Source organism: Doryrhamphus excisus, chromosome 3 (assembly GCF_030265055.1).
Source record: "Doryrhamphus excisus isolate RoL2022-K1 chromosome 3, RoL_Dexc_1.0, whole genome shotgun sequence".
NCBI classification, from domain to species: domain Eukaryota; kingdom Metazoa; phylum Chordata; class Actinopteri; order Syngnathiformes; family Syngnathidae; genus Doryrhamphus; species Doryrhamphus excisus.
This window is the reverse complement of record NC_080468.1, coordinates 28,304,425-28,358,890: the sequence shown is the minus strand read 5'-3', so window position 1 is coordinate 28,358,890 and position 54,466 is coordinate 28,304,425. Positions and strand designations below refer to the sequence as shown.

The 54,466-nt window shown below is 39.9% G+C and overlaps 3 protein-coding genes across 3 annotated transcripts; all 3 read right to left on the bottom strand.

Annotated features, from left to right (window-relative positions):
- Positions 1–7,702: 7,702 nt before the first annotated feature.
- slc1a1 (solute carrier family 1 member 1) lies at positions 7,703–31,277 on the bottom strand. The gene is made up of 12 exons (XM_058068175.1): positions 31,018–31,277; positions 24,903–25,043; positions 24,755–24,847; positions 24,544–24,658; positions 21,766–21,808; positions 21,568–21,663; positions 18,768–18,952; positions 17,352–17,459; positions 14,079–14,201; positions 13,808–14,002; positions 11,473–11,607; positions 7,703–7,981 (listed from the first exon to the last, which is right to left on the bottom strand). The coding sequence occupies exons 1-12, from the start codon at positions 31,121–31,123 to the stop codon at positions 7,747–7,749; spliced, it is 1,575 nt and encodes a 524-aa protein (XP_057924158.1). The 5' UTR covers positions 31,124–31,277; the 3' UTR covers positions 7,703–7,746.
- A 2,883-nt stretch (positions 31,278–34,160) lies between these two features.
- On the bottom strand, positions 34,161–41,971 carry trmt10a (tRNA methyltransferase 10A). Its single transcript, XM_058068183.1, has 7 exons — positions 41,575–41,971; positions 39,367–39,544; positions 37,893–37,964; positions 36,822–36,896; positions 36,610–36,759; positions 36,434–36,539; positions 34,161–34,479 (listed from the first exon to the last, which is right to left on the bottom strand). Exons 1-7 carry the CDS (start codon positions 41,745–41,747, stop codon positions 34,331–34,333), a joined length of 903 nt encoding a protein of 300 aa, XP_057924166.1. The 5' UTR covers positions 41,748–41,971; the 3' UTR covers positions 34,161–34,330.
- Positions 41,972–43,808: 1,837 nt separating this feature from the next.
- LOC131124946 (uncharacterized protein C4orf54 homolog) lies at positions 43,809–52,951 on the bottom strand. Its single transcript, XM_058065957.1, has 2 exons — positions 50,323–52,951; positions 43,809–43,867 (listed from the first exon to the last, which is right to left on the bottom strand). Exon 1 carries the CDS (start codon positions 52,949–52,951, stop codon positions 50,330–50,332), a length of 2,622 nt encoding a protein of 873 aa, XP_057921940.1. The 3' UTR covers positions 43,809–43,867; positions 50,323–50,329.
- Positions 52,952–54,466: the final 1,515 nt, after the last annotated feature.

Genomic DNA, 54,466 nt, shown 5'->3' with positions numbered 1-54,466 from the left:
GTCCTTCACTGTAAACATCCATAGGCAAAGGGAGGCATTCTTTCACTTTCCTATTTATTTTTTAATCGGGAGAATAGATGCGCTGATGTTTTCGTGAAGGATTTTTTCATGTATTCGCCATCTGTGAATGTATTGTCAAATTGGCCATAATTTTATGAAGATAAAATAACTGCAAATAATTGCATCTCAAAGTCTTCACACGCTTTCTAGTGTTCGCTTATAATTGAGAACTTAGCACAACGGCGAATGACAGCTGATGCTGTGTTTAGTGTGGTTGGTGAGTAGCACCATCTTCTGGTGAGTATGTGTAATAACAACGGAGAACATAGCAGTACAGCAAGTTTATCAATGGCTTACATTTACCCCAAGAACTGTAAGCTAATCCACTTAATTTTACTAATAAGGAGTAGCAATAGACTAACAATAGTATATAAACACACCTCCTCTTTTATCCAGGCTAACAGAAGATGAAGAAACGTGAATTGGATATTTCATATTCATTTTGAGAATGCACATTACTAATACTTCCGCATTTAAAACAATCACGCACTCTTCGCAGGAGAGTTGCCAATCCCTGGTCTAAACCCACGTGATACTTAGCCTACCTTCCTCGGGGGTGGCATGCTAACAGTTAGCATTATAGAAATTTTCATTCATATAAACGCGTTTTCTGGTTTGCTCACAGTGATCACCCTACCAAAAAAACCTTGTAATATTACAAATATTAAGACTAAAGTGGTAAATATATGACAAAAAATATATAATATTATGAGAATAAAGTGGCGCGCTTCACGGCGGTCGTGTGGTTAGCGCGCAGACCTCACAGCTGGAAGACCCAGGTTCAATTCCACCATCAGCCATCTCTGTGTGGAGTTTGCATGTTCTCCCCGTGCATGCGTTGGTTTTCTCCGGGTACTCCGGTTTCCTCCCACATTCCAAAAACATGCTAGGTTAATTGGTGACTCCAAATTGTCCATAGGTATGAATGTGAGTGTGAATGGTTGTTTGTCTATATGTGCCCTGTGATTGGCTGGCGACCAGTCCAGGGTGTACCCCGCCTCACGCCCGAAGACAGCTGGGATAGGCCCCAGCACCCCCGAGACCCTTGTGAGGAAAAAGCGGTAGAAAATGAATGAACTTCAGTAATAGTATTATGAGAATAAAGTGGTACGTTTATGTTACAGGCATTGCCAGCTATGAAAAGAGGGGACTTATGCGACTACGTGTGTACTATTATACGAATAAAGTCGTCACTTTACCAAGGTATTCTCAGAGTTTTCCAACATGTTTTCTCTTGAATGTACTACTTTTTTCGAAATAAAATTTATCTGATATTTCCCCCAGTGTGGCCCTAATATGCTGTTGCATCTGTAAAGGTGTGACAAAAACAAAGGGAAAAAATCCATTCAACAGAGATCCCTAACATTTTTTGTACATATTGTCAATGGTATCCATTTAGACATAGACATAGACTTTCTTTATTGTCATTGCACAATAACACAGCAGTGAAATTGCCAACGAAATGTTGTTGGTAATAAATAATAAATAATAAATAATAAATAATAAATAATAAATAATAAATAATAAATAATAAATAATAAATAATAAATAATAAATAATAAATAATAAATAATAAATAATAAATAATAAATAATAATGTGGAGAATAAAAAGATTACATCAAATATGAACAACAATGTACAGCGTAAACAGTAATTTGTACAAATAATTACTGTTTACGCATTTTGCATGACATCTTTATTGTTTTGATTTAATCTTCCTGTAATCGTTAGTTCTCAGTAAAGCACTTTAACTACTCGGTGCTGTTACACAGTTTCGCCACAGGGGGCGTTGCGGGCTTGTTTGGTTGGGAAAGCCACGCACACAGCAGTGAAGAAGAAAAATAAACTGGTGCTGGAAAGACGACCAACTGTTCCCGTTCTTTGCTGTGTTTCCTGTCTAGAATGTCTGACATTTAGGAGAAAACTATAAATAATAAATAATAAATAATAAATAATAAATAATAAATAATAAATAATAAATAATAAATAATAAATAATAAATAATAAATAATAAATAATAAATAATAAATAATAAATAATAAATAATAAATAATAAATAATAAATAATAAATAATAAATAATAAATAATAAATAATAAATAATAATGTGGAGAATAAAAAGATTACATCAAATATGAACAACAATGTACAGCGTAAACAGTAATTTGTACAAATAATTACTTACTTTTGCATGACATCTTTATTGTTTTGATTTAATCTTCCTGTAATCGTTAGTTCCAAGTAAAGCACTTTAAGTACCCGATGCTGTTACACAGTTTCGCCACAGGGGGCGTTGCGGGCTTGTTTGGTTGGGAAAGCCACGCACACAGCAGTGAAGAAGAAAAATAAACTGGTGTTGGAAAGACGACCAACTGTTCCCGTTCTTTGCTGTGTTTCCTGTCTAGAATGTCTGACATTTAGGAGAAAACTATAGATATATATATATATATTTTTTTCTTCTTCTACGTATATATAACTATAACTGTGTATAACATATCAAGGCGTATGATAGCATTGAACTTAACTTTATATTCAGCTCAGAGCTAGTGAATCCAATGGACACTTTTGTCCACCACCCCAAAATCGGTACCAGTACTGGAACTGGTACTGGTGGATGCTGTGTCTGTATCCATTTTGTGATTTTGTTTTCATCGCCTTACCACAAATCCTCTCATGCTTTAATTATTTTATTGACTAAACCTTCAAGAGCCGTTATTTAATATTATTAAATGACCGCAAGAGTCCTCGTTTCAATCATAGGAAGACCGTTAAAGGCAAATAGTATTTGCAGAGCGATGCCACACATCGGCGATGAGCCGCATAAGGCCGTAAATCCCAGAAAATAAAAACCACGAGGCATGACGCAGGAACATTGTGATCTATGATCCGTTTTGTGCTGAAACACGCTTCTATTTCTGGTCTACCTGAGTGTGCATCGTCTTAAAGTCGTGTCCTAAGTGGGATGGGGAGGCTGGGACTTTGTCAAAGAAATCCCAATTTCTTGTTTCCGATGTGCAGCCAATAATGGCTAACCGTTTTTGTTTGTTTTTAGCGTTGATCAATACCTTCAAAGGTGAACATGTGACACATTTTTGGGCTGGGCGTGCTTTTATGTCAGAATTTTGACATCTCAAAATGTTGACTTTTTATCTTGTAATGTTGACTTTTAATCTCGTTATTTCCACTTTTAATCTCTTTATTTTGACTTTTTATCTTGTTATTTCGACATTTTTTCTCATTATTATGACTTTGTATCTCAGTTTTGACTTTATCTCAAAATTTCTACTTTTTATCTTGTTATTTCTACTTTTGATCTTATTTCGACTTTTTAATCTCGTTATTTCGACTTTTTATCTTGTTATGACTTTTTATCTTATGACTTTTTATCTCGTTATGACTTTCTAATCTCAAAATTATGACTTTTTATCTCAAGATTACGACTTTTTATCTCATAATTTTGACTTTTTATCTCGTTATTTCGACTTTATCTAAAAATTTTGACTTTCTTATCTTGTAATGTTGAATTTTTTATCTCGTTTATTTGACTTTTTATCTCGTTATTTCAACTTTTTATCTCATTTTGACTTTTCATTTCATTATTATGAGATATATTATTATAATTTTCAAGTCAAAATTTTGACATCTCAAAATGTTGACTTTTTATCTTGTAATGTTGACTTTTAATCTCGTTATTTCGACTTTTAATCTCTTTATTTTGACTTTTTATCTTATTTCTACTTTTTATCTTGTTATTTCGACTTTTTAATCTCGTTATTTTGACTTTTTATCTTGTTATGACGTTTTATCTTGTTATGACTTTTTATCTCGTTATGACTTTCTAATCTCAAAATTATGACTTTTTATCTCATAATTTAGACTTTTTATCTCGTTATTCCGACTTTTTATCTTGTTATGACTTTTTATCTCGTCATGACTTTCTAATCTCAAAATTACGACTTTTTATCTCAAAATTACGACTTTTTTATCTCATAATTTAGACTTGTTATCTCGTTATTTTGACTTTATCTAAAAATTTTGACTTTCTTATCTTGTGATGTTGAATTTTTTATCTCGTTTATTTGACTTTTTATCTCGTTATTTCAGCTTTTTATCTCATTTTGACTTTTCATCTCATTATTATGACTTTGTATCTCATAATTTTCAAGTCAAAATTTTGACATCTCAAAATGTTGACTTTTTATCTCGTAATGTTGACTTTTAATCTCGTTATTTCGACTTTTAATCTCTTTATTTTTACTTTTTATCTCGTTATTTTGACTTTTTATCTCATTATTTTGACTTTCTATTTCTGAATTTTGACTTTCTATCTCAGAATTTCGACTTACCATTGGGATATTTTTTTTTCAGTGACAGAAACGGGCTTCCATAAAGAAATAGATATTTTACGTTCATTTTAAGAAAGGTACAGTGAAAAAATATAACTAGACAAACAATCTTTAATTTAATCGGTCATAAGTTTTCCAGGTTATTTAGCTCTTTGGTTCTACCCTCACCTACGGTCATGAGCTTTGGGTAGTGACTGAAAGGACAAGATGGCAGCTCTAGTCTCCCTGGGGTGTTCAGGGCACGTCCGACCAGTAGGAGGACTCGGGGAAGACCCAGGACACGTTGGAGAAACTGTCTCTCAACTGGCCTGGGAACGCCTCGTGAAGGGAAGTCTGGACTAAACAAGTTCGATATTCTAGTTTGGGTCGGGGGTGCTGTTACTGCTACAATTTCCAAAAAATTAATCGGGAAAAGTCTGCCCTGGAATGTTCTGATCTCCTGTTTCCATGCCAGTATTAGTGTTAGACGGCGAACCGAACTACCCGCACTTTGTGCTCCCAGTTGAGTCACCAGCGCCTCTGCTGGTATCAGCCAAGTATTGCACTTTTTTGGTTTTCTTTGGAAGTGACTTTTTATTCTTGGTATATATTACAGTGAATACATGAACTCTTTTTATTTGATGCTTCACAGATCTCTTAGGAATGACAGTGTGGGCCTACAAAGCCGACAATATAGCGTTCATTCATTAGCGTTCACATATCAGAATATACATGTTTGTTTCAACTGGAACCAGAAGTGGCTCTCCTGAAATGTGCAACTTGTGCTGTTCTAGAATCATAAAAAAACTTGGAGGAAAAAAAAATGAAGCACGTTCTCATGAGAATTTAGTACCATTTGTTTTTGCAAACCATAAAAGAATGCCAAGAATTTGTTTTTGTTTTTTGGGTGGTGGGGGAGTATTACTGGAATAAAGTAATGAAAAGATTTTTAAATGACTTTACAGAATAAATACATAAAATAAACGCTAGCTCAATCAGCAGTTAAGTTAACATGATTATTTTGGGATGTTGTAGGAAGGCCGAGAACCCGGAAAAAGACGCAAACACGGCACAGTCCAAAAATATTACTTTAACAATAAATAAAAATGGAAAAATCTGAAAATTAGCAGTTATTTCACAAGAATAACGCCAAACTGTGAAGTAGTATGAAAATAAGTTGGAATCTGATGCAAAAAAGTGGTCATTTTACGAGAATAACATTGTAAGATTCATTGTACGATATCACATTTTAACATGGGATGTTATGAGAAACAAAAAAAAGTAGTAATTTTGGAAAAAAGTTACCAGAATAAAGTCAAACATTAAAACATAAAATCGTATTGTCATGGGATTAAAAATCACATTTTTTTCAGGGAATAAACTCATAATATCATGAGGAACTTGTGTTATTTTAGAAACAAGAGACAAACAAAACAAAATAATTTTCGTCGTGTAATGAAAATGAAGTCAAAATATTACTGAAGTTGTAATATTACAGAAAGAAAAGACTATTTAAGAAGGAAGGTTAAATATTTGGGAATTAAAAAAAACAGCAAAACTTAAAAAAAAAAATAGCCAAGAGAGTTAATATTAATAAAAGATTTTTTCACCGATGTCACAAAGAATGAAAAAAATCCCGACTCAGAGGCCAAGATGCAAAGTGCTAAATGCTGTTTTGTTAGAAAGAAATAATACATTTTGTTGGACTAAGTGAAATAAATATGGAAGCCCGTTTCCGCAACTAAAAAAAAAAACATTATTCCAATGGTAAATTGAAATTACGAAATAAGTAAGTCGTAATTACAAGATAGAAAGTCGAAATGACGAGATAGAAAGTGGAAATTTTCGTCTTCGTCACTTGGCAAAATGGCTAGACAGTTGTGAACAGCCACATCCCTTTTATTATTTCGATGCCTCTCATCTTTCCAATGTGCGTTTTCGTAGTACAATTCCATGTGAATTCACCAGCAAAAGAAGTATTTCATCACTTGTAAAGCCACACTAAAAGTAATCCTCAATGTACTCACAATCCATGTCTGAACAGGAGAGAAGAGCTGCTGCTGTGACTCTTCTACAAAGCTATCTCATTATCATGATTTTCTATCTCATAATTTCGACTTTCTGATCTCAAAATGACAACTTTTTATCTCGTAATTTCGACTTTTTATCTCGCTATTTTGACTTTTTATCTAGTTATTATGACTTTCTATCTCTTAATTTCGACTTTCTTATCTCAAAATTACAACTTTTTATCTCATAATTTCGACTTTCTATCTCGTAATTTCGACTTTTGTCATTATTTAGATTTTTAATGTCATTATTAAGAATTTCTAGCTCATAATTTAGACTTTTTATCTCGTAATTTGACTTTTCATCTTGTTAATTCGACTTTTTATCTCATTATTATGACTTTGTATCTCAGTTTTGACTTTCTTATCTCAAAATTTTGACTTTCTTATGTTGTAATGTCGAATTTGTATCTCGCTATTTTGACTTTTTATCTCATTGTGACTTTTTATTTCATTTTGACTTTTTACCTCATTATTATGACTTTGTATCTCATAATTTTCACTTTCTTTACTAAAAATTTTGACTTTCTTATCTCAAAATTTGTATCTCGTTATTTCGACTTTTTATCTCGTTATTTCGACTTTCTATCTTGTTATTTCGACTTTCTATCTCAGAAGTTTGACTTTCTATTTCAAAATTTTGACTTTCTATCTCATAATTTCGACTTTCTATCTCAGAATTTTGACTTTCTATCAAAATTTTGACTTTCTATCTCATAATTTCGACTTTTTATCTCATAATTTCAACTTACCATTGGGATATTTTTTTTTCAGTGACGGAAACGGGCTTCTATAAAGAAATGTGCTATTTTTTAGGTTTCATCAAATACTTTTTTAGTGATAGCATATCTTTCTTATAAATTTAATTTAGGACTAACATTCATTATTTTCTTGGAAAAAAACTACTTCATGTTATTTTGTTTTCACGTCAATATGAAAAAATTGATTTTTTTAATGTCATGTAAATATGAAAACTATTCATTTAGCCAGTAAATTCTCATGAGAAGTTGAAATGAGGAATGGTGACGAAAGTTCACAGTGTTTAATGACTTCCTTGGTTGGTGTCATGCAACCCGCTGCAAAAAGCCGTGGTCTCTGCGTGGCTTTGGCACAGTAGGAGTAGATAGAATACAAGCGATGCATGAAGGCCGTAGTCCATTTCAAATAAAGAGGTCAAAAGAAGGAAGGAAGCACTTCAATGGTCATCCAAGTCAGAAAGTAACGGAAGCTGCTATTGCTGATGCTAGGTGCTTCTTTTGGCACTTTTTTTTTTCAAGCCACTTGTCTTTTATTTAAAACTGCGATGTTTCGGTGAACGATATGGCGTCGGTCTTGTCCACGGAGAACCCCCCGTTGACGTACGACTTCTTCTCGCACTCGTCCTCGTCCAGCGTGGCCTCCAGGGCGAAAGGGTTGGTGACGTCTGACGTCAGGTCCATCTTCTCCAGTTCTCGCTTGGACAGCTTCTGGACGATGCCGGCGCCGTACGCGTCGCCCAGGACGTTGATCATTGTGCGGAAACGGTCCCTGCCACGAGAACCCCCAAGAGTGTGAACGGCGATAGTGAGAGTGTGTCGGTACCATAGTGGGAATTGTCTTCTTTTTAACAAGCTTCTTGTCTTCATGTTAGCACCTCAAATGATATTACTGCCCTAGATGGTTCCCTAGTATGCTCTTTCCTTTTCGTTCCCCAAAACTGCATTTTTCCATTTACCAATCATCAAAAAAAAATCAGAGAATTCCTGCCACTAGCAGGAATTACCTGGTTCCACTTGGTACGGTACTCAAAAAGCATGGCGTCTCCTATCATCTGTATGCCACTCACAAAAAATGACCATGCCCCCCCGACACCCCTTCTCGAGTGCTTAAGGCATGTCAAGGTCTGGTTGGCCCACAACTTCCTAAGGCTCAACGAGGAGAAGACCGAAGTTATCCTGCTCAACTATAAAGGCCCCCCCCTATAGACTTCAGCCCCCTCAAAAACAATATTTGTCCCACAGCCAACGGTACGCTCATTCAAATTTACTCTAGACAAGACTTAAGACCGGGGTAGACCGAGCCTTTTCTGTAGTCAGCCCCAAACTTTAAATTATTGTTATTTAGTCCAAATTATTTAAATTATTTGTACAAATTACTGTTTATGCTGTACATTGTTCATATTTGATGTAATCTATTTATTCTCCACATTATTATTATTTATTACACGGGAGCCAGGCAAACGACATTTCGTTGGCAATTTCACTGCTGTGTTATTGTACAATGACAATAAAGAACTTTTTATCTCGTAATTTCGCCTTTTTGTCTCGTTATTTTGACTCTTATCTCATAATTACAACTTTTTATCTTGTTATTTCAACTTTTTATCTCATAATTTTGACTTTTTATCTAGTTATTTTGACTTTTTATCTCATTATTATGACTTTTTATCTCATTATTATGACTTTCTATCTCATAATTTCGACTTTTTATCTCGTAATTTAAAGAAAGTCTATGTCTATGTCTATGTCTATGTCTATGTCTGTCTATGTCTGTCTATGTCTATGTCTATGTCTATGTCTATGTCTATGTCTATGTCTATGTCTGTCTATGTCTGTCTATGTCTATGTCTATGTCTATGTCTATGTCTATGTCTATGTCTATGTCTATGTCTGTCTATGTCTGTCTATGTCTATGTCTATGTCTATGTCTATGTCTGTCTATGTCTATGTCTATGTCTATGTCTATGTCTATGTCTATGTCTATGTCTATGACTATGTCTATGTCTATGTCTGTCTATGTCTATGTCTATGTCTGTCTATGTCTATGTCTATGTCTATGTCTATGTCTATGTCTGTCTATGACTATGTCTATGTCTATGTCTATGTCTATGTCTATGTCTATGTCTATGTCTATGTCTATGTCTATGTCTATGTCTATGTCTGTCTATGACTATGTCTATGTCTATGTCTATGTCTGTCTATGTCTATGTCTATGTCTGTCTATGTCTATGTCTATGTCTATGTCTATGTCTATGTCTGTCTATGACTATGTCTATGTCTATGTCTATGTCTATGTCTATGTCTGTCTATGACTATGTCTATGTCTATGTCTATGTCTATGTCTATGTCTATGTCTATGTCTGTCTATGACTATGTCTATGTCTATGTCTGTCTATGTCTATGTCTATGTCTATGTCTATGTCTATGTCTATGTCTATGTCTATGTCTGTCTATGTCTATGTCTATGTCTATGTCTATGTCTGTCTATGTCTGTCTATGTCTATGTCTATGTCTATGTCTATGTCTATGTCTATGTCTATGTCTATGTCTATGTCTATGTCTATGTCTATGTCTATGTCTGTCTATGTCTATGTCTATGTCTATGTCTATGTCTATGTCTATGTCTATGTCTATGTCTATGTCTATGTCTGTCTATGTCTATGTCTATGTCTATGTCTATGTCTATGTCTATGTCTAAGCTATGGAACTCTCTCCCCTCCCAAGTAAAAAAGGCCCCCCCACCATCGAAAGCTTTAAGTCTCGTCTTAAAACACACTTTTATTCTCAGGCTTTTAATTCGGCGTAAGTCATATGGTCCTGTGTCTGGATTGGATTAGAATTGTAGCTCTGTTAATAGGTTGTCCGAACAAATCTCTACAGAGCCTTCAGTTCGTCCAAAATACCGTTGCATGAGTCTTACCGGAACCACAAGAAGAGATCACATGTCATGCTAGCTGCACGGGTTACCTGTCCAATTCGGAATTTAGGTTCAAATTCTCCTATTTTACAACTACTTCCCACATCCTAGAATAGACCTAGAGCGTTTAGCTGTTACGGAACCACCTCCCCTACTCAGTCTGGGGCCAGGACCCCCCAACTCAAGCGTATTGTGTATTGTTGGAGGTGAGCCCGAAATCTACCAGAAACAGTTCCTTGGACTCCTGGTTTGATCTACCATCGATCCCTCTACTCTGTTTTTATGTCTCAACCGCCCCACTCAGCATGAGTTCTGTCCAAAAGAATGTTTTTATTCTTTTAGAATTCTGGTTTGACCCAAAAGACACCATGTAGCAGCCAGACCAGCCACCACCACCTTCCTGTTTTGACATGAGTTGTTTCTGGAATTCAGTGGTGTTTCTCACTTCAATACCGTAACCCAAAATGGAGCCAAAGAAAGTTGCAAGTGGCGGCATTTTCATGAATTAGGTGAGAAAAACGACTGAATTCAAGAAATAACTCATAGCAAAACAGGAAGGTGGTGTCCGTGTGCTTGGTTTGGCTGCCAAATGGCGTCTTTGGGAGCAGTCACGTCTTCAATGAAGGTAAAAGTAACTTAAATCTTCATTTATTCCTCATTTCTTAGTTTTATAAACGTGAATGTAGCATAGCAACAAGAATGGCATCTGCCCCAGTTAGCATGTTTTTCAGTTCACATAAAAACATTTCGAGTAAAGTTTTATTTACGCAGCATTTTCCTGTTGTGTTATTAAGACACTTCGTGTATTTTTAGCACAAAATGTCCTCGGGTTCGAGCAAAAAAGCTAGCATGCTAAGTTAGAAAATGGAAGCAGAATTTGTCTATGATGTCATCACAACTTTCTTCCACCTTTCAATGTCCCATGTTTGGTGCTCTCCTGCTAATTCCCGGCTTCTCTGATGGTGTCTGGTGGTTATGGGACTGCCCTCTGGACCAGTAACAACCTTCATTTGGGTCCAGGATGGTCCCATGTCTTGACGGACTTCTTCACCCTCCGGCACTCATGACTTTCTTTGGCCCTGTGGTGAGTTATTTTGTGGTTGCCCTGAATTTGACTGCGACGCAGCATCGAGTCTCTGTCCTGGCTGTTCAGTAAAACATGAGCTAACCTCCCAGGCAATGCTGAGAGCGGCTTTTTCCGTCAGTCGACTTCCATAAAAGTCATGAAAGGCTGGATTTATTTGATGGTCTATGTTTATATTTTATTCTCCTTTTTAGACCTGGGTTTGATTATCCCCACCTACATTCCTGCCGATAGGAAAGGGTACAAGACAAGCACTTACAGCAGCCAATCAACAGCCACGATGAGCGTGACATCACTAGCGGGTAATCCCACGGCGGTCAAGACGATTACCATGGTAACCAGCCCAGCGTTGGGGACCCCCGCAGCACCGATGCTGGCCACTGTTGCCGTAATGCTAAAAGACAAAGCGATCACGGCACTTTTTGGTCAAAAGGAAAAAAAGAAATCACACGCATTGAACACTTTTTAGCTCATCGTAAAATGATGAAGCCACTTCATCACATCACCAAGAGCTTAGCTTCCTTTTACACTTGCACCACCATCAGGAACATGTTAGCTTCGTTTTACACGTGTGTCAGTAAATTATGTCAAAAGAGTGAAATGTTGTTGTCACGTTTTATTAAACTTCCATTAGCATGTTTTAATCTACAGAGATTAGATTATTTTCACACGTGTTGGTTCAATTCTTCTTGATAAGAAAAACATTTTATGGTAAGAAAGATATGAAAATTCTTTGAAAAAGTCTCTGAATGTTACGACTGAACGTGGAAGAGCAATATCGTCCACACGTATGTCACAGGTGTGGCCCATGGGGCATTCTAAAAATACAATTACAAGAATAAAGTCAGAATAACAAAACAGAAAAGCTGTAATCTAATGAAAAAAAGTAATATTATTAGAAAAAATAGCATCGTTTTAGTAGCATAAAGTTCAAATACTCGAGAAAAAAATCATGAATTTACCAGAATGAAGACATAAATTCCGACAGCTGGGATAGGCTCCAGCATACCCCAACCCTAGTGAGTATAAGCAGCATAGAAAATGGATGGATGGAAATAATATATCCAGTAGAACCAACATAGAACATTCATTCATTTTCAACCGCTTATCCTCACAAGGGTCACTGGAGCCTATCCCAGCTGTCTTCAGGCGAGAGGCAAGGTACTGGTAGCCAGCCAATCACAGGGCACATATAGACAAACAACCATTCACACTCACATTCATACCTATGGACAATTTGGAGTGGCCAATTAACCTAGCATGTTTTTGGAATGTGGGAGGAAACCGGAGTACCCTGAGAAAACCCACGCATGCACGCATGCAAACTCCACACAGAGATGGCCGAGGGTGGGATTGAACTCGGGTCTCCGAGCTGTGAGGTCTGCGCGCTAACCACTCGTCCACTGTGCGGTCCCCCACATAGAACAGTAGTTCCCAAACCTTTTACAGTCAGGTTCCCCTTCAGACCTTTGACCTGAAGCCATGTACCCCCTACTTTAACAGCATCAACGTTATTATGTTCATCAATCTGAAATATTGAAGATAAATCATTGGTTCGTTCATGTTCTAGTCATGTTCTAGTTGTTGGGATCATCCATTCCAGGTAAATATTTGGTAATGGTTTTATTTCATTTGAACATGCATCAGATTACAATTGAGTGCATCCCATAATCAGTTCACAGTTCCACATGTCCAAAAGGAGTAGGAAGAAGCAAAGCTTATTAAATCCTACCCCTCCATCTGGTACTTTTACAATCAGTAACTGTTACATTTGTTCGCTTCCTGCTTTCCATAATACAGTTTAAGTTTTTTTTTATTTTTTAATAATGCACCCGGTACCGAAATACGAGGTGATATGAGCATCCAATGACATAATGGGTACCATAGTGCGTGTCAATATAGTGATATATATAGCACATCATGACTGGTTCAAGACTCTTCATCCTTGTATTTAGCAAACATCAACTGCTTGTATTGTTTCTTGAATTGGCTCATCGTTGTGCATTGTTTGAGGTCCTTACTCAATCCATTCCATAGTTTGATTCCACATACTGAAATGCTATGGCTAGCATAACGTAGTCCTAGCATATAAGTGTTTCATATTTAGTTCTTCCCTAAGATCATATTTCTCCTCTCTTGTAGAGAAGTATTGGATGACATTTTTAGGTAATTGGTTATTTTTAGCCTTATGCATTATTTTAGCTGTTTGAAGATGAACTATATCAGCAAGTTTAAGTATTTGTGATTTTAGAAATAAGTAGTTAGTATGTTCTCTGTAGGCGGCATTATGAATTATCCTTAATGACCTTTTTTGCAGTACATTTAGCGAGTGAAGATTGCTTTTATAGTTATTAGGCCATATTTCCACATAATAAGTAAGATATGGTAGAACCAATAAAGAGCAATAAAGAGTGTGGAGTGATTTCTGATTGAGAGAACAAATTTTGCTTTATTAAATACTGAAATATTTCTGGCCACCTTATGTTGTATATTTGTAATATGAGGCTTCCAGCTCATATTTTCATCTATTGTGATCCCCAGAAATGTATTTTCCATCAGCCATCAGCAGATCATGTTTACGTTCTTCTTCTTACCTGATGGTAACGATCTGCCCCACGTCCAACGCATAGTCGTTGAGTTGCGCAATGAAGATGGCGGCCACAGCCTCGTAGAGCGCCGTGCCATCCATGTTGATGGTGGCACCCACTGGCAGCACAAAGCGTGTGATGCGCTTGTCCACACGGTTGTTCTCCTCGGCGCAGCGGAACGTGACAGGCAAGGTGGCCGAGCTGGAACAACACAAAAAGGGAAATGACATTCTTTCCTTTCTTCCATGGGTTTCTGGCGGATGATCGAGAAGCTCACCTGGAGGAGATCATAAGCGCCGTCACCAGAGCCTGAGCCATGCCCAGCGTGAACGTGTACGGGTTCTTCCTCACGATGACGAAGAAGATCAGCGGCAGGCAGATGAGAGCATGGATGGCGAGGCTACGCAAAGACACATACTCCATGTTTACTATATTATACTGTACGTGACTGTAGTATACTGTACATCCTGAATACTCCATGTTTACCACATATTACGTGGCTATAGTATACTGCACATCCTGAATACTCTAGGTCAGGGGTTCCCAAACTTTACCAACTCAGGGCCCACTTAAAAACCTAAAAAAAAGTCTGCGGGCCACCTTTGTCCTATTTCATTTGAACATGCATCAGATTACAATTGAGTGCATCACATCATCAGTTCACAGTTCCACATGTCCAAAAGGAGTAGGAAGAAGCAAAGCTTATTAAATCCTATATATATATATATATATATATATATATATAATATTTTATATATTATACTATTAGTATTAGTATTAATATTATTATTTTTATTAATAATTTTATTAAATATTAATAATTATTATATATATTAATATATAGTAATTGATACTAATAATATAATAACAACAATAATAAAATAAAATAAAAAAAAATATTATTTTTAAATTATTATTATTATTATTATTAAGATTCAGGATTGAAATGAAAGCAGGGAGATAAAGGAAGCCCAAACCTTTAATCTGTGGTGTACACACAAGACAGAATTAATTCTCATACTTTTCATAACTGCATTCAAGACTGGCATGATGACCAGAGAGCTATGTTCCAATCATAAACTGTATAAGGTTCATAAAATATTGTGACAAGTCAATAACACTCAATAGGTTATTACTTAGGCCTATGAATATTTTTAATTGTGCAATAAATATTTTACAATAAAAATAATTAAAAAAATAATATTTGCAAAAATGAATCATATTTTTAATGACCTCTCATGGCCCACCTGCAGTACCACCGTGGCCCACACTTTGGGAATCACTGCTCTAGGTTTATCATATTATACTGTATAACGCCACCATTGCCATCATGCGTCATTCACCACATACGCCACCTGGTGGGACAGTTACATTAAACACATCAGCAGGCTAATCCAGGCATCTTACTTGTTTTCCACCAGCATTCCTTCTCTACATCTATTTGCGGTATCTCCTCCTCATCCTCCTTGAGAAAAAATGAACAGTAAAAAAAAATGCTCTAACCAGATTGTTGTCGTTGTCAATTACTAGTTGTCTAATGGAACCACCGGCTCCACAGGTGTGGGCAATGCCAGGGCCGGCCCCCCAAGATCCTGCCCTCAAAGCGCCCCCCCCACCTGAGGAAACCAGCTAGGGGCCACATAGAGGCAACCCCGACCAGAAACAGAGCGCCAGCAGGCCAGTGGACAGCCAACCCCCAAGACTGGGGAGAGACCACACCCCACTCGGGCAGAAGGGCATCGAGGACCACACACCAGCGGGCACGGAGGTGCCCCCGCCAGACAGAACGGAGCCCGCCCACGGCCGGAGGCGCCCTCCCCCCGCGGCACCACCCACACCCATGAAGCGGAGCCCGGCCGTCCCCAGGCAACCATAAACCCAAACAATGACACAGGAACGTCCCACCGGGGACAGAAGAGGAATGCCCAACTACTCCATGGAAGCCCAGGCAGCAGAGATGGAACACCCAGTGCCAGCCCCCACAGAGCCCACACCCTGTACCCCTGTTTATAAAAAAAAACAAACAAATCACATTGTGACTCCCGGGGAAGGCATCCGAGGCGTTACACAATGGGACAACACGCCATGGGACAACACAACAGTCCCCCCCCAGCGTCAGGGCGATAGCAGCGAGGCAGACAAAAGAGCGGGCGAGGGGAAAAGCCAGCACATGAGCAGGCGGGCGGGCGTGCAGGTGAGCAGCAAGGCAACCAACGGCGCCAGCCGACACCCGCCGGGCAGCAAATCCCCGGAGCCAAGTGCCACAGCCCCAAGCCGTGGGGAGGCCAACCACCACAGCAGAGAAGTCAAGACCAGCGGTAGACACACCGACGGACTCCACCAGCCAACCCCCCTCACCCACACCGGAGAACCAACCAACCAACCAAGCCCCAGCATCAGCTGGTCCCAGCAGGACCCCCAGCAAGAGTCGGCAAACCAGACAAAAACATCCCACAGCCCAGGCCAACCTGAGCGAGCCGCCGCGCCCCAGCAGCCAGTGGGCCAGGCATGGGATAGGCAGAAGGCACCCCGGCCCAGTCTGCCACACCCATGTGTGTGATGAAATGGTTTTGTGTATATTCATTCATTTTATACCGCTTATCCTCACGAGGGTCGCGGGGGTGCTGGACCCTATCCCAGCTGTCTTCAGGCGAGAGGCGGGGTACACCCTGGACTGGTGGCCAGCCAATCACAGGGCACATATAGACAAACAACCATTCACACTCACATTCATACCTATGGACAATTTGGAGTCGCTAATTAACCTAGCATGTTTTTGGAATGTGGGGGGACACTCGGGGTACCCGGAGAAAAGCCATGCATGCACCGGGAGAACAGAGCAAACTCCACACACAGATGTCCAAGAGTGGAATTGAACTCCGGTCTCCTAGCTGTGTGGCCTGCGCGCTAACCACTCGCGTTATGGAAGGTTATGGTTATGTTACGTGGAGGACAGCTGAGCTAAGGTGGGTCCCATGCCTACAGTGGGGTTAAAATTGAAGGGTGCCCGAGCCAGACGCATACAGAGGGCAAAGGAAAAGGAAACCCCTCACCCTCGCCGCACCCAATTGCAGACCACCCCCAAGGAGGGGGTCCCACATGCCCTCTCCGCAACAACACCCAACCGAGTGGGGCCAGCCAGCACAGCACCGGCCGGAGCAAGCATGGGCTGCAGGGGCCTCGAGGAGGTTCTGGCAAAATTTTACATCGGAAGAACAAAAACATATGACCAGAAAATAGTCCCGATGTTAGCAAAAAAAAGTACAATACAAATAAAGTTTAAAGTATACCATTTAATTCCTGCAAAATCTGGCCTTTTTTGTCGTTATTGTCCAACTTGTAGCACTTGGTTAGTGTGTAGCGTGGTCATCTTCCTTGAAAGCAACCCTTGACCTGTCCTGATAATACACCTTCTTAGATTTACCGCTATGACATTAGCCTCCATTATCACACTTGCAGCTCCAGCAGTTTTCCCCCGGCCCTGCTAGTGCTTCACCGTGTGACCGCATGGGAGAATTGGACACATGAATCAACGTCCAGCACTTCTTACCCGCTCAGCACCGTCACCATATAAAGTCCCATCTTGCGGAAGATCTCCCAGTCTTCCACCTCAATGATCTTGGCGGCGATTAGGAACAGGATTCCTATCGGCATGTAGCTGGAATACAAACAAAGCGCACGGTTGCTACCTTACCTTTATTCCACGCTACTTCTTATTGTAATATTATGAAGACATGATGATTTTATAACCACGGTATTCTTTTAAAATCACTACTTTTTCATTTAAAAAATAAATAAATAATTCCCAACATTTTGTCTTTTTAATCAACATTTTTAACATTTAAAAGTAATAATAAAATGGCCACTGCTCTGGCATAAAAAGATCTGTTTTGTCATGCAAAATTGTGGCGGAACCTTGGTTAGCATCACGATTTCCTTCCAGAAGGTTTGACTCCAATCAAAACAGACGCTAACCAAATCCATTTTTCCCATAAGAAATCATGTCAATCCAATCAATCCCTTCCAGGAAGGCTAAAATGGGAATCACCAAATATTTTGTTATAGCTGGACAACTACAGCTTGACATGCTCGAATCAAATGTAAATGTACATGGATGTCGTATAAGAGGAATCAATGAACATGTAAGGTTACTTTTACCTTCATTGAAGACACCAGGTGGCAGCCACCACCACCACCTTCCTGTTTTGACATGAGTTGTTGAATTCAGTGTTGTTTCTCACCTCAACCCACAATGGTGCCAAAGAAAGCTGCCAGTGGCAGATTTTTCAAAAAGAAAGTGAGAAACACCATTTAACATTCAAGAAATAACTCATAGCAAAACAGGAAGGTGGTGGTGGTTGATCTGGCTACCACATGGTGTCTTTTGATCGTGTTAATCGTGCGTCCAAAAAACGACCACCATTAAAGGAAACTTCCGTTAACGTGTCATTAACGTGTTAACTTTGACAGCTCTTACATTAATATTTTGAACATTAAAAAAAAAAATCTCATACATTTTTCTCATTTATTTTCATGAATATACGACTTATTCTTGAAATTTACATTTTTTTCTTGTAAATTTATGACTATTCTCTCAATATTACTTCTTTTCTCGTAAATGTACTACTTTTTACCTGTAACTTTTTGTGACTTTTTGTCTTGTAAATTTATTATTACTATTATTAGCTACATGCTAATAATATGTAGCTCAGATTATTGTTTTTTTTTCAATGTGTCCCCAATACTAAAAAAAGTTTACAATAAAAAAAGTCTCCTCCTACACACCTGAACCCAATTGGCTTGGTACTACATAGCAGATACAGATACATACATCTCTGATTATTTTTGTAATGTGGCTCTATTATTCATATTTTCGTAATCCTTCAACATTGTTCTTGAAAGCAAATAAAACTTGACTTTTCTGGCAACATTCCGACTTGATGCGATAAGTAAGAAGATAGCCTACCACATGATGATGTGGACCAATTTCATGGTTGCATCGTTGAGGGCGTCAAAGAACTCCAGAAGGATGCGTCCCTTTTTGCCCATTTTGCCAATGACCAAGCCGAACGCCACGCAAAACACAATCAGGCCCAAGACGTTGATTCCGTCCGAGTACGTCCCGATGATTTTGTAGTCTTGGGTGATGTTCTGTCCACAAAGAGAAACAGTTACATTTCCAGATGTTCTTTTCTAAATGACTGGTTGTTTGGACCAGTCATTTCTGTTTATTTGATTATTTTTTATTTGATTATTTTTTTCTGTTAGGAAAAGAAAAAAATAATCATACTTGTACAAAAAATGGCCGCACATTATTTCTTCTGGTGGGAAAATTCAGAGGGTAAAAAAAGTAATACATTAAAAGAATTTTTTTTTTAAAGTACTACAAAAAGCATGTTATTAAGCTACCTTATAGCACAATAATTATTGCAATATCATATCATATAAAGTTCATTCATTAATCATTATTTTTGTATTTTCACTTTTGCATGTTTTATTACAAAAAGTAAATTATTACTATTATTATAAATACAGCCCTATAAAATAATTGTTGAAATATCATATTCATTCATTCATTCATTTTTTATGAATATTTGTTTACAGTTTATATTATATTTTTAATACAAAAAGTTAATTATTTTTCCTTTTTGGTATAAGCATCTACAATAATTATAAATAATTAAGGCTGTCTGATAATTATCAGTACCAATAATTATTGGCCAAATATCAGCATAAAAATTTAATATCGTTTTTTTCCCAATGATGATGATGAAAAACAATATTTAAAAAATGCTGCATAAAATACACATCACCACAGGATGTATGTCATGTTACACATATCGGTATCGGCTGATATCGGTATTGGAAATTGAGACTCGGACAATATAGACATATTGGTTTTTGACTGGTTGTTTGGACCAGTCATTTCAGGTAAATATAGCATATAGCTGACCAACACAGTGATAGATGAGAAGTCTGCTTTATTAAATATTAGAAGAATAAATCCGCACGTTGATGAGAAAAAAGATAAAAATATTACAAAAATAAAGTAGTGTTGTATAGAAAATAGACGTAAATTTACAAGAATAAAGTCATACAGAAAAAAAGCCATCGTACTACGAGAATATTGTGTTACTTTATAAGAATAAAGTCGTAGATAAAAGTCATATTACCAGAATAAAGTCATAGATTTACAAGAAAAAGCGCTAATATTATGAGAATAAAGTCGTAAATTTACACTAACAAATTAATAGAGGAAAATAGTCATAATATTACAAGAGCTTCTCCGTGAATCACCACCTTATCTTTGCGTGCCCGAGTGATCCTCGGATCCTATGTTGCCTGGTCTCCCAAGGCAAACAGGTCCTAGGTGACGGGTCAGACTCAGACTCGGTGACTCAGAAGACTCTTATGGAGACTGCAGAGAGGAGAGAACGCGAAATACTGGGACCTCACCCTGGAGCCAGGCCCGAGGGAGGGGCTCGCAGGCGAGCGCCTGGTGGTCGGGCCTCCACACATGGGGCCCGGCCGAGCCCAGCCTGAAGAAATCACATGATTTCTCCCCCTCGTAGACTCACCACCGCAGGTCAAGCATAAGGGTCTGGTGCATTGTGTTTTGGGTGGTGGTCAAGGGTGTGTGCCTGGGCGGCCAAATCTGGTTCTTGGGACATGGAATGTCACTTCTCTGGTCGGGAAAGAGCCTGAACTTGTGCAACAGGTTGAGACATTCCAACTTGATATAGTCGGACTCACATCGACCCACAGTTTGGGTTCTGGAACCAAACCCCTCAAGAGGGGCTGGACCTTGTTCTACTCTGGAGCTATTAAGTCTATAAGGTTTTGGTTTTGGGGGGTCTATAAATAAGCCCACACCGGCTCGCCGCCTCTGTATTGGGAGTCATTGCTGGGGCAGCTGATCTTGGCTGCAAGATCTGGTCGATGCCAGTTGTGGCGGCAGGCCCTGAACTCGATGGTGGACATCAGAGGTCAGGGCCGCAGACCTATCCTATCAAACATGGATGGCTTGTGGGACTCCTGAAGCAGCTGACAGGTACCAACACGCCAAACGGCGCACGTTTTCGGCGGTGGTAGAGGCAAAAACTTGGATGTGGGAGGAATTCGGTGAGGCCATGTAGCACGATTCGAAAAGAGGTTCTGGCAAACCGTCCGGCGCCTCAGAAAAAGGAGCAGTTCCCAGGCCACACTGTTTACAGTGTGTACAGGGGCCTGCTGACCTTGACTGGGAATGTAGTTGGACGGTGGAAGGAATACTTTGAGGCCCTTCTCAATCCCACTGACATACCTTCCATCGAGGAAGCAGAGTCTGAGGACACATACGTGGACAGTTCCATCACATGGCTGAGGTATCTGGGGTGGTCAAAATGCTCCCCAGTGGCAAAGCTCCGGGGGTGGACGACTTTCGTCTGGAATTCCTCAAGTATCTGGATGTTGAGGGACTGTCTTTGCTGACACGTCTCTTCAACATTGTGTAGAAGTCAGAAACAGTACCTTTGGATTGGCAGACCGGGGTGGTGGTCCCCCTCTTTAAGAAGGGTGACCGGAGGGTGTGTTCCAGCTATAGCGGATCACACTTCGCAGCCTCCCTGGGAAAGTCGACTAACTTCAATGAGTAATACTTAAGTCTTTTATGAACAAACAACTTTTATTGCGCCATACTAAAATTTTATTATTGCAGTGTAATTTCAAATAAATTCTGTCTGTGGATTGTGTGTTTCTTTCATCCTAAAAGCATGACAGACACCCACCTCCATGGTGGCCATGACGCTTGTCACCAGAGGAGGAGTCGGCATGGTTGGGGACAAAAACTTTGCTGGCTCCAACTCCTTGCGCTTGGTCTTGTACTGGAGTGAAAGACAAACATTAGCATTAGCATTAGCATTGGTATTAGGATTAGCATTAGCATTAGCATTAGCATAGCTGTCAGGTTTAGAGTTGTTGCTCACCTGTTGAAAACAAGCCTGCACCAAATTTTCGGGAAACATGTTTCTGTTTATGGGAAATAAAAACAAAGTTAGCTTCTTTTTATGTACTTGGTTAAAATGTTGAAGTGGTATTTAAAAGTATTTTAAAATTATTACACTTGTGTGACTGTTACGAAAAGAAAAAAATTAATCACACTTGTACAAAAAATGGCCACGCATTATTTCTTCTGTTGGGAAAATTTAGGGTAAAAAAGTAATACATAATTTTGTTATTATCATTATTATATCGTTATTATAATCATGTTATTAAGCTACCTTATAGCACAATAATTATTGCATCATATAAAGTTCATTCATTAATCATTATTTCTGTATTTTCACTTTTGCATGTTTTATTATAAAAAGTAAATTATTATGCTAGCATATCAATACAACCCTATAAAATAATTATTGAAATATCATATTCATTCATTCATTTTTAATGAAAAAATAGTGCAGTTTATGTAATATTTTTTTAATACAAAAAGTTAATTATTTTTCCTTTTTGGTATAAGCCTCTACAATAATTATAAATAATTAAGGATATCTGATAATTATCAGTACCGATTGGCCAAATATGAGCAGAAAAAATGTATATAGTTTTTTTCCCAATGATGAAAAACAATATTTAAAAAATGCTGCATAAAATACACATCACCACAGGAGATATGTCATGTTACACATAACGGTATCGGCTGATATCGGTATTGGAAATTGAGACTCGGACAATATCGACATATTGGTTTTCGGCAAAAAAGCCAATATCGGACATCCCAAATAATTATTTTCTTATATTTTAACTGTGACCAAAGCTCCAGCAAAACAGATATTTTTTTCAGATTTATCATACTAAATGAAATAAATTTGAAATGATTTTTTAAAAAATGTTAGTAGTTAGCTAGAATTTAATTTACTGTAATACAACATAGTATTTTAGTCTTGACCATTGACAAACTATAAAATACATAAATCTAAAAATATACATGTCTGATAATGTTTTTTTATCATAAAAACAAAAAAATGTGTAAATAAATATACAGTGGTATGAAAAGGTTTGGGCACCCCTGATCATTTTCCTGATGTTCCTTTCTAAATGACTGGTTGTTGGGATCAGCCATTCCAGGATAAATATATCATACAGCAGACCAACACAGTCATAGATGAAAAGTCAAATGAAATTTATAGCATTCACAAAAAGTCTGCAATCATTATTTCAACAAAAGTAGGCAGGGGCATAAATTTGATGAAGGATGAAGAGGAGAGGACCAAGCACCGAACCTTGGGGAACACCTTGAGGTAAAGGGGCGATGGAGGAGGAGCAGTTATTGATGTGCACGAACTGTTGACGATTTTTGAGGTATGACTGGAGCCAGGACAGAGCAGAGTCGGTGATGTTGAGGCTGGTCTTCAGGTGGGACAGGAGGATAGAGCGAAGGGAGGATTTTGGACCATTCCTCTTTCCAAAACATAGAAATTTTCAGAATAGCTGAATAGTTGAAGGGTGCACAGTGACACCGTCTGTACCAAGATCATATTGGAGGTCTTTGGAGCTGGTCTTGTGGGTTGACTTTGACTGTTTTCATCATCCTTGGCCTCTGCTTATCTGAGATCTTTCTTGGCCTGCCACTCCTGGCCTTAACTAGAACTATGCCTGTGGTCTTCCATTTCCTCACTATGTTCCTCAGAGTGGAACCTGACAGCTGAAATCTCTGAGCTAGCTTTTGTATCCTTCCCCTAGACCAGGGGTCGGCAACCTTTACTATGAAAAGAGCCATTTCACCCACTTGCCCACTAAAGAAAAATAGCCTGGAGCCGCAAAGCGTTGTATGTTTAAAACAACATTGGAGGGAAAAAAAAAGACGAGTTGGAGTACTCTTGCTAGTACTGGAGATAAACTTTTGTTTTTAAATGAGCTCTAATTTATTTTTTAGAATCGTCAAATAACTCATTAATAATAATTAATAACTCAAATAACTCAAAGTATTACTCATTTCCCTTCATGTTAACCTGTCAGAGAGAACTGGATAGCATCCTGTCTGCTCATTCAGTCACCAGTCAGAACTCAGTCAGGATGCATTCATGGTCTCACACAAAGTTGGATTTTTGTAAACTCATAACAAAGACGTGCATTTTCACCACACGGGTGCTAAAAAATATTCAAGCATTGCAAAGGGAGCCGCAACAAAGAGGCTGGAGAGCCACATGCGGCTCTGGAGCCGCGGGTTGCTGACCCCTGCCCTAGACCATGATGTTGAACAATCTTTGCTTTCAGGTCATGTGACAGTTGTTTTGAGGCTAAAATTTTGCTACTCTTCAGAGAAGATGCAACGGAGAAAACGACTTTTGTATGCAGGTCAAGGGTCAATGACCTTACCAAACAAATGTTGTCCAATAAATATTTTTTAGGTATAGTTTTTATAGGTATTTGATCAATAAAACAACAAGGGTGCCCCAAATTATGCATCTGCCAACTTTTGTTGAAATAACTACTGCAGACTTTCTTTAAATCCTACAAACTTCATTTCACTTCTATCTATCTATGACTGTGTTGGTGTGCTATATGATATATTTACCTGGTATGGCTGATCCCAACAAGCAGTTATTTATAAAGGAACATCTTGAAAATGATCAGGGGTGCCCAGACCTTTTCACACCACTGTATATGTGTATGTAATAAAGATAATGTATAGCATTTTGATGTACATATAGCGGTATACAAATGCTCTAAATGAGATATTGTTGGACATTAAAGTTGTTGACCTGAGGAGGTCCAGGAGTGTGTCGACGGTGGTGACGTTGGGCGTGGTTCCGGCTCGGTCTATGTGCTGGGCTGTTTGAGACACTCCCGGTTTGATAGTCATCACCAGGATTATTCCTGCGGGTATGAAAGCATTTCACTTTTTCTAACAAATCAAGCGTCCTGTGGCGCTGACAGTTTAACCCAGGAACAGACTAATATTTGTCGCCTCACCAAGAATGACGGCAATGATGGTTGTTGAGAAGTAATAAATGACCGCTCGTAGTCCTATCTTGCCTGATACCTCAGAGTCCAAGGCTGCTACACCTGTACACAACAACAGGATGTAACGGAGCGTTTGCATGTAGCTAAAGCAGCTTACCTGTTATCATGCTGGAGATAATCAACGGCAGGATGACCAGCTTTAGCATCCGCATCAAAATCTCCCCCGGGAAGCCGAAGTACTGCTTGTGAAGATGCGACAGTGTGGCGTACTCTCTGACCGCCACGCCCAGACTGATCCCTGCAACATAGTTAGCATTAGCATTAGCCACATGCTTACAGCTCCACGGACAGTGGAACCTCGGTTAGGATAGTGTTCAATATGGGGCAGCCATTTTAGACTGATGTTTCAAGGAACACAGATAATTGTGTTCTATGGCTACATACACATGGAATCTACCAAGTGAAAGATTAGACTGTGTTCTTCAGTAATCAGCAGGAGAACATAGGGAAGTTTCAGGGAAATATCAGTTCCCTACTAGAAAGGGAGTAAACTATAACTTGAAGCGCCAATGAACTGGAGTCTGAGGTGGGGTGTCGAACTCAGGAGCAAACTTTATTCACTCGTGGAACATCAATTTACACTCGTAGCAACCAAGCACAACACAAGCCTTCCCACCTCCCCACCCCAGAAATCAACCGTAGTAAAAATCGTCCAACCACTCGGCCCCGCCGTGTGCGTACCGATTGAGGCAAGGGGGTGTGGGAGCGGCGAAAGGGGCAAGATCGTCTACGAGGGCGTCGGCATGCTCAGCACCACAGAAGGCGTACTATCAAACTCTCAGCAACAGCACTCCACAACTCCAAAGCGAACTGCACGGCCCGGTCAGATGAGCGGTCCGATGGGGTTCCAAAGCTTCTACGGTCAGGAAGAAAGCGGGGTCGCCTCAAGTCAGCGGGTCGTCCTGTCTACCATAGTGAGCAGGTGTGTGAAGTCCATGGGAAGAGGGGAACGGGCCCACTAGGTCAACATTTACATCAGGGGTCTCAAACACGCGGCCCGCGGGCCAAATGTGGCCCGCACGACACTAGTTTGAGGCCCCCGCCTTGATATGAAAGTTTAATGTTAGTGCAGACCGCGCAAGTTTGATATGGATGCTGTATGGTATCATGTACCCAGAAAAAATTATTACGTTTGATTAATGTTCATGTTAAAGGTTAAATAACTGTTAATAGTTATCCTCCCTATCCGTGTGGAAGTGGTAAGTTTTTGGCTATTTAAGTTTAAAGGAAATAACTTGAAGGCTACCGTTTCAGTCGCTAGCTCTCTAGTTTGCGAGTTAGCATGTGTCTCAAGACCCTGCAGTTGCGCAATATGTTGTAAATAAAAAGAGTATAAATGTGACTATAGTCGTGTTTTGTCATGTCTACAGGGCTCTAATAATGCTTTGTTCATTTTAATCTGAAAAAAATAATTTGTCTACCCACCAACTATATGTGGTTTCTAGTTCTCGTAAATTTTTATTATTTGCCGTTTTATTATTATTATTATATTTATTTATTACTGATTTATTGATTTTCTTTATTTTTGATTTGTTTATTTATTTTTCATCATATTTTGTGCAGAAAAATAAAAATTAAGATATTTGAGAACAGTGGAATGTTTTATCAGAGCTTTTATTGTAGAAAATCGGAACCAAAGCACTGAAAAAGTTTGTATATTTTTCTGTTTTTAATAAATGCGTTTTTTTTTTTTTTTGAAAACCTGATGCGGCCCAGCCTTGCCCAGACCCTAGCTCCAATGGCCCCCAGGTAAATTGAGTTTGAGACCCCTGATTTACATGGTCGAACCTTCTCTCTGGGATGACGAAATGCTCCAGCGGCGCCCTCATGTGGCGGTGTATCTTGCCACGCTGTGTGAACTGGATCAAGCCAGCACATTTTTCTTTAGGCCCCGCCTTTTGTGCCACCAACCTCACAGAAGCCTTCCTGCCAGGGTGCTGAGCATCAAATACGGCACATCGCAAAACTGCCGGGACCAACGGACGGGGTAGACCGGTGGAGAAGTCGCACCACAGCCTGGCCCCTTAGGTGCCAATTGGCACTTTGGCCAGGTGCAGGCCAACATCCGATTGCTTGAGAGCGTGCACCCCTTCATCAGTAGCTTGTTCCTCCGCCATATGCGGGTAATCCAAGTCCAGCTGCACTGTGCCCACAACCGCTCTAGACAGTCTGCCACCACGTTCGACTTGCCCGATAAGTGTCATATGTCCGTAGTATATTCGGAAATAAAAGACAGTTGCCTCTTTTGCCTTGCAGAAGACAAGCGGTTTGTGGTCGACGTAAGCCGTAAACGCACGACCTTCAAGCAGGAAACGGAAGTGCCGAATCGCCAGCCACAGCTCACGGTGAAAAGCGCTATACTTCTGCTCCCATGGGACCAGTTTACACTAGAAGAAAGCGAGCAGCCGCCAGGCGTCAACCACCCACAGTTCATAGGGGCCACTGGGGCTGTGGGGTTTGGGTGTGCCAATAAAGTCGTTTGGCTTAGGGCGGACTTGGTAGCCTTTTGACAGCAGCGGCGCAGAACCGTCCACATTGATAAGGTTCCCCAAGAACTGATGTCCACCAATAATCTGTGCGCGCAGGAAAAAAATCGGCACCGGGTATCATGCCCGCCCCCCCGCAATGCTATCACGGGAACTACGCTCCTCAGTGAACCCCTGATGAACAACAGCCGGCATGCGGCCACAGCCGCTCAGCTCAACTGCCAGGGCTGTCGGGTCAGAGGGCGTTTTGGCGAGAGTAGTTTGTACATGCAGAGGCATGTGCCATAGAAAAAGCTCCGAGTTCCTCCGCTCCCAACAGGTCCAACATCATCTCCATGTGATCTGACGGCTTACGGCCTCCCAACCCGGAAATGACCAGGAGGCAGCGCGCATACGCACATGCCGGGAGAGCTCGATAGTCTTCAACAAGTGTGACTTGAGATCGTCGTGCTTCCGCTGAGCCGGCAGGTAAGTGATGAAGTTCACCGCACTAGCGGCCGTCAAGCCACTCAACACTGCAACAACATGATATAGAGCAGGGGTGCTCATTAAGTCGATCGCGATCTACCCGTCGATCGCGGAGGTGGTACTGGTCGATCGCTGGTCGATCGCGGCGTGACATTAAAAAAATATCATCCTAGCATCAATGCCGTCACTTGATTGATATACAGGGCAGCCATTCAGATGACAACTGAATGTTGCCCTTCGGGCGACCAATCAAATCAAACAACGTCTCTAAGTGCAGCAGAACTTACGATGTCAGCCTATCATCCATCCCCGTTACTTGATTGACATACAGGACAACCAGTCAGATGACAACTGAATTTTGACCTTTAGGTCACCGCTCATGCGTAAACAACGATGCAAAGTGCTAAGCTAGTCGGCGAATTGCGTCAGATTTTAAGCCCTCGCTAAAGTTTATGGTCACTAAAATGAGTGAAGGAGCTGGACCAAGTAAAAAGGCAAAAACTGGACCAAGTAAAAAGGCAAAAAACATATCACTTCCATACGGATATGGAATATTATACGGATATTATGATACGGATATTATCCATGACTGATAAACATTTGGAAGTGTGCTTGAGGCTGGCTATCAGCAGCTACTGTCCGGACTATGCATCCCTGGCTGGTTCAATTCAGTGCAAGTCATCAAAGTAAACTCAGGTAATTACAAAAAATGTTAATAGTTAATTATGTGTGTTTTGCAATATTGGCTCATTTGGTTATGTAAGGTACATCAACATACATTGTACGTACAAATAATCCTCAATACATTTGAAAATAAATAGATGTTTTGCATTTTTGTAGTGGGTAGATCATTTTGACTCGCTCATTTTAAAAGTAGCTCGCATGTTGAAAAAGTGTGAGCACCCCTGATATAGAGTGTCGTCGTCTGCCATGCCACAGCAAACTGTGCCTCCGCCTGTGCGATCCACGCTGTGGCTGCTGATTCACAGAACTCCGGCAAATTTTGGGCTGCATTGTCATAAACAACATAAACTCACACTCGTAAACTCCGTGAGGCACAACAGCACACTAACAGCACTCTCCCCTCCCCCTCACCCATCCGGGTGGCAACCACCCCCACATCAATAGTTCCGGGGTGAATTATGTACCAGCAAACTAGCACTACACCCTAACTAACTAACAACTATGCCAACAATACTTAAACTTACCAGCTCTTATCAAAAACACTGCTGCCACCTTGTGGTTGTTTTCACGCTTTCAAATTGCTCTGAAGTGAAATGCATTAGCGGGGCGTTGCATCTCACGCAAAAACACTTACAAGACATGTAAATACGTTGTTAGGGTCGGGCGTTCGGGTTTATAAAAACATACGTATATGTAAATACGCCTTTGGTATGGAGTGAGTTAAAAACATCCTTCCTTGTTAGCATTCTATTAGCTAGCTAAACAAAATGGCAACCGGAACCGGAAGTTAAGTCGCCTGTCTATGACATCATCAGCAACTGATGCTCACACTAATCACTTTTTTCTAGTTTTATGACAGTTTTCCAAGCATAAAACAACGTGACATGTTGAGTGACATGAGTGCTATCAAGCAATGTGCTATATTGCCAAATGTTACCATGTTAATAGTTGAGCTAATTTTCTCATGACTAAATGCCAGTAGAGACATGGCATGATGTAGGGACATTGATAGGACAGCCTTTATGTTTTTGGTACAAAGTGCTATCTTGCTAATTGCTAGCATGCTAACATTTAAAATGCTTTAAAATGATGTAAAATTTACTTATGTTTACATGCTAAACTACACATGACATTGGGCCAGAGGTTGATAACATGGGGGCATGCCCATCCAAATTCCTGTAGGAATTAACAACAATTTTCTGACAGTTTCATTGTTGTATCATGACCATTTTTTAACATTTTAGGAACAAAAAAAATTTGCCTTTCTTCTTGTATGTTACAACTTTTTATCTTCCATCTTGTGATAAGACAATTTAGCTTTTAGAAATTGTTGTGCAACACCAGGATTTTATTCTTGTATCATGAATATGTAAAATATTTATAAAATTTTTATGAATTACATGTTTTTAATAGCTTTTGTGATGTTTGAACTTTTTTTCAAAATGTTAGTTTTAGTATCAGAAAATTAAACGTTTGTTTTCTTATAAATAAATGGTTTTTTTTTTTACTTTTTTTCTCAATGTTACAACTTCATTCTTTAATTGTTTTAATTTTATTATCCTAACCTTAGAATATGTTTACATTGTTACAATTTTCTTAATTGTAAATATTTTTGTAAATATTAGTTAATTCTCGTAATACTTTATTATCATCAAATTATGACTGCCGGTAATGGTACAACTTCACTTTTGTTAGAATTGTATTCTTTTAAAGTTCTATTTTTTGCTCTCTCTGTTGTAAATACAATTTTACGCACAGAAAAAGTAGACTTTTTCTCACAACTTTACATAACGCTAACATTTAATTATCGTAAAATTGTGACTTTTCTGGCAATGTTAACAATTTCAAATTTACAATTTAATTAGATTTTTTTCTGTATTATGACTATTCTTGTATCATTATCATTTTTAAAATAAAAACAAATATTCAATTTTTTTTCTTGCAATATTATTATACTATTATTAACATTTTAAAATAATGTACGCCTTTATTTGCAAAATGTTAAACCTTTTATCTGGTAATTAGGGCTGCTATGACCGATCCGCCACCGATTAGTATGGCCGATTTGAGGAAGAACCATCACAACAACCGATGGACGTGGAGACATGCCAATTGGTGTCTTGATGAGACCCGCGTGGCATGAATGCGCGTCTGCTGTGTCACGCCGGGTCGCCAACCTGTATCGAGCCCACAAGGACACTTTGTCCCGTATTGCCTCCGGAATCAACAGTAGTCTGTAAAACCTCCATAAAACCTTCATTTTGTCAGCTCACTCATGAATGATCCGTTTCAGAATCGATCCTGACTTGTAATGTCGCCATTTTTGTACGATTTGACACGAGTTAAGAAAAAATTGAAACATTTTTAACATTTAAAAGCATTAAATGGGGTCTAACAATTTAACATTTTTTATAATTAATACAACGCTACAAATTGACACTCAGTCCTTCAGTCTGGTCACGTCGCCTGGAGGTGTTATATCTCCGGAACATCTACGTAGCTCTGCTTTAGCTAGCACAGTAACAAACGTCCACACGCTTTGATAGCAATAACAGCTCATTAGCATATTGGTACCTAGCATCACGGATACCACCGTGGCGATCAGGAGCCAGTTCTTCTTCAATAAGCCCTTCAAATTGACGCGTCGTCGCCGCCGCTCGTTGTTGGCCATCACGTCCATGGTGGTCCGACAAAAACAGTAAAGGGCAACCCCACAATTTCGCCCCAATTGTACAAATAAAAAGAGCAAATGAAGGCTTCGGTCGGAACGTCACCGGCAGATGAGTCCCAGGTCTGCTTCAGACGCGACTGGCAATGCTGGGAGGGAGGGAGAGAGGGAGAGGAGGATAGGAGGGAATGACCGAACGCGCCCCGCCACCGATCCCCTCACAAGGTGTCCTTGTGAGGAGAGGGAATACAGGTACAATTCCCCATAAAGTCGAATTCAATCATTAAACTATCAATTCATGTATGATGTTCCTCCATACGGTGAAATAATCCGACATATTTCAAATCAATTCCTTCAGTAATTCACTGTCATTAATTTAGCAGCTTCCGAAATGCATAGAAATAAATGAAATATAACCCCAATATACAACACATTTACTCAATACAAAAACATTCAAATAAACTACTAAATTATATTTTAAAAATTACATTAAATCTACGATTTATTTGAAACAAATAAATGAATGAAATACACCATTATTTTAAACGAATGAGTCAATTAAAAAATTGTAATAATTAAATCACTAAATTAGAATTTTATCGAATTAAAATGAGAAATAACCAAATTAATCAAATATAATTAAATTGAATTGTTTAGTGTATACTATAATTAAATATTAAAAATTTAACAAAATTCAAATTCTATTTTAATTAAAATAAATACAATTAATTTAAACAAATTATAAAATGACATTTATAAGACAACTAAATAAGAATTAGAACTAAATCACTAAATTTGTATTTAATCGATTTTAAATTACAATTAAATAGATTTAAAATTAAATCATTAAAATTATAATAAAACCATTACTGCATACACATTCATTTGTACAACATACATAAACAAATTAATCAAATATAACTAAATAAATTGAATTGTACGTTTATACTATATTTAAATTTTAACAAAATTGAAATTCAATTTTAATTAAAATAAATAAAAGTATTTTAAACAAATTATAAAATGACATTTTTAAGACAACAAAATAAGAATTACAATTAAATCACTAAATTAGAATTTAATCTAATTTAAATTACAATTAGATTTAAAATGAAATCATTAGAATTATAATAAAACCATTACTCCATACAAATTCATTTGTACAACATAAACAAAGTAATAAAATATAATTTAATAAATTAAATTGTTTACATTTATACTATAATTAAATATAGATAATATATAATATTTATAATATAAATTTAGCAAAATTTAAATTCTATTTTAATTCAAATAAATAAAATTAATTTAAACAAATTATAAAATGTTATTTATCAGACAAGTAAATAAAATACTTGTAAATTTACTAATTCATTCTCGTAAAAAAATCTTTAAAATATATCGTCAAAAAAGTTCATGCGTTTATGAGAATAAGGTCATAAATTTACGATAAGTGGTTTAAAAAAAAGTGTGTTATGAGAAAAAAAAGTCATAAAAGTATAAGAAAAAGTAACAGTGCAGTGTGCATTGCAGTATAATGAATAGGGTATCATAATAATCAGCATCGCATGATACATGCATGGATGAAACAACACATACTATTTTGATCATCAATGAATGGACCAGACATGTATTAACCAATACATGTATTGTTCAAAACTCAAGGTCATAGGAAGGTCAGATGTGTACTTTGTTGTCAAATACAGTAGTTAAGACCAGAAGAGTACTCACCCAAAGTACTAGAGAGGACCCTCAGGAATCGTCAAGAGGGCTTTGCATGTAAACAAACTGTCAATCACCAACTTGTGTTTGTAACCTGTTGTGTTGTTGCTCGCCCGGCAACCGTGTCTTAGTTCTAGTACAGTGGGTACCTCGGTTAACATACACATCGGTTAGCATGTTCTTAGCGTTAACAACCCAAATTTTAGCTAAAATGTTAGCTTGGCTTGCGACCTGCTTTGTTAGCATCCAAGATGAAATTTCACGTTACTTGCACGTGATCACGCAATGCATTGTGGGCCGTGGGGGCCATTGATGTTCTTTATATCACTGTGGTAGAGAGATACACGACATAACAAATGCATGGGCCACACACAAGAAGTAGGCGATGGGCGTGCAGAGATAAGAGGGCAAGACCTCGACCAAGACGACCGTGTGAGGGGATTCTATATTAAGCAGCATGGTTCTACATTCATATTTAGTTTTATATGTTTTACATTTTTGCAAATTGTAGTTTCGGCAGAATAAGGTGTTTATTTTGTTTGTTGGTGGTTTTGGAGGGTTTTTTTCCCAAGTAGGTCAAACGCAGGTGATGTTAAATGTTCAACTGTCTATTCATTTGTAATTTTTGCATCATTTTCTGTACATAAAAGTAAAATTATTGCCCAAAATGTATTTTGGGTATCTGGAAAGAATCCATTGGATTTACATGATTCTCTATGGGGAAAATTTGCTTTGATTAGAGTCCGTTTCGGAAAAGATTAAGGACGTAAACCAAGGCACCGCTGTATTTCTTCCATGAATTTATTCCCCATTTCCATTTAGTAGCGCGTTTCTGAGCTGCACCGCTGCTTAGATTTGTTTTTTTTGGTCCAATGAAAGGTCAGCTTCTCTGTCAATGCCATCTGCCCAGGGCCTTCTGAAGGAGGAGTGCTGGCTTAAGCACTGTCAGCCATAGAGAAATGCAATGATTCGCCTCACAAAACTAGCTAGCAGGCATACATCATCAGCATTTTTGCACTCTGTGATTAGTTGATGTCTGAAGACCTGTCCCCAAACACTCAATTTACTAGTGCGCTTGAACGCACCCTCTGGGGTCCTAAGACTTTTTGGAGATTTGACTTTTTTTTAGCTAATTTTTGTGATGTTATTGCATATTGTATTGATAACGAAGCACTCCAGAGTTAGCGATGTGTTGGAAGTCAAAGGGTTAGTGGGGGTACCGGCATTGTCATCCTGTGAGGCGATGATACCAAATACCACCACACACCCATCCATTTTAGGATTTTTAAAAAAATCCATTTTCTCAGTACCAGACACAATGACGTCCTAGAATTTCATTTGATTTTAATTTTAAATAAATCAAGATTTAGCAGCAAACAAAAAGTATAAAAATAGGATGCTTGCATCACGACGACACTTTGGCCCAAGATATCCATCAAAAATGAAAATAACATCAACTTCAACTAAAATAGGTGGGAGGTGTCATGAATGATCGACTCATAGTTCATCCTGTTCCTCTTCCTGATTGGCTCCTTCTGTTTCTCCTTCCTGCTTGATGGCCATCGCTCCTTTCCTGGGAGGCAACACAGAGAAGAAGGCTTCCTTCCAGTCGCCCTTCTCCAAAAACGCCAGCATGATCTCAAAAACTGACAAAAATAACAAAACAAACAAGGTTGCATATTGTTTGGGTCTGTCTGGAATAAAAATGGACTAAACCAGGAACATGGCAAGTGAAAACAAGCCGATACGGATGCCTTTTTGTACTCTTAGCTGTTAATTAGACATTTATTAACTCATTCAATACCAAAGGCATATTTATACAGAGGCTGATGCAGCAGCAGGACGATAAAAGAGGTGACTTTCCAACATAAAAACGGCCACAAGGTGGCATTAATAAGAGATAGGCAGAGATCACATGGATGAAAAAATCAGGAAGGAGGAAGTGAGGGAACATGAAGGAGTGTGTGTGCAGACGGTTACGTGAGCTAGAGAAATTTTAAACGTGCACACCCACCGTTCAGTTCCAAATGTGAAATGTAATGTAATGGTTTCATTTTATTTGATATATATCTCACTATTTTGACAGATACTATGGTACCCATTATGTAATTGTATGGTCATATCACCTCGTACTTAGGTACGTGACAAAAAATTAAAAAATTACAAAATAAAAATTAATACAATAAATAATTAAAAAACACTTAAATTATATTAGAAAGCAGGAAGTGAACAAATGTAAGAGTTACTGATTGCAAAAGAACCAGGTGGAGGGGTAGGATTTTTGGACATGTGGAACTGTGAACTGATTATGTGATTAATTGTAATCTGATGCATGTTCAAATGAAATTAAACCATTACCATTTGCATCAGGTTACAATGGAATGGATGTTTTGTTTGTGTTTTTTATGTTGGTATAGTTAGGCTGCACGGTGGTCTAGTGGTTAGCACGCAGGCCTCACAGCTAGGAGACCCGAGTTCAATTCCACCCTCGACCATCTCTGTGTGGAGTTTGCATGTCTCCGGGTACTCCGGCTTACTCCCACATTCCAAAAACATGCTAGGTTAATTGGCGACTCCAAATTGTCCATAGTGTCACATTTGAGTGTGAATGGTTGTCTATATGTGCCCTGTGATTGGCTGGCCACCAGTCCAGGGTGTACTCGCCTGTCGCCTAGAAGACAGCTGGAATAGGCTCCAGCCCCACCCCCGCGACCCTCATGAGGATAAGCAGTAGAAAATGAATGGATGTTGGGATGGTTATGTTAAGTTATGCTTGAAATGTTATCTTTGCTTTTATCCCTTTTTAGTGGGGAACTGATATTTTCCTGAAACTTACCTATGTTCTACTGCTGATTACTAAAGACAAGAAACAAACTTTTTTTTTCCCTGTGTAGTCCTTGTCATTGAAAGGCAAATGCATGAGTGGGGAGTTGGGTCATCTCCTCTTTTAGCCTCTACGGTACGGTGTTGGGATCAGGAGTTCAGCTTGAATAAAATATGTAAAACATCCTTCATTATTATTTTGTACAGAGCAGAGTTGGCTAGTTTTTCCCAGCTGTCTTCCTGCCAGTGAAGACAGTGCCACAGCGCCATCTGCTGTCCCACTTCTTTAGGACCACATCAAAGGTGTGAGAGAGCCGAAAGGCCCCCTGGTCCTGGTTTATGGTCCTGTGGGCACGTTTTCGTCATTGAGTTCCCCCTTTGATCCAGCGGTGGGGTTTTGTTGTCCTGTGTCCCAGTCTCCTTTGCTCCATTCCAATACATGATGTGCTTTTCTCTGAGAAATGGTGGACGTGATTTGGTGGTCCTAAAGAAGTGGGACAGCAGATGGCGCTGTGGACGAGCTCTGTAATTGTATGTAATTGTAAACTTGAGTGTTTTTGGCTTTCTGGAATGGACTCATTGAATGATTTCTTATGGGCAAAGTCGATGGGGTTAGCACCAATGGCTGGAGGCAAGGTTCCACTGTCATTTGCCAAGCATGTTGATGAATAGCGTTGGCGTAGCGCTGCTTGTGTTGTATCGAACTATCTTACGGAATTCATCAACAAAGTCTTGTGCCGTTCTGCTATTTCCATATCTATCATCTGGCGGTCTTACCGTGGTTTACCGCCAGGACTTTCCGACTGTTCATCTGGACGAAGCTGCTCAAAGGAAGCTGGGCGTGGTCGATACCTAGCGCCTTTGCCCTCTCGAAGGTGATGCCCTGAAAACCAAAGAAAAAAAAGTGTGAATTGTCATATTTGCCACGATACAACTGTACCTTAACCACAGACCTTATGGTGGTTGTGGTCCACCAGTCCGCCGATGACGTAGGCCTTCTTGGGGTCTAGCTGGGCTAGCATGTTGGGGGAGTCTGAGGTCAGGTAGACCAGTTCTTCCTTGGCGAGGACATGGCTGTAGTGTTCGGATTTAACAGTAATATCCTGCGTGGGGAAGCCTTGTGAGGACATAACGGGAGCAGAAGGAAAGAAACATGGTGGTTCACCTTCCAGTTGATCCAGCCTTTGTCCTTTTCATCCATGCTCTGTTTGAGCTGTCCTCCCAGGCTGGTCAGATAAAACTGGGGCAAAAGGTAAAAACACGCCAGCATTAGCCTGTGGCTCGCTCTACAGTCCAGCTGCCCGTAGTCTCCTCCCTGATGGAAGTGATAGACCACTGGAACCTTGGTTAGCGTCACCAAAGTCACAAAAACATTTAAAACTGAAGTGTTTTTTTCCCCTTGTTTCTCTTCATGGAACATTTTACAATATTAACATATAATTTTTCCTCTTAGTACAACTTCATTTGTGGAAATGTTTGTGATATTACCGATTCTCATGAAATTATGATTTTTTGAGTACAATATTTACTCATTTTTGTAAAGTTGCGGAAAGGAATAATGTGTTTTTCTTCATGAAATATACTACTACTACTACCATACTTTATTCTTGAGATTCTTTTTGCATATAGTACAGTGGTCGGCAACCTTTACTATGAAAAGAGTCATCTTACCCCCTTGCCCACCAAAGAAAAACAGCCTGGAGCCGCAAAACATACGTTTAAAACATATATTATATAATATATATATTACATATATATATGCAAATATTGAAGCATTGCAAAGGGAGCCACAACAAACAGGCTGAAGAGCCACATGCGGTTCTGGAGCCGCTGGTTGCTGACCCCTGATATAGTATTACGAATATTGCTGTAAATTTGATTGTATTACAGTTTTTATATCATGACATTATTTTTCATATTTGATGTCATCTATTTATTCACCACATTATTATTATTGTTATACGGGAGCCAGGCAACGACATTTCAACTTTTACCCCTCATGTTACAACTTCATTTATGGAAATAGTCTTAGTTTTCTTTTGTGATATTACAATTTCTCATAAAATTATTATTTTTTTCTTGTAATATTGCAACTTAATTTGTGGAAAATGTTCTTGTAATGTTACAATGTTGTTTTAATCCTGTATAGGTCTGATTATATACCATGATGCATCCATTCATTTGTCCAGTAAAGGTGCAAAATAGGAAGAATGGAACCGAGTTGGTCCACACCAACCTGGACTGGATGTGAGGCTCGCCGGTTCTCTGCGTAGCACCTCTGGATCTGCTTGTGAAGCTTGTGGACATCCTGAGGAGGAAACATTGGATGAGCATGTGATAGTGGGCTATACACAATACATCATCAAGGTCAATAAGATTGCCGATACCCGGTGCATGCCTCCACTACGGCTGATTCTTATCCATCTTGGAGGCTGCTAATGACGCAGCACCCATAGGGTTTGTTTGACAAGACGGCCACTCTACAGCTCCTAAATCAGCATGTCACAGGCATGCCCTCCAACCGTTAAACTCTCTATATGGCGACATTAGCAGAGTAATGCCGCTCAGCTAAAGCAGAGTAAACAAACTTACAGCAACAACTGCAATCAAGCGTGTTTGATAACTTGCAATGAGTCTCTTCCAGCGCTGTGGAGGAATTGTTGTCATTCAGCCACATTGGAGGCTTTTCCAGCATGAAGCCTTTTGAAGGTCATGCCACAGCATCTCAAAAGGATTCAGCTCAGGACTTGGACTAGGCCGCTCCAAAGTCTTCATTTGGTTTTTCTTCAGTCATTCGGAGGTGGATTTGCTGGTGTGTTTTGGATCATTGTCCTGCTGCACAACCCAAGTTGCTTTCAGGTTGAGGTCACCAACAGATGGCCGAACATTCTCATTCAGCAGAATTCATGCTTCCGTTTATCACAGCAAGTCTTCCAGGTCCTGAAGCAGCAAAACAGCCCCATAACATCACACTACCACCACCATATTTTCTCTTGCTATCATGTTCTTTTAATGACTTTTATGCCTGATGTAATGGGAAATTCAACTTTTCTCTGGTCAGACCACAGAGTATTTTCCCAAAGGTCTTGGGGATCATCAAGATGATTTCTGGCCAAATGGAGATCAGCCTTAATGTTCTTTTTGTTCAGCAGTGGTTTTGGTCTTGGAACTCTGCCATGCAGGCCGTTTTTGCCCAGTGTCTTTCTTATGCTGGAGTCATGAACACTGACCTTAACTGAGGCAAGTGAGGCCTGCACTTCTTGGGACGTTGCTGTGGGGTCTTTTGTGACCTCTCGGATGAGTCGTGTCTGCGCTCTTGCGGTCATTTTGGTTGGCCGGCCACTCCTGGGAAGTTTCACCACTGTTCCATGTTTTGGCCATTTGTGGATAACGGCTCTCTCTGTGGTTGGCTGAAGTCCCAAAGCTTTAGAAATGGCTTTATAACCATGGAGGGCGGGGACGGCAATCACTTTTTCACATAGGGCTATTTAAAAAAATGTATAATAAATAAAAAATTCTGTTTAAAAAATGCATTTTGTGTGTTGTCATTGACCAATATTGACTCCTTGATTAGCACATCTTCCTCACTCGTAGCTTCAACAACAGCGTGTATACGTACATCCAGCTCAGCCGCATGGTAATGTAGTACACAGCCACCTTTCATCAACACAAACGTAGTCGCACTCTGCACTAGGTAATCAGCCACATACCTTAATTAGCATGAGGTCATCAAAACTGCAGTCCACGACCAGCCTCAGTGAGCTGGGGGTGACATCTCGACGAGGTCGTTTCCTGGCCCTGTGGTCTTCATCGTTGTCATCCTGATGATGATCATGATTGTGCTGTCTCTGCAGGCGACGCTGATGCTTCCTTTCTTTACGCTTCTGTCTGCAACACGACAAAGCTCATATTGGGATAATATGGTAGCGTCGCACCTCAGTTAACGTCCGCCCCGGTTAGCATGTTTCTGGGTTAACATCCAAAATATGTTGCTGAACTTTGGTCTTAGCCCGCTTGGTTAGCATGCAACTGGGTCGCGTAACAAACTGCTAAACTGTTATATATATGTTTATTATATGTTTGTTTACACAGCCATCTTGAGCTCACGCTTGGCTACAGCAGCCTATAAGGCTGTCTCTGCACAACCCGTACCAGTGCTTTAATAGTCACAAAAGGGATTGTACGCAAAGTAGGCAAAAATTATGTTAATTATGTTAACATTATGTTCACTTGTCATTTGTAATTCTTTTTTGCGTCATTTTCTGCATGCAAACTTAGTGTCTATAAAATGTGTTTTGGGTGTCTGGAACGGTTTAATTAGATTTACATTATTGTCTATAGGAATTTGCTTTGGTTAAAGTCGGACCTTTTGGAATGGATTGATGCTAACCAAGGCACCACTGTGTATAACATATTACAAAATAGCGTGCATCACCTTGTTATGTAGTTGTTTTATTGGTGTTACATAACATTTTGTGTTACGGACAATGGATAAAAACGTACACATTCTTAAGCATTTCTTCAGTAACATTACGCCTTCAAACTACAAGACAAGACTTTACTTTTGTAAAATGAAAAGTATTCTTAGAAATGATATCATTCATTCATTTTCTACCACTTATCCTCACAAGGGTCGCGGGTGCACTGGAGCCTATCCCAGCTGTCTTTGGGCACGAGGCGGGGTACATCCTGGACTGGTGGCCAGCCAATCACAGGGCACCTTTACTTCTTCCCTGAGATCATATTTCTCCTCTCTTGTAGAGAAGTATTGGATGACATTTTTAGGTAATTGGTTATTTTTAGCCTTATGCATTATTTTAGCTGTTTGAGAATGAACTATATCAGCAAGTTTTAGTATTAGTAGCTTTAGAAATAAGGAGTTAGTATGTCCTCTAAAGGCATTACGGATTAGCCTTACTGATCTTTTTTGGTACATTTAGCCAGTGAAGATTGCTTTCATAGTTATTGCCCCATATTTCCACACAATAAGTAAGATATGGTAGAACCAGAGAGCAATAAAGAGTGTGGAGTGATTTCTGATTGAGAACAAATTTTGCTTTGTTCAATATTGAAATGTTTCTTGCCACATTATGTTGTATATTTGTAATGTGAGGTTTACAGCTCATATTTTCATCTATTGTGATCCCCAGAAATGTATTTTCCTTCACCCTTTCAATGTCTGCACCGTCTATTTGTATTTGCTGGTACGTATCCTTTCTGCTGTTATCAAACAGCATGATTTTAGTTTTACTTAGGTTCAAGGACAATCTATTCTTATCAAACCATGGTTTTAATATCGCCATGTCATCTCTGATCTTTCTAATGATTTCTTCTGTGCTCCCTCCGAAACAAAGTAGTGGTATCATCTGCAAATAATACCATCTTTAAGTCTTTCGTGACTTTGCAGTTGTCATTGATGTACAAGTTGAACCATTTTGGTCCCAGTATTGACCCCTGGGGTACTCCGCATGTAATATTTAAACTTGCAGATGTGTGTTCTCCTATCTTAACATATTGCTTCCTGTCAGCTAAGTAGCTTTTGAAACAGTTCAGACCTAATCCTCTGACTCTGTACCTGTACCCAATAGTACTATTCAAGCTTTTTTTCCTCATAAAATCATAAAAATATGATCGTTCCTGTAGAAAACCTGTACCATTTATTCTAAAAAGCACAATGTTTGATCATGAAATACAAACCTTACCATTTTATCCTCATATTCTGACTTTCTTCTGGTAATAGTAAATGTTTCCTTGTAATATTACAACTTTATCTAGTCAGCATAATTGTTACAGCTTCTAATGGAATGCTCTTAATTGCAGAAATTGCCGCTAATTAAGCAAGTCTAATTAACTGCACTCCATCAGTCAGAAAGCATGAAAACGTGACAATTCAATGACAATTAACAATGTTATCTTACTTTCTCAGCTCCCTCTCGTCCTCCCATTTCTGCTGCTTTAGAAGCTTCTTCTGCTGCCTTTTGGACAAACTTTGCTCTTTCTCTTCGTTGTTGTTGTTGTTGTCCTCTGTGTCATTATTTGATATTACTCGTGTGGTGTCGTCCTGTCTCTTCACACTGTCGTCATTTTCCATTTAGCCAATTCGCCGACAAACCTCCGCAAACGACGAACTAGTAAGGTAATAAACGACTTAACGTCACGAGTATATAATCTAACAACATAAAATATATTGGAATATTTAACTAAATTGCGTCTATTTATGAATCAAGCGTAAAATACACAACTTCTAGCTAACTTTCTGCAGGTCGACGCGCCTATTTGACGTCATTGAACAGCGACTGACGCCTTCAAACGTTGCCGTGTTTTCCCCTATTCTTCAACGTGTTCGCTTTAATCTTATTTTATCTTCTAGTTTGAAAAACTGTAAGCGTGTGTTATGCCTTATTTAATTGATAATTAACAACACGGGGAACATTTACTGAACAAACATTTCACCTCCGAAAGGGACTTAACCCCAAAAGTCCTATTAAGGAGGAACCACGGAGCAACATCGGGTGAGGCGTTTAGCAGCATACAAATCATACAAAGAAAACTACACATAAATTTAAAAAGGTATTAACATATACAATTAAATGTTGAAAATACACTGAGTTTAATAGAAAAATATAATATACCCTAACGACCTGTCGGTGTTGTAATGTGGATGTCCGATGTTCATGAACGCACCTCGCTGTTAATGCTATTGATTGGCGGCTTGGCTTCTACTGTAATTGAGCATCCGAGGTTGAGAAGAGTGTCAGACTCGGTGTGACAGTCAGAAGCCGACATTACTAGACATTCTGTCTCACATGTTTGTATATGAAGATGGTAATACATAAGTACAACAAACAGAGGCTAGATTGTAATACTCTTTATATTATTACTACATATTACGTTTCGCCAATGTATTTTTCTTGTAATAAAAAAATCAAAATAAAAATGTACTAATTTTCAATTATTATTTGTTTGATATTACAATTTTATTCTCATTTTAAAATTCTGTAATATTACTCCATTCTAGTGAAACAACATTTTGATAAAAATTGATAAAACAATTATTATTATTTTTATTTGTAACATGTGACTGTGACTTTAACATCGTGAAAATTGTATCTAATATATAATTAATTCATATTTGTCTTTGTTGTATAATTGTATAATACTTTAACATTACATTACAATTCTGATTATATGAATCATAAAAATATAGCAATAATAATAATAATCCTTAATATGAATATTATAATATATTTAATCATTAGAATAAATGTAATTTGAAATTTATAATAACATGCTTTTGTGTGTAATATTTTGACCTAATTCAAACAAAATGACAATATTACAACTGTGTTCTTTAAAAAGTTTTTTTATGTAATAAAATATATTTTTGTATAATATTTGCCCTGAAACACCATCATTTGGGCTCATAATAATAATAATAATAATTCAAATGTAATAGTTTTGTCTTTGTATTACAAAATGTATTCTTTGTATTAAATAAAATGTGTTTATTTAATTTAAAAAAATTCTTATAATATTATGACATGATTCTACTAAAATGGCTTGTAATTTCTCGTAAAATTATGACTTAACTGCTATAAAAATGATATATTTTTCTCAAAATGTTCTATTTTAATAAGGCCATATTTTTATTCTCTGAAAATAATATTTACTATAATGACTTATTAGAAAGAGCAAAGATTTTTCTTAGTTATTCATGAGTGTCAAATGACACGATGAGCACAGAGCAGACAGGAAGGAAACAGTCAGTTGTGTAAAAGGCTTCTATTTATTAAAATAGTCTATGAAAGTCATGTGCAAAACCATTCTCTATCCATGCATGAAAACCCTCATCATTTCCACATTCACTTCCCTTCTTTTAAAATACCAACATACCAGCGAGACCTTCTTGACAACATTCTCATTTTCTAACAGTATCCTCGTGCAGCGCTTCCAAGCTCAAACACATCCATACCAAAATGCATCCAAAGTCAGCTAAATGCGCTAAAAACGTCTCGAACGAAGATAAAATGAACCCTGATTTGTTTGCAGCGACACCCTTTCATGTGAACGTGACGTTTTACAAGAATAGATATCGAAAAGAAAGCCAAATACAATGCAGGCATCTATACACTATACACATGTTGCTATACAGGTAAGACTTCACTGTGATGCCAATGGACAGCAGGCAGCAGCAATCACCTCCTTTCCAACCTGGGGGAAAAAACACAAGACCCTGTGAAATCATGTTCATCATTTCATGAAAATAGAGGAAGCTACGTAAAAAAACAAATAAACGACAACAATTTCGGATTTGGACTGATCTTTCAATTTCTATTGTGTTTTGTGGTTATATAAACACGGAACCCATCAAAAGAATGAATAGACTTCGGTCTTTCATCAGGGAAAAAACGTTGCGTTCTTTAGTCATCAGCATTATAACATAGATAAGTTTCAGGAAAATATCTGTTCCCTACTAAAAAAAGATACATGTATACTATACCAACGTAAACAACAGGGAACAAGAAAAATAAGCATTTATTTACAAAGATAACCCCATGGACTATTTACAATTTTCACATGTGGAATTGAACTATGCGTGTGCACTCGTGCGCATGAGTTAACATTTCCCTACAATGACCTTCTGCACGCTACCCTCCTCCACGCTCTCTCGCTTCCTCCTTCCTGTCATGCGTGATTTTCCCTTCCACGTGATCTGTTAGGAAGCGGAATGGCTAGAAGGAACGGGAATGGTAATCCACTTAGCATTTAGCAAAGCAGGCTATATTATACGTGTATGCAATTAGTAACAATTTGTTCATGCGTGCGCGTGTGTCTAAAAAAAGGCTGCTGACCCGGCCTGCCACCGCCCTGCTAGGCGGCGTCCTGACAAGCAGCAGCAGCTGAAGCGGTGGTCCGTGTCAACAAACACTTTGGCATTACGTGACCTTTCACTCCCAGCCTGCACACACCACATGTTAACACCCGCCCTGCTTTCATGCACATTGGAACACCACGCTGTGTCATATGTTGATGTATCGTGAACATGTACAGTCAGTGTATCGTACTTGCATGCCGCATCAGCTGGTCATTGCAATCTAGGCAAAGATCTACTTGTACTTGTCTGCACTTTATGTACCTATGGGGGGTGGCCAAAGTGCAGCACATGCGCCATTTGTGACCCATGGCTGGTTTTTATTGGCTCAGCGCACATTCGAAGAAGAAAATTCATCAAGAAAACGCAAAAAAACATGCATTCATTTTCTACCGCTTTTTCCTTACAAGGGTCGGTGCTGGAGCCTATCCCAGCTGTCTTTGGGCGAGAGGCGGGGTACACCCTGGACTGGTGGCCAGCCAATCACAGGGCACATATAGACAAACAACCATTCACACTCACATTCATACCTATGGACAATTTGGAGTGGCCAGTTAACCTAGCATGTTTTTGGAATGTGGGAAGCGAGAAAACCCACACATGCATGAGGAGAACATGCAAACTCCACACAGAGATGGCCGAGGGTGGAATTGAACCCTGGTCTCCTAGCTGTGAGGTCTGCGCGCTAACCACTAGACCGCCGTGCCGCCCGCAGAACAACATTCATTCATTCATTTTCTACCGCTTATCCTCACAAGGGTCGCATGGGGTGCTGGAGCCTATCCCAGCTGTATTCGGGCAAGAGGCAGAGTACACCCTGCCAATCACAGGGCACATATAGACAAACAACCATTCACACTCACATTCATACCTATGGACAATTTGGAGTGGCCAATTAACCTAGCATGTTTTTGGAATGTGGGAGGAAACCGGAGTACCCGGAGAAAACCCACGCATGCACGGGGAGAACATGCACACTCCACACAGAGATGGTTGAGGGTGGAATTGAACTCGGGTCTCCTAGCTGTGAGGTCTGTGCGTTAACCACTAGGCCACCGTGCAGCCTCAAAACAACATTTTAGAGGAATATCTTTACAGGAGATATTCTCCATATAACATGAGAAAAAATTTAACAAGAAAAAAATATTTTACAAAAATATGAGGAAATATCACACCATTTTGGTCCCATAAAGCTGAAATATTAAAAAAAAAATTCTACGTTGGAATATTATGAGAAACAAATAAAACAACCAGTAAAGTTACCACTTTTGGAAGCTTACATTGCAGAACAAGTTGTAATATTAGAAGAATAAAGTCAAACTATGATGGGAATAATGTCTTCTTTAAGAGAAAAAAGGTACATGAAGAAAGTTGAAATATTTGGGGAAAAAACAACAGCAGAAATGGGAAAAAACAGCAGCAATTTTACAAAAATAAAGTCAAAATATTAAGAGAAACATTTCATCAAAATGTTGCATTAAAGTCGTCATTTTACAAGAATAACTTTTCCGTATTTTTTTTTTACAAATTCATAATATTAATATTAATAATATTCTTCTTTTGCATGTCAATGTTTCAGATCAAACAAATATTAGTCAATGACAACAACTCAACACAAGATGCAGATTTTAAATTGAACTAATATTAAGGGACAAAAAAATCCGAAGCGACATGAAAAAGTGTGAAAAAGTGATTTCTCCCCCCCATTAAAACATAATTTAGCTCTGAGTTCTATCAGTGTGGAAAAGGTTATAAAGCCATTTCTAAAGCTTTGGGACTCCAGCCAACCACAGAGAGAGCCGTTATTCACAAATGGCCAAAACATGGAACAGTGGTGAACCTTCCCAGGAGTGGCCGGCCAACCAAAATGACCCCAAGAGCGCAGCCACGACTCATACGAGAGGTCACAAAAGACCCCACAACAACATCCAAAGAAGTGCAGGCCTCACTTAGCTGAGTTAAGGTCAGTGTTCATGACTCCAGCATAAGAAAGACACTGGGCAAAAACGGCCTGCATGGCAGTGTTCCAAAACCAAAACCACTGCTGAAGAAAAAGAACATTAAGGCTGGTCTCCATTTTGCCAGAAAACATCTTGATGATCCCCAAGACCTTTGGGAAAATAGTCTGTGGTCTGACCAGACAAAAGTTGAATTTCCCATTACATCTGGCGTAAAAGTCATTAAAAGAACATGATAGCAAGGTAAAATATGGTGGTGGTAGTGTGATGGACTGGGGCTGTTTTGCTGCTTCAGGACTTGGAAGACTTGCTGTGGACAATTCCTCCACAGTTCTGGAAGAGACTCATTGCAAGTTATTACAAACGCTTGATTGCAGTTGTTGCTGCTAAGGGTGGCCCTACCACTTATTAGCTTTCGGGGAATATCACTTTTTCACACAGGGACATGGAGTTTTGGATTTTTTTCCTCCCTTCATAATAAAAAGTTTCATTTCAAAAGTACACTTTGTGCTGTCATGGACTAATATTTACATTTCTTTGATGATCTGAAACATTGAAGTGTGACAAACATGCAAAAAAGTAAGAAATCAGGAAGAAGGCAAACTTTTCCTACCAATGTAGATACATAACAGGAAGTTTATAAGTTCATTCATTCATTCATTTTCTACCGCTTTTCCTCACGAGGGTCGCGGGGGATGCTGGAGCCTATCCCAGCTGTCTTCGGGCGTAAGGCGGGGTACACCCTGGACTGGTCGCCAGCCAATCACAGGGCACATATAGACAAACAACCATTCACACTCACATTCATACCTATGGACAATTTGGAGTGGCCAATTAACCTAGCATGTTTTTGGAATGTGGGAGGAAACCGGAGTACCCGGAGAAAACCCATGCACGGGGAGAACATGCAAACTCCACACAGAGATGCAGAGAGGGTGGAATTGAACCCTGGTCTCCTAGCTGTGAGGTCTGGGCGCTTACCCCTAGACCACCGTGCCGCCCCAGTGTATAAGTTAGTGAACTTTATTGTTTAATTTGTAGGACTTCCATTTTACAATTTTTTTTTACAAATTTTCTTTTTGTAAATGATTTCCTCAACTCAATTTTCCAAAAAGTAGGAATTTCATTCTGTTATATATTTTTATATACTATATTTTTAAATGCGTTTTTTCTTTAATAAACAAAATTTTTTGCATAAAAAAAAAATCCCATTAAATTTTGACTTTTTCTCATTTGAAGACGACATTTTTTTTAATATTTTGACATTTTATATTTTGACATTTGACTTGTCAAATTTAGCTGTTTTCCATTTCTGCTGCTGTTTTTTTCCACAGCTATTTCAAAGTTCTTCTTGTCAATTTTCCTCGCTTTATTACGACTTAAATTTGACTTCATTCCTGTAAAATGACTGTTGTCAAAAAGTCACCATTTGACTAGGTGAATAATATTGTAGTATTCATTTTAGTAGAAGAAAGTTGAAATATTAAAGACAAATAGACATATTTTTAAAGTTGTAATATCATAAGAAACATCAAAACAAAGAATATACACTAATCAGAATTTTTTTTTAATTAGGTTGCTGAAAAAGTTACAATGTTAGGAAAATAACGTCAAAATATTATGGGAATAAAGTATATAAGAAGAAAAAAAATGCAAAAATAAAATAAGTTGAAGAAGATTTACAAGAAGAAAAGTGAAATAATTGGAAAGTTAAACAAAAGAGCAGAAACAAACCAAACAGAAAAAAACAGTTGTCGAGACTATTATTATGAGGGGGCGGCACGGTGGGCGAATGGTTAGCATTTAGGCCACACAGTCAGGAGATGGGAAGTCCTGGGTTCGATTCGGTTTTCTCCGGGTACTCCGGTTTCCTTCCACATTCCATAAACATGTTAGCTTCATTGGCCACTCCAAATTGTCCATAGGTATGAATGTGAGTGTGAATGGTTGTTTGTCTATATGTGCCCTGTGATTGGCTGGCCACCAGTCCAGGGTGTACCCCGCCTCTTGCCCGAAGACAGCTGGGATAGGCTCCAGCATACCTTCACTCTAGTGAGGATTAGTGGCATAAAAAATGAATGGATGGATCTTATTATGAGGAAAACTAATGTCATTTAAGTACCAAAGAGTTGAAATATTAAAGGTAAATGTTTTTTTAGGTTCCGAGAAAAGTCCAAGCATTTTGTGGCCCTCACTGGATAGAGTTTGGACCCCCTGATCTCGGGTCTCGGATTCATCTTTTCATCCATCCATCCATTTTCTATGCCACTTGTCCTCACTAGAGTGGAGGTATGCTGGAGCCTATCCCAGCTGTCTTCGGGCGAGAGGTGGGGTGCACCCTGGACCGGTGGCCAGCTAATCACAGGGCAGACAACAACCATTCACACCCACATTCATTATCAATGAAGCTAGCTTTTTTTTAGCTAGCTAGCATTTTTGGAATGGAGAGGAAACCGGAGTACCCGGAGAAAACCCACGCATGCACGGGGAGAACATGCAAACTCCACACAGAGAATCGAATCCAGGTCTTCTTGATCTTCTGGTTGTGTGGCCAACATGCTTAAACGCCTCGCCTTTTCACGTCAAAGCCAAATGTCAGTCTACAGCAAAAATAAAGCAATTGACTCACTGCTCCAATACTTATGGAGGACATCCTACTGTTTACTAGCTACCTACTATGATACTCTGCTACCAACTGGCATAGCTACTGAGGCACTTACCCATCTACTTAGCTGCCTCTCTTGTTCCAAAGTTGACAGGCGTCTACAGTACTAGCCTCCCCCTACCTTAGTAACCTACCCCTTTTCCTTGTTACCTACGTCCATACCTAGCAACTATCCAACAACCCAACAATCTACTGACCTCCATATTCATTCATTCATTCATTTTCTACCGTTTTTCCTCACGAGGGTCGCGGGGGTGCTGGAGCCTATCCCAGCTGTCTTTGGGCGAGAGGCGGGGTACACCCTGGACTGGTCGCCAGCCAATCACAGGGCACATATAGACAAACAACCATTCACACTCACATTCATACCTATGGACAATTTGGAGTGGCCAATTAACCTAGCATGTTTTTGGAATGTGGGAGGAAACCGGAGTACCCGGAGAAAACCCACGCATGCACGGGGAGAACATGCAAACTCCACACAGAGATGGCCGAGGGTGGAATTGAACCCTGGTCTCCTAGCTGTGAGGTCTGCGCGCTAACCACTCGACCGCCGTGCCGCCGACCTCGATATCTTTCCACTTATTTTTGTTTACCTACCCAAATATGAAACAAAGTTCTTGCTTACTTACTAACTTAACAGCCAAACTACCTTCTTACCCATTCACTATCTTACTTACCTACTTCCTTATCAAGCTGTCCGAGCAACTTCCCTACCAACTTATCTCCCTCCCACCTCGCTAGCTATTTTTCATAGCCTACTAAGCTAGCAACTAGCAAGCTTCCAAATGACCTAGCTTCTGAGCTATCGACCAACCTACCTATTCAGGTCTCTATATACGTAGCTACAGTACCTACCTACCTACTTCATGATATACTACTTACTTGCTTTTGGAACCTACTTACCTACTTACGTATTTGACTACCTACCTACCCTGCGACCGAGATACCTTTCATCGATTGAGATATGTAACTAAGTACCAACTACCTAGTCACCCAAGTGCGTACTTTTGCAGCTCTTCTACTTATTTGCCTCATGTGCAGTATTTCAGGTACCTTCCACCGACCTACACACATAAGTCAAGCTACCTATGGTGGTACCTGCCAAAGTCAACTTATCACACTTGTAAGCGTTCAGAACAAGTACAGACATGAAATGAGTGCTATCCACCTGATGTTCACCTGTGCTCCACCACAAAGCTCATGGTGGTCCCATCAAAAGAGGGTGGAGCAATAATCCTCGGCCCCTGCTGCGACGTGATGCTAATGAGCGGATGCTGCAGTGTTCTGTTGACGCCAACCAAATGCGGAGTCCCTGAAGGTGCTTGGGGTGCCTTTGCGGTGGTCATGTAGAACGGGGTCTCCATGTACATGCCCTCGGACTGCTGGGGTTGGGGAATCACTTTCTCTGCCTCGGCTTGCATTAACATCTGTGGCATCTGCACTAGCGTCCGGGTCGGAATCAAGGGGGGTGATGTCATGAAACCGGGGTAGATCATGTAGGTGGGACCGTACGCCGCCCCAGAACCAATGGCCACGGGGGAGATGGGCATGGGAGTAATGGGAGTAATTGGAGGTTGGGGTAAGGGTACATCCACATATTGGCCTGTTTCAGGGTCTAAGAGACGCCTTGTTGGGGGTTGGACAGGGGTGTCAACTAAGTAGTAGGTCCCACTGGTAGGATCCAGGAGCATTTTCCTCTGGGTAGGCGGAAACGGGTCTAGGGTGGGTGCCGGGGACAAACAGTACACCTGATTTGCTAACACTGAGGGACAAACGGCCGCAGATGGAACATCAGGTGAGGGTGGCCTCATCGTCGGCATCCTCGAGGGCGGCTCTGGTCCGGTTGAGGCCTGACGGGACTTGAGTGGAATGGTCAGGTAGTTATCAGAGGCGGATAACTTTGGGGTGAAAACTTTAGAAGTGGGGACAGCGATAGCAGGTGGTGCCTTGAGGTTTGAAGAACTGCCCTCAGGGGTTGGCGGCTTGAGTTGGGCATCAGGGTCCGAATCCCGTCTCATTTCCTCCTCGTTCGCTATCAACGAAAGAACATGGCTCTCCGTTGGCGGCTGCGGCAGGGACGGCAGGGACGGCACATCCTTACGTTTCCACTCGTTCTTGTCGAAAATGTAAAGCTGCTCCATGGTCTTCACCGCCGCTTGGAGCTTCTCCAGTGCCCCCTGGTTGGACTTTGTCAGTTCTGGCTTCTTCTTCTCTATTCGAGAAGTCATCTCCTCCTGGGTGTTGTTTACAGCCGTTTTTTTGGCGCCACCCTCCGGGGTGGATTTGTTATCATTGGTGTTGACCGACTGGCATTTGATCACCATCGGAGACCCTGGAGACCCAGTCACAGGGTTGGCGGTGGCTAAAGCGGATTTTTCATCCACCGAGACAAAATGATAGGAGCTTTTCACCAACTTGCGTACATCCCGCACTTGGTGTATCGGTGTTTGCAGCTTTGCTTTGTTATCTCGGATGTCGCGGACCATAAAATGCGGAACTTTATCTGAGGTGGACTCACCCTTTGACGTAAAAACTGGGCCCCGTCCCTGGAGATTGATTTTAATCTCCGGAGATTTTTCCCTCGCCACACTTTGGATGTTTGGCACAAATAAATGAGACATTTTTGTCATCTTGCTCTCGGAGTGCTGATTTGGAGCAGGAGGGGGCGGCGTGGTCGTGGGTGGTGTCCCTTCTGGGAGTTTACGATTTGCTTGTAACTCAATCTCGTCATTCCTCCAGCATCGGAAGGCGCTATTTTGGCTGCGGAGCAAAGCTGCACCCTTGGATGCTTCCTCTGCAGCAGCAGCGGTGCCGTCTGGCTTTGGGGCTCCTTGACGTTGGGGCTCCCTCACCTCCCCTCTTTCCATCCGCCGCTCCCGCTCGAACTGTATCTTCTTGGAAAGCACATTTTGAATCAAACTGGACGCAAAGACCGCTTTCTTGTGGGTTCCCTCCATGGTTTGTGACTTTGTAGTGGCCCTCGGCCCCTCTTTGCCACTGCCGCCCTGCGAGCCAGTAACCTCATCTGCAGAAGATGATCCCACCGCCTCTCCTCCTGGTGCAAAGTTAGACATCCCGGAGTTGACGTTGCAGCGGAAATTCAGCGTCTCTCTCAGCCGGATCACCCCGCCTTGACCCAAATTCCCCATGATTTTCCGGACCCCATCGGGCGGCTGGCCCACGATCCACCTATTGGACTCCTCGCTTGAGGTGCTGAAGCTGATAGCATCCAGGTATGGGTACGCTAGGCTCTTGAACGCTTTCGCCGTCAGGCTGCGTACCTCCTTATCGGCGTCGTCCAGCTCGCTAGAAGCGCAACTGGAATACTCGCCGCTTTCCTTCCCTGTCGGAATGATACCCTTCACCCTATCATGCGCCCCCACCGCCGGGGGATCTCCGGCGCCTTTGGCAGGGTGATTTTCTCGGTCATTTATAGCGCCTCTGGAAGTGCTTTTGATTGACAGGTGGACCTGGGCTGAGCCTTGAGGATCACTTTCACAGCTGCTGACCGCCTCCTTCCTCATAACGGCGCCCTGGAAATGGATAAAAGAGAACACCTGGTGGCCGGCCTCGGCGTCCGCGTCCAGCCAGGATGCCTCAGAAGCGCCGTCGGACAACTCGGACAGCAGGATCTCATGCGTGGTGATGTAATGATCTTCATCCTCCTCCTCGTCATCCAGATCAAACTCCACGTCAGGGAACCATGTTTCCTTGCCCTCCATCTCCAGCTCATCTAATCCGTCTGATATTTGCAGGAGATCGGGCACCTCTCGCAGTACAGGCGCCTCCGTCTTCATAATGAGTGTACGTATAGGTGGTAAGTATACAGCAGGGTGGTCTGCAGAGGAGTGAGACCCCCGCTGATGACATTTCATGGACAGTCCACAGAAGGATTAAAAAAAACATCAAGAGGCCATGCCATGGGGTGGCAGCGATATCATGATTATTATTAATAACTACAGTCGGTCTGTCTGCACATGATACTGAACATGTCCACCAATGAGAGTGAGCCTCTCTAGCTAGCTAGCTAGGCTCAATCGTTGTAGTTTTTTTCTTTCTTTTGCTGTCATTTGTATTTTTTTTTAATTCTATTTTTGTTAAATCGTGTTTTCGTGTTTGTTATTTATTTATTATTTATTTATTATTTCTTATATTTGGAGAAGGAATATTGACACATTGTTGTTGGTTGTAAATATCGTTCCTAAACAACCATTTTTAATCAACAATTTACATGATTTTTTTTGTAGTTTGTAATGATATGTTCATGTTTAGGGTCATAAAAAATTCTCAAATTATATTAGTTTGAAAATTATTTGGGGCGGCACGGCGGTCTAGTGGTTAGCGCGCAGACCTCACAGCTAGGAGACCAGGGTTCAATTCCACCCTCGGCACATCTCTGTGTGGAGTTTGCATGTTCTCCCCGTGCATGCGTGGGTTTTCTCCGGGTACTCCGGTTTCCTCCCACATTCCAAAAAACATGCTAGGTTAATTGGCCACTCCAAATTGTCCATAGGTATGAATGTGAGTGTGAATGGTTGTTTGTCTATATGTGCCCTGTGATTGGCTGGCGACCAATCCAGGGCTGTACCCCGCCTCTCGCCCGAAGACAGCTGGGATAGGCTCCAGCACCCCCGCGACCCTCGTGAGGATAAAGCGATAGAAAATGAATGAATGAATGAACATCCTTCCTTGTTAGCATCCTATTAGCTAGCAAACAAAATGGCTGGCTCGTGACCCGGAAGTCACATACATCAGCAGTTGACTCTCAAAACACCTTTTCATGGTTTTCTAATTATAGGTTTACATGCATAAAACAATTGTAAATTAACTTTTTTACTTTATTCGCCTAAATGTACAACTTTATTCCAGTAAATTTTCAACTTCTTTCTCGTAAATTTACCACTTTATTGTCATAAATTTCCAATTTTTTTCTTGTCAATTATCATCCATGTTTATAACGACTATTGGCGACTTTATTCTCATAATATTGCGACTTTATTATCGTAATATTACACACTGATAAACGTTGAACCACTTTTCACCAGGCCTGAGGAGGCTGCTCGCCGAGATGAAGGAGGAGAAGAGGAGGATGGACATGGAGCGCAAAGTGTCCATTTTGGAACTCTTCCGATCACCCGTGTACCGCCAACCCATCGTCATTTCTATCCTGTTGCAACTTTCCCAGCAGCTATCTGGCATCAACGCCGTACGTAGACAGTTGTAATTCAATTAAAATACAGGAATGAAGTAACTTTTGTTGTTGTTTCCGATTTTCTACTACTGGTTGTTTGTCTATATGTGCCCTGTGATTG

Bases quoted from the DNA above. Each gene is read 5' to 3' on its own strand.
- LOC131124946 (XM_058065957.1), bottom strand. From the start codon at position 52,951: ATGAAGACGGAGGCGCCTGTACTGCGAGAGGTGCCCGATCTCCTGCAA.
- trmt10a (XM_058068183.1), bottom strand. From the start codon at position 41,747: ATGGAAAATGACGACAGTGTGAAGAGACAGGACGACACCACACGAGTA. The intron at 37,965-39,366 runs GTATGTGGCTGA...TTTCCTCCTCAG, and splicing joins ATGACCTCATGCTAATTAAG to GATGTCCACAAGCTTCACAA. The intron at 36,760-36,821 runs GTGAACCACCAT...TTCCCCACGCAG, and splicing joins AAGGCTGGATCAACTGGAAG to GATATTACTGTTAAATCCGA.
- slc1a1 (XM_058068175.1), bottom strand. From the start codon at position 31,123: ATGGACGTGATGGCCAACAACGAGCGGCGGCGACGACGCGTCAATTTG. The intron at 24,659-24,754 runs GTGAGGCGACAA...TCATACCCGCAG, and splicing joins CATCATTGCCGTCATTCTTG to GAATAATCCTGGTGATGACT. The intron at 21,664-21,765 runs GTGAGCAACAAC...CTTTCACTCCAG, and splicing joins TGCAGGCTTGTTTTCAACAG to TACAAGACCAAGCGCAAGGA.